Source organism: Quercus suber, unplaced genomic scaffold (assembly GCF_002906115.3).
Source record: "Quercus suber isolate HL8 unplaced genomic scaffold, Cork oak 2.0 scaffold_361, whole genome shotgun sequence".
NCBI lineage: Eukaryota > Viridiplantae > Streptophyta > Magnoliopsida > Fagales > Fagaceae > Quercus > Quercus suber.
In genome coordinates, this window is record NW_027069813.1 from 266,443 (window position 1) to 333,063 (window position 66,621).

Consider the following 66,621-nt stretch of genomic DNA (forward strand, 5'->3'; position numbering starts at 1 on the left):
ATTAATTATTATTTTTACTGAGTTATTGAATCAAACATGCATCCAAAATCTGTTTTAAATGGAAATAATTCAACTGATGATTATTTACCTTTTTTTTCTAAACTAAAGACAAATGTTTACACTGAATTGTGTACCTAATGGTGCACTCCCACACAGCTAGATTGGAAGAAAACCATAAACTAGAGTTCTATGAAGTTCTTGAAAACTTGCCTCAAGTTATGATTAGGAGTTCTATGATGATTGTAACTTATTATAGAACATGGTGGAAAAATTGAATCTAAAGGAAAGCGGAACCATTTTGGATTAGCTCATGTTGACAAGTTTGGGGTTTGATGGTGCCATAGAAGTTTCAGTGGAAGTCTTCTCTTAGTTGCTAAGCTGTCATGTATGTAAATTAGGTTACTTATTGAAAAAAATATTGTAAATTAGGCTAGATATTGAAAGTTCTTGCCGAATGCTATAGTTACTAAAAGCTATGTTTAGCTACTAAACTACTTGAGATATTCCTTAAAATTTTGGGCTATAAGTAAATAAGAAATGTCTTTTACATTATGCTTTCAGATACAATTTTTATTCAACTTTAATGTTGGTTTTTATTCCCTTTTAGATTTTGTAGAGAAGTAGGTACACATAATTTGTATTTTAATTTTGTGTGTTTTTGTGTATGCATATCCACATTCTTGCACACAATATATACACTATCAGCTTATATAGTTGCATGGCTAGATAGTTTAGCAAATACCTGTTAGCCTTAAATGGGGTTTTGCATTTTAATAAAATGCAATACCCCATTTTTCAACCAATTGAAATTTCAAAAAACATTTGACATTTTATTTAATGAATTAGTTTATATAACATGCCCCATTAAATAGATCAATCTTCAAATATTTAGAAACAAATTATAAGTAGCATGTAACTTTGCAATATGAACTAAACATTAGAATTTCATATCTCTTTTCCAACTACAAAATGTACGAATACTAAGAAACACTATTTGAAAGGAGATTTAATTGGAAAATAATTGTGCTTGCCGAAGGAGGAGTAGAGATTCATAAATTTACTTTTGTAAGTCTGAAATGAAGTATTTTTAAAGGTTATGATTAAAGATTCATCGAACTTGCAACATTTAACCATTTAAACTTGCTGTTTAAGTACATGAATATTAGAAATTAATTTTATAGCTTTCATAAATCTAGAGGAAGATGAATTAAAAAAAATGAATTTCATAAATCTAGAGGGCGGCGGAGAGATTTTACGCTGATGATTTCGGTTTCCTCTTCGATAACACATCGTGTGTTGTCCGTGTGTTTACATTTTCCTTATCTTTATCTTTATTTTTACTTTATATTTACTGTTGTGGATGTGTGTATATTTGGCTCAGATTGTTTATCAATTCTGTTATAAGCTTGTTATCATGTTCCACACATTAATTGTTTGATATAAAACTTGAATTGATATTTTTATAATTTGGGGTCTAAACGTTTAAGGGTGTTTTATACACATATTGAACTTTCATATACTATACAAGAGGTTATGAGTATGAATATGTGAAAAGTAAATATGAACACAATAGAAGTAAGAGGAAAAAAAAAGGGGTTTTCACATTTATCCCTAACACAAATAAAGAATAAACTTTAATTAACATCTTAATATAACATATATTTTCTCGACAATAAAATATATATATATATATACACACACACACACATATATATATATATACACACATATACATATACATAAACACACCACTTAACCCCAATAAAAAAATAAAAATAAAAATTTTTTTATAGGTTTGAGAATCCAATTGGACCCACCTATATTTTATTTATTCTTCAAAATTTTTATTTTTCTTTCATACAGGAATTCCACTAACGTGTATGCCATTGATTGGAAATGGATTGCCGGCAAAAAAGAATTTTGTATTTTTTTAAGGAACATATGGATTGCTACTGCTTCCTAATATCATGCACCACAAATGTATTTTGCTTCACAAAGAAGATATCGAGTTGACTTTTATTGTTTGTATGTATTCAGCTTTATAAGTACAAAAACATTATTGTTGGGATTTTTCTTTTGGACGAATCAGAATAAATAACTGTGAAAGCTAGCTGTCCCATTGTTTACGGCACATTTTTTTTTTTTTTTTTGTTTCTTCTTGGTCGTGCAAATTTATGTCATCATTTGTTATTTCTTAGTAGTTATGAACGAACCCCTTTGGAACTTTCCTATTCCTAAGTCCTAAGATGCCGAATCAGAGTAATTATGAATGACAGCTGTCCATAGCATAAACTATAAAGTCTGATTTTATAACCGAGTGATTTTATGTTAACCAACAAATTCACCTGGCACAATTTTTTTATATAGCAAACTGTGATTGGTTACTTGTTATTGTCACATGAATAAGTCTAATGTCACAATTTTTTTTTACAATTTTGTCACAACTTTGCTATATGGCAACTCATAAATGGTGAATCACGGACCGTCATAGATCCATAATCTTATTTCCACCATTTACAAGTCATCACATAATAAAATTATAAAAATATTTGTAGTACTAAATTTACTCTTTTCACATTGACCCACAACTTTTTTTTTAAGCTAATCACACCCGGCGAATTGTAGCAAAAATTGTACAATTTTTTCTTTTAATAACCTCTTGATTGCATTGTAACAACTTGTCAAGGATTCTAGATCCTTGGAAGAAGTCATCGTAACGAACCCTTGCATATTCATTGTTGAAGTTTTTTATTTTTATATTTTTTTAGAGTCTTGTTGTAGTTTATGAGTGCACTCTTTACATTTTTCTAAATACTTTTTCGCATCTTCCTTCAATAAATTTGAGAACGAACTTTACAGAACACAGAAATCAATCACAAACACTTCCTGATCACCACAACCAAGATTATGGTAGATGGTGTTCGAGTTTCCTTGCCCAACGAAAAGGCAGACAGAATTCAAGAAAGAGTAATGTTAACTAGAAATACTATAAATTAAATTTTATTACATATTATTACTAATCATAAAAATAATATAAAATAAAATAATTCAACAGTTAAAGTGAGACCAACATATATATATTGATTGGACAATAACATTCTATATCAAAACTATTAGCATTTTGCTTCAAGAAAAAGAAACATCTAGCCCAAAATAATGGAACACCGAGTCTCAGGCTTTACTTAGTCGTAAAGTCTCTATTCCTTGATAATTAATTAGTCCAAGACCAGAAAACCCGAGACATTGTAACCCTTTGTCCCAAGAACAACATGCAAAAGTACAGGAAAAGGTTAATGAGTCGCAAAAATATAACAAGAAATCAGAGATACTAGTTATTCTTTTACTATTTAATTAATAGCGGGCTCTTCCATGTATTTTTTCTTTCACAAATCTACTGGAGCTTTTATGAGTTTGGAGAGCTCGAATTTAAGAACTTGTGCTCAAAATTAATGGACAAATATTATGAGTTTAATCTTGGACAAAACTGTTAGTATATATATTGACCACACACAAAAAAAAAAGGAACATTAATCCTTCACATTATTTACACAAAATCAAGCATTCTCATTCTAAAAAAAAAATGGAAAAAAGGTCAAGCATTCTCAGTTACATATCCTAAAGCATCCTTGTAATTATTCCACAAATCAGATACCACGGTTGATACCATCTCTGAGAAGCCCTCCATAATCTCTGGAAAATCATTGAGCAACCCTTCAAAAGAAGTCCTTGTTTTCTCCACAAGACCTCCAATTGCGGAGCCAGCAACAGCAGCAGAGCCTGTGGCACCATTTATAAGAGCATCAAACACAGTAGAGATGATAGTCTTTATTACTTCTATAAGAAGCTCTATGATATATTCCAAGCATCCCTTGAGAGCCTCCCCGACTTGTTCTAACCCGCCTTGGAGCGCTTCGCCGGGTACTTTGAACGCATGAATCAATACTATGAGAAGGTTGGCGATTGAAGTGAAGAACAATTTAGTAATTAAATTTGCTAAGGTGCTTATGGCCAAGAAAATGAATTTCAGAATGAAAACCACCATTTGGTTTGAGAGGAAGAGAAGAAGAACAGCAAGACTCGAGGAGGAAGGCTAAGAACTTCGTATAATATGTTATAAAACATTCAAAGAGTGCAAGTTGGTAAAAATGACGTTATTCTATGTAGAACTAGTTTATATATACTAAGACCGTTGAACATTTCTTTGAGATTGTCTGTTTAGAGGTAGTTGTTGTCCTCACATCTCAGAAATTTCTGACACCCTTTCATACGTAAACAACAACCATGGCAATACTATTCAATTGTAATTAATGGTAAGGTGTTGATTAATTAAACATTGAAGATAAAATATTATAAGCAACTTGTAACTTGTAAGGCTAAGTCTTATGTTTTTGGATGTTTTGTCAATTTTATCTTTCTATTAACATGAGAGCATTCCATTCTATTGACTCCATGACCAACCAAAGACAAAGAGAATAGTGACTTCCCTATATAATTTTTTTCATTTTTTTTAAATTTATATTTTTATAGATACAATATGATTTGAACATATGACATTGACTTTATGATTATTGATTTTTATCATTAGACCAAGATGCTAATTATTAATTGATTTTTAATGTATACAAGATTCAAATCCAGATACCTTATGAGACCATAAGAGATTTTATCAATTGGCTTAATTAGAATCTACACATAAAATTTTATTAGGATGCAAATTAAGAATCCTTGGTTACATATTTCTTTATCAAAGTCTTTACTTAGAAATTGGGATATATAATGGATCCTATTATTCTTTTTAAAAAAGAACTATATTGATTCTTCAATATTCTAATTTCCAGAAATTCTACAATTCCCTTTTTTTTTTAGTGGGTACGTATTTCTAAGTAGTCAACCTACTCTAACAAGTCACCAAAAGATGCGTTATATAACATTTCATGCTGAATGTGTAGTGATAGACTGGTCCTTAATTAGAAGTGTCAAGTATAACATCTTTGAAATCAAGATCCAGATTTTAGCTTTTTTTTATTCCTTTTATTTTGTGTGTTCTTATTTTGGGCTAAATAAGATACAGATTTTAACTTGATAATTGATAAGGAAAAGAGTTGTTTATAACATATTAAGCATAAGGATTAATTATCATATTCCATCATTTGATTCAAAGCCAGCTGATAAAAGTAAATTGAATCAATGGGCTTTGACTAGTAGCTTTATTTTTTATTATTATTATTATTTTATGCTGATGTATATTAATAGCTAACCAAAACTTCATTAATAACAAATGAACCTTCACATGGCAGATTTCATTTCTTATCTTTTTTAATGCGGGTAATACCTAATCAAATTACATTAAAAATATTGGATAAGAGAAATCGTCAAATATTTCACGAGGAGTTACATCTGCATCTCTGATTATTAGATCCAAAAATCCAGCAAACCCACATTATTTTAAAGAAATTATTATTGATGGACTGAACCGAATATGATATTTTAGTCCAGAGTAGCATGATTAATTTCAATAACCTTCTCACTCACTTCCAAGAGTAGCGCCTGAACAGGATTCTTCTATGCTACCTCTAATATTTTTAAGGCTAGCTACACCACATACTCATGGTCCCATGGAGTCTTCTTTATTATTTGTTTTGGAATCCATTATATGGAGTTATTATTCAATTTGACATAAATTTCAAACTTAATTAATGTCATGTGTTCCACTCAAAAAAAAAAAAAAATTAATGTCATGTGTGACTATTATTATATGTATAAAATGAAAAAAAAAATATTTAAAAAAAAAAATAGGATTCTTCTTTACCTTTAAAGACTAGTGTCAGAAACTCAGAGTAAGATTCTTCTATGCTACCTCTAAATTGTTTTTAAGGCTACCATACTCATGGTGTTTTTTATTTTATTTTTAATTATTTTTTTTAAGAATCCATCATGGAGTTATTTTTCAATTTGACATAAGTTACGATATAATAATAAATATGAAAAAGTTAATGTAATGTGTAACTCTATTATTATATGTCTATAAAATAACAAAATTTTTTAATATTGTTAACATATGACCTAATGAACCTATCATCAGATTTTATTTTATTTTTTGAGAAAGAACCTATCATCAGATTTGATGTAACATATCATCAAATTTGATGTAGAAATGTTTTATTTAAGCCCATCAAAATTTAATGTGCGCAAATAAAAAGTTTTTAAAAAAAATTGTCGAGTCATTGCTTAATGTGTCCCTGAGTTATCAACCAAAATGACAAAATTAGAATCATATGTGAACCCTATTATTAATAGATGTACCATGGTCCCACAATAAATATATATATATATATATATATATATATTATGGCAGATTTCATTTCTTATCTTTTTTAATGCGGGTAATACCTAATCAAATTACATTAAAAATGTTGGATAAGAGAAATCGTCAAATATTTCACGAGGAGTTACATCTGCATCTCTGATTATTAGATCCAAAAATCCAGCTAACCCACATTATTTTAAAGAAATTATTATTGATGGACTGAACCTAATATGATATTTTAGTCCAGAGTAGCATGATTAATTTCAATAACCTTCTCACTCACTTCCAAGAGTAGCGCCTGAGCAGGATTCTTCTATGCTACCTCTAATATTTTTAAGGCTAGCTACACCACATGCTCATGGTCCCATGGAGTCTTCTTTATTATTTGTTTTGGAATCCATTATATGGAGTTATTATTCAATTTGACATAAATTTCAAACTTAATTAATGTCATGTGTTCCACTCAAAAAAAAAAAAAAAAAAATTAATGTCATGTGTGACTATTATTATATGTATAAAATGAAAAAAAATATATTTAAAAAAAAAATAGGATTCTTCTTTACCTTTAAAGACTAGTGTCAGAAACTCAGAGTAAGATTCTTCTATGCTACCTCTAAATTGTTTTTAAGGCTGCCATACTCATGGTGTTTTTTATTTTATTTTTAAATTTTTTTTTAAGAATCCATCATGGAGTTATTATTCAATTTGACATAAGTTACGATATAATAATAAATATGAAAAAGTTAATGTAATGTGTAACTCTATTATTATAAGTCTATAAAATAACAAATTTTTTTAATATTGTTAACATATGACCTAATGAACCTATCATCAGATTTTATTTATTTTTTGAGAAAGAACCTATCATCAGATTTGATGTAACATATCATCAAATTTGATGTAGAAATGTTTTATTTAAGCCCATCAAAATTTAATGTGCACAAATAAAAAGTTTAAAAAAAAATTGTCGAGTCATTGCTTAATGTGTCCCTGAGTTATCAACGAAAATGACAAAATTAGAATCATATGTGAACCCTATTATTAATAGATGTACCATGGTCCCACAATAAATATATATATATATATATATTTATTTATTTATTTATTTATTGTGGATATTATAGAAATTTCCTTTGGAAGTTTTGTAAACACATAAATTCTATCAAGAACGAGCATTTTCCACGCAAAGTCAAGATCTATCTATTTAGTAATATAAGGACAAACCATGCATGATGCGTTTGTTTGAGGTCACGGGTGAAGGTTTAATAGCATAAGCAAGATTTGATTTTTGAATGAATTGTAGTAATTTTAAAAGATGTGATTAAAACTTTGAAGTTTGAACATAAAATTTTGAAATTTACGAGTTTCTTTGGGAAGAAGCAATTATACCATCCTTGCAAGTTACTTGCAAAAACTGGTTTTCTTATTTTAACACAACCACGCGTTGCGGCTTTTGATCTTTTAACTTAAGAAGTTAAGCAATTGACCATTAGCTAAGCGATATATATATATATATATATATATATATATATATTTATTGTGGATATTATAGAAATTTCCTTTGGAAGTTTTGTAAACACATAAATTCTATCAAGAATGAGCATTTTCCACGCAAAGTCAAGATCTATCTATTTAGTAATATAAGGACAAACCATGCATGATGCGTTTGTTTGAGGTCACGGGTGAAGGTTTAATAGCATAAGCAAGATTTGATTTTCGAATGAATTGTAGTAATTTTAAAAGGAGAAATGATAAAACTTTGAAGTTTGAACATAAAATTTTAAATTTACGAGTTTCTTTGGGAAGAAGCAATTATACCATCCTTGCAAGTTACTTGCAAAAACTGGTTTTCTTATTTTAACACAACCACGCGTTGCGGCTTTTGATCTTTTAACTTAAGAAGTTAAGCAATTGACCATTAGCTAAGCGATCATTGCTATACTTTTCCATGAAAACTTTCCAAGGACCTTAAAATAAATTCCTTGAGAATTAACTCGTCTGCTTATTACATATTAGAAAATCGTGTGTGCGCTTGCTGGAGAAGAGAAAATCTAAGGCTGTACCTTCTTCTTCTTCTTTTTTTCCATAATTTTGATGTAGTAAACTACAAGTTGTGGGGAAAAATACTAAGTCAATGTGAAATTGATAAAGCAACTGCTTACAGTATATCAAGATAAAATTGTGGTAAAGTTGCAGCAAAAAATAAATAAATAAATTGAGGTCCTAGGTTAGAGGATTGCAAGCAATGACCACGATTTCTTTTTTATTTTAAAAAAATTAAATAATTCAATAGTCTATATATATTAATAGGCAAATCTTAGAGAAAATTCAATTAGATTTTATAATTAAAAATCAATTTTGCGCTATGTGTTTTAAATTATATTTTTAAAGAGAAATTATTTTTTAATGTTGAAGTCAAATATGGGACCACATCATAAATATCTATCCAAATGAATTATTGCGTACAAAAACCAAAGAACCTAAAATTAATGAACATAATTTTTTTTTTAAAGGATAATTTACATTTTCTACCTAATAATATTCTTACAAGACTTTTTAAAGAGTTAAAAAAAAAATATATAAGAATGACTATCAATAATATTTAAATTATATATATAAGAATTATACTATGCATCTTAATGTATATTTTTTAAATACATCCATGCATATGCATAAGATTACAAGCTAATTACAATAATGTGAGGAGAAATTCAAAGTTTGGTTCTTTTTATAAAGGAGAGTATAAGTTCTGGTAAAGTGTCTTGTCATAATAAGAAATTTAAAGTTTAAGCTCCACTTACACCAAAACTAATTGGTGTTTTACCCTGATGATAACAAGCTATCATCATAGAGCGGAGGCTAGAGTTTGAAATTTTGTCATACCTATCAAAAATAATTATATATATATATATATAATAAAGGGAAATTAATAGTAGTATAATTCTATACGCGTAACGCGTCCCCTCGCTTCTCCTCTATTGTGAAGTTTACTTACAATTTGGTCATAAGTGGCCAAGTGAATTACGCTAGAATCCAGAGTTATCAACCTCCAGAATCAAGGTTTTCTCCTTTGAAATGGACAAGTGAAATAAAGTTTAAGGAATACATGTTCTACTTTCATTCGTGCAAGTATTATACCCTGTTAACCAATAATTATATATACACTAAAACAAACATTTCAATAATATAAATTAGGTTAAATTATAATTTGCATCCTCTAAATTGGATCTAATTTTTTTTTTTTTCTGTTTTTATAGTTTCAATTTTTTTTTTCAAGTCTTTAAATTAAATTTGTTTCCAATGTAATCCTTTGTCCATCTATGTATCCAGACTATATGTAGTTAAACTCCATGAAAACGACATAATTTTTCTATTCACCGCATCCAAGCATCAAAAAATAAATTCCTAATAATTTAAAAAATATATGAAATTATGATTTAAAAATCAACCATGAAATAAACATTATGGAAACGTTTTATGAGAAAAAAACCATCTGAAATTGCCACCATCTATCACAAGGCAACCCTTGCACACAACAACAAATAAAAAATCCAAAACCCATTCACCACAACATTACCGCTGGGACCCCAAAGACACCCACTGAAGTAATCCCCACAAAAGTTGAAACCAACCTAACTTGGCCAAAAATCATAAAGCCACCATCACCAATTTACACCAAGAGGATCAATATCGTATTAGAGGTTGTTTTGGTTTGGTTTAAGGAACAAAATATTTTGGTATCAATTTATATCGATGTATAGTTTCAGAATTACCACTATATATATATATATTTATTTATTTATTTATGAAAATGATGAAATTATGATTTTTTTTTTTTATATTTATCAACATAAAATTTAAAATTCACATATTTTATGAGTCTAAATACTATCTTAAATACATTAACCAATAGATTTGCTTAAATAACATGTCTTTTTTTATAAAAAAAAAAAAATTGAAATCTTAACAATTTTTTATTTTTATTATACTAGTCTAAACATTAATACTTGCCGAAAGGCTCGAAATATGACCTGTATAGCTAGTGCAGGTTTGACCCTGTATTTTTTCTTTTACATTTAGAGAAGCGTCGATGCCGGTTTAATGGCTAGTACAGTATTGACTTCCCTGGCTTACATACAAACCAAACTTTTCATTTTCAATTAATTTCAATTAAACTATGCCAAAACCAAAAAAAAAAAAAATTGAGAAGACTTGGAAGAGAATTTGGCTAAGGAAGTTATGTGAAACTCAAAATGCAACTTGCAATCAAGCTTCATGAGAAGCTCAAGATCGTTTCCCTACGATTGAGATCATGATAGATGCACATGCCGAATTGGCAAGCTAAGCCTTAATGACCGATGACATGTAAGCCATATTTATATTATATTCCAAAAGAACTAATTAAGTTATAATTAGAGCTCTTCTTAATAAGTTATATAGCCCAGTTTGGTTTAGGAAACAATTGTAGTGAACCCAGCGCCAGTACACACTATACACTCTTATCCAAATCAATTTACATTGTGCGATATCACAATCTCACCTACTTAAATTCCTAGCATCTTTATCTCAATCCACATTTGTGCTTTAGGTTGGCTTTGATACTATTTGTAAAAGCCCAAAGAAACATTAACCACATTTGAGCCATACCCAATGTGGAACTTAGCGTGGGACACAAACACACTTGTCCAATCCAATCCACAATTTGGCGCATCACATCAGCCGCTAATACGAAACAACATAGAGAGAGAGGAGACATGAAGCAGTATGAGAGAGAGAGAGAGAGAGAGAGAGAGAGATTCGTATTGATGTTTTTAATAGTAATTTTTATATTTTTAAACAATTATTATAGGGAAAAAAATTTGTACTACGTTATTTGTGGGCATTAACAGTACATTCTAGATGGAAGGCGGAAGAGCTATATTGGAAACATATATAAATTAAATAATTGAAATGAAAAAATTGAAATTATATAAATGAAAATGGAAACATAACAAAGTTGGAGTGTGAAATTTTTATTAGCATTTCATCCTTGCAATGCATTATTTAATCAAGATTCATGTGTAAACTAAAGAAAATATTTTAATAATATAATTAATATTAAATATAAAATATTTAATAAAAGAAAAAAATTAAAATAAATTATATGAATGCACATCTTGTAAGTCCACATTTTTATCAAAAACCAAAAATTATAATATATTTGTCAGGGACGATTTGAGAAAAGTGCTGAAAATGCTAGAACAAGCCCAAAATTCTACTAAAATTCTTTAAAATGTGATGAAATGAGGAGAGTCAAACCCAAGATTCCAATATTTAGTAAATAAAGGCTAGTGGTGCATCACAAGAACTAGTCCAAAGTGCTAGACAACAAAAAGATGAAGAAAATGCTATATTAAGTTTGAAACAGTTTTACACATACAACAAAAATAAGAATTTAAGAGAGGTGGTCAGGGAGAGAGAGAAGATTATTGTGTGCCACTATTTTCACCCTAAGACCTCAAAATGTTACTACTCTCTTGTTGTTGGATAGGCTTTTGTTTTGAAGTTAGGGTTTCAAGGGGAGAATAAAAATTGGTTGTATTAAATATGATATGGGCTTTATAGGAAGCTTTGGGATGTCCTTAGGGACTGCTCTTAGCAAAAGGAGTGAAGCTATTGACCCCATGTTGTTAAACAAGTGGAAAAGTTTCAGATTTGGCTTAGCTTAGGTAAGGGGAGGAGGAGTTGCTTTAGTCGTAAATAAGGAAATTCATTAATCAAGCTGATTGGCTATGCATTCCCAACTAATTCAGACCCCAAGAGAGTTGCTCTATGTGGCAGAGTGCATAAAATGCCTTCTAAGAAGTCAGCTTGTTTTAAGGTCCTAAAAATGGTTCGTTTGAAACTTCAACCATACATACAACAAGAGTTACTCCATAATGTCACAAGGGTTTTGGATCATGCTTAAAATAATAAATATAATATAATACGTAAGTTGGGCCTACAAGGAGGTCGGGCTTGGTTGGAATTAGGTCGTAGAAAATTCTTTGTAAAGACAAACATCAACTGGTAAAGTCTCTGATGTTGTATAAGAGATCTGGGGTTCAATTCTCGCCTACACAAAAACTGATTGGTGTTTGGTCTGATAATAAAGAACTATTATCAAGAGCGGATGCTATAGGTTGAAACTCTCTAAAAAAAAAACAATATTATAAAATAATTCAAAATAAATAATGAAACCCCTTTTAAATATCTTGAAACATTAAGTAATTTAGTTTACATATTAAAAAAATATATAGAATCTAATATTTTTAAAACATTGGTAAAAGAGTTTCACTTCTTTTTTTTTTTTTTTTTTTTTTGGTTGAGAGAAAAAAAAGTTTCAATTAAAGTGAGTAAACCAGTGCATAACAAGTCATATGGCAAATTATATCATACAACTTGTAATACATTGAGCTAGATGGTGTAGGCCTAATGTGTACCACCCAACTATTATCATTAAAACAAAAAAAATTGTGTAAGGCTATTAAAATAATATAAAATAAATAATAAAAACTATTTAAAATTTTTTGAAATTCTTGTTAATAAAATTTAAATAATAATAATAATAATAATAATATTATTAATATTACTATTAATATAAATATTATTATTATTATTATTTAAATTTCCAATAGAATTTCACTTTGAACAATCATGTTAATTATTTTAATGTGCATCACATGTCATAAGGAGAGAAGAAAATGAGAGTAATGTAGGAAGGGAAACCACTTGCTGCAACCATCACATGAAAGATACAACTTTTTATTATATAGCAAATGATATCATTTGATTTCGATGTTCACCTATATAATTTATAATTTTATTGTGAAATTTAGATTTCTATAACTAAATGCCAAATTATTATATAATTTCACAATCCCCATGTAATATATTAGATGTATTATAGTTTCACGGAAATATATATTTTTATTTAAATTGGCTTTAGTTACAACTTATGTGACTGTCAATTACTTATAGTTAATAAAGACTTATTGAGAATGTGAATTAAAAATATTCTAAAATTTCATGGTTTAAAAATAATTTTATTTTAAATTTAGGATTTAATTTGAAATCATCTCAAAGTATAGGAAATATATGAAATTGATCTAAATCTTAAACCAAGGATGATCCACTTAGGACAAGAAGTATCTAACTATTTGCAGGAGAGAGAAAATAATAATTAAAAAAAAAAATCACTTAGAATGACTATGACTTCTACGCATTATCTATTGTACTATATTCCAAAAGACGAAAAATGACCATCTATTAGCTGTTGACACTAAACTTGTCCCATTAATTAGGTCAAATATATGCATCCAAACAATATGACAACTACTTAAATTTTTATTTTGCTGGCACTATGCTTATTCTAATTGAACACTTCATTTCATGTAAGAGCGACATTGGGTTTATCCGAGTGAACTGTGGAGATGCTCAAAGGTTTAAAATAAGCTGTTAGATTTGACAGAACTATTTCATTATGTCTTCTATTGGTAAAGAAAATGTCCAATACTTCCATATATATGACCAAAGCAACAGTACCTATTAGAATTATGGTATACCACTTTCTTTAGTCTTATTATTATTATTATTATCATCATTTTGAGAGAGAGTTTTACCTTTAATTTGCCTCACTTCAATTTAACCCGTCGTTCAACCACTTTAGGTAAAATTTATTGGTAATCCGTTGTTTAACCACTTTAGGTAAAATTTATTGGCTAAGGGTTTAACTTGGGTCTAGTGCACTGAAACATTAAACAGAAGCTTTACCATCTGCAAAAGATCAAACTTTTCCTCCACCATAGTTTGAAAAGAAAGATTCTAGAATCCACAGTGTAACAAATCAAATGAATATCTACGTATGCTTTTAATCAATGACTTTTTTAATGGTCATATAACTTATTCTGATAACTAGTTTCTCGCATGTTTAGAAGAAAGTTTTGTTCCTGAGAAAACACCAATACTTGCGTAATGCCATTCCCCAAGCATACTTCATGAGGCTAACATCAATAGACATGCCCCCATAATTCATGATCAAACTTATTAATACACCAATTGAAGAGACTACCATCAATAAAAATGCCAATTTACAATAATGAGAAGTATCTCCTAAGCCCACTTCATAAAGCCGGCACATAAGATAATTTTCAGACAGTTAAAAAGTCCGGAGCAGCCAGATAAGGTAATTTTCGGACAGTAATAGTCAATAAGACAATAAAAGTCACGACATTATATGGAAGAAACAGCTATCAATTTAAATGACTAAATGAGAGAGAAAGTAGTTACCATTCAAAACTATACATTATTGTACACTATACATCAGAAAATTGTTAACAGTACTTGCAAACCAGAGCAAAGCAGATGGCAGAACCTCTATATACAAAGAAAAGCACTCAAAAGCCACAATTTTGCTATTTATAATCCTCCCCTTTCAACTAATTATTCTCCCTGAGTTTATACAAATTGTCAACGTATTCTTCTGTGTCCCAAAGGAATGAGCCAAAAGCAACAGCCTCCAAAACCAACCTCTTCAGACTAGAAAATGAAGTCAAGATCACCTCATCATTCTCAACTAAACCTGTCTTCTCATCCCCAAAAAGTGCACTACTGTGACTCTCAATCAAGTTCACAGCCTCCTTAGATTTAAGTTTTGCACATCTCTGCAATGTCTCAGGATCAAACCCCATCACATAACATTTCAATGGTTCAAGTTTCATTTCTGAGTTACTTGACCCTTGACTAAATGACACAGATTGTCTGTTACTAATACCGCCAAAGAGAAGGGTTTCCAATCCATAAGAACATTGCTCTTGGAAGTGAAGGGAGGGCCTGTGACTGAGATGAAGATCCTGGTTTGCCAAACCTACGGTTCGTTCCAAGCAGTGTCTCAACAAGGCGGACTTCAAAAAGTAGCCATACAAGATGGATGCCACATATAATTGGCCAAGCATGAGCCGTGCGATCTTCGTTGTTGCCCAATTTTCTGTGACACTAGAATCTGCTCTCAAGCCAGTGACAGCACTGACATGTTCCTTAACCATATCCAAAACCTCCAAGCTGTGAATGGACTCCAGCTCCCAGTCCTTTGAAGGCCATATCTCTAGTCTGCCATTATAAATGCATCTAGAAAGCCTTGGAACCAAAGGGACTTTGATTTCAGAAAATTTATAAAATATTGACAGGTACATGACATCTTGAACAGCTATTTGGCACTCATGCTCCTTTAGTTGTGCAATCCTCCTGGCATTCAGATATATTTCAGGTCAAATAGAGAGAGAGAGAGAGAGAGAGAGAGAGAGAGAGAGAGAGGATAAAATACTTTTCTTCTGGTGAATATATACAAAAAAAAAAAGTTCCAAAAATGACTATTTCAGTCCCCAAACATCAATTGAAGATCAGTACTAGTTTGTTTAATGTAGTGAAAAGTGTTGCTTAGCAGAAACCCTCTACATTGGTGAGCAATTTTAGCTATAACCAGCACAATCAACAGTGCAAGTAGAACCCAAGTGTTCCGTAGCCAACTATTCATATGGAAAAGGGGGATGCAACACATTTTCAACAGGAACCAAACACTCTGTTCTACTAATTTAACTATTCTGTTACAAAGGATTATGTTGTCCTTTTAAGCAATGGAATTCACCATTATAAGGCTCAGCATATGATATACTACACTAAAAATGAGCTTCAAGCATTTGATTTAAATTTCTCTTTTGTTATCAATACATCCTAAATAGTTTTCAGAGTTTAAGAACATGATATTGAAATATTTAATCGTTGAAATTCTAACACAGCAAATGGTCAGGAGCCAGACATTAGTAAAGTGAAAATTAACCATATGATCCCAACTTTTTGTGGTTCTTTAATAAAGGAAGACTGCAAGACTTTTCAGCCGCTTAAAGTCCAACATATGGTACACATTCACCTACATCCAGTGAGCTGATATTAACCTCAAGTATTGGTTCTACAACATCCAGGAAATTTTTGAACTTGCATCTTAGCCATCTATATATATATATATATATATATATACATTTTAAACTCATTCAACTGACAGAAAGTAATACACATTCAAGAGGGGCACAGGGTGGAATACTTGGTATCCATCCACAGGAGCCAGGTGAATGAGCAGGTCCATCATAAGACCATGGACAACTATTCTACAATTAATTGATATAGACACTACACCTCTCCTACAGTGAGTTTGTCCACACATGATCACCTCCCATGCAATCAGTGTCAATCATGTAGAGTATTAGAATAGCAGAAACTAAGAAGGTTGTTAAATTACCGATTATCCTAAAAGTTTAAGCTGTTATGTTATTGATGATGTCTTATTGCAAGTCATCATCAAGATACTCTAAAATATTTAAATTTACAAACAAATGGCACTTCTCATTTCTTCCATAAGCCTGAAAGTTCAAATGAGCATCGGATTAAAATTTCTTGCTAGCGTGCCCATAAAGTTAGTAAACTTTATATAGCAGGAGAGGTTTCAAATTATTTCTCTCCATTTACATGACACCTAAAGTAGTTATAAAGCATTGAATTGCAGTCCTTCATTGAACAATCTTTCAAATTACCAAAAAAAAAATGTAAACCAATTGCAACTGAATTCATCATGAGTGGCTTCAAATCCAGTAAAATACTGTTAGGTGCTCAAGTTAGGTTCCACACTAAGCTGTTAACAGATCTTATCATCACTTGAAAGGGGGATCAGAAAGACCATTTCATGATCCAACAACAACTGGGTTCACAAATCCAACCATTTGATTCAATTCCAAACTCACAAAATTTTACCACCCACAAGATTTGAATGAAATCATATGGATCGAATTATCAAAACAAACTGATGTTGTCACACATGATCTACAAAATGCAACCTATCATAGAGTTGATCAAATCCTAATTCACAAGTCAGATATTATAAGAGACCTAATCAATGGTAAGAAAGGAAACAAACCTTAAGAATCCAGAATAGGTCATGCATTTCTCTAATCAATCTTGTTAGTTACAACAAAGTTAAAATTGTCTCTAAAATGTCACTAGTACAAGACTCATAATCTTTCATACAGACATGATATTTCCTTAAAAAAAAAAAAAAAAAGGACCACCTCTGGCAAAACACAAATTAAGAAAATCAATTGTTCTATTCAATGAGTGTCCAAACCAAATCTTTGTTTTAATTAGCAGTTTCCCATGCCCAGAATGAAATTTATTTAGGTACCAGGTCATGTCAAACTAGAACACCTAATCTTAGATATATGTCTCAATATAACGGCCTGCGTTTTGATGTAACAAAGATGTCATTACATGAGCACATGACAATCGATATAGACATTACTTATTTCAATTGTAAGCTACAAAAATAACCGGTCGGTTAGAACCCATGACCTTATCTTCCATCCATCCATTCTTGTGGGCATTTGAGTTAGAGCTCATTGGCCCAACCAAATTTGTGACGGGACGTTTTCTTGTATAATAATTGCATAAAACGCCTCCCTCACATACGGACAGGTCTCATGTTTGTGGGTGGTCCACATTTATGTGAGAGCAACATATGCAACTGTTACACAAGACAAAAAATCTTATGGAGGACCCGCGTCATGGTTTTGCAAGCTTACTTTTCTTTGCATTTTCAAATTGGCTAAAATATTGTTTTCATCTCGAATTTCGATTTTTCATCCCTAATCTTTTTAAAGAGGTTCCTTCGATAGTTTATGGGTGAAAAGAAATTTTTTCCAATAATTTTTAAACGATAAGGACAAATAGCTTATTTAAAGAAGTTCTTTAGCTAGTTTTTGGGATTTCAGAAAAAGTTAGCTTATAGCTTATTTTTACTCCTTGGTCTCTGTTAAGTGAGTGGGTCTCATTTGAGTCCCATTGCTTCGCTTTGTACGTACAAAAAATTTCAATTTCAATAAAATAAGTAGTTTTCAATCGGATTCCTAGTATAAAATTTGCAATAATTTGGGAGCGAAATGAACTTCAAATTTGGTACGTGTGGATAAATAACAGATTTCAACTTTTTTGGAAATAAGTGTGAGTGAAAAAATTGTGTGAAAATAGTTGTAACTTGTTTAAAAATTGAAATCATGCTCTCGCGTACCAAACGGACCTTAAAGGTTGAAACAATATTTTAGCCTTTCAAATTTAAACCACATAAAAATAAAAATCCCAACGAAAGAACCAAAGAAACTCACCAACTCATAAATTAAAGTCAAAGGCCAACAAACTCACCGACTCCACATAGATACGTGTAAAAAAACGAGTAATATATATTAAAATTAAGGCTAAAATAACCAAAAGTTTTTTTTTTTTTTTTTTAATTCCCTAAACTTAAAATTTCGTTTTTCAATATTTTAGCCTAAAATTAAAATATATAAATATATACTTTTTTTTAATAAAATTAAAAAAGGTAAGAAACCTAAACCTGTGAAGGGAGGCTTCGTCAGAGTGAGAGCTGAGGAGCATACGGGAAACGGCGGCGTTTCGATCATCAGCCAAGAGCTTTAGTTCTTCAGTGACAGCCACGTGGAACAGCTGCCTGTGATTCTGCAACACACTGCTTAAAAACTTCCCCGCCTGTGACCGTTGCTCTAGCGGCGAGTTCAGGCTGCTATTGCTATTGCTACTGCTAGAAGACGACTCGCAGTGGTGGCTAGCGCCGGCGCTGGCAATTACGGAAACGCCCCTGGGCTTGAGGGAGACAACAGTGGGCCTGGTGGGGAAGCTGAGGGTAGTTTTGGGAGAGAAGTAAAAATAAAGTGAGCGAGAAGGGAGAGAGATGGTAGCAAGGTCCATCAACTGATAATGGGATTTTGGGATTTGGGTTTCTCTGTTTTTTTTTTTTTTGGGGGATGAATGGGAAGTTCTCAATGATTTATATATGTGGTAGTGCTTATGGATAAGTACTTTTGACTTCTTTTTGGTACCTTTCTCGCACTCGGACTTGGAGTGTTTATGGGGGGATATTTATTGGAGAGAGAGTACAACAAAAACTCTAATTATATCAAAAATCGAATTTTGGGAAAAAGTATGGTAACTTTTACAATTTTTTTCCTTTGATTAGTTTTCTTGAGCTTCAAGTTTTTGTTTTTATGGAGTCCATTGAAAAGCAGTTTATTTAATTGAAATTAAAATTTTTTATTAAAAATATTGTAAATAAAATAAAAAATTAGTTGTAATAGTACTATAAAACCTATGAATAGTATTAAAAAATACAATGAGATATATGAATAGTAATAAAAATAAGATAAATAGTAAATTTTTTTTTTTCAGCCAATGCCAAACATAATCTTAATACTTGAGAAAATATGAAAAAAGCAATGAATTTTTGTTTTGAATTATGGGTTTTTAACCTTAATTTGGTTCCTAAAAGAAAAGAATTTTTTGAATCTAAAAATAAACTAGTTTCAAATATATATTATATTTTTTAAATTAAGGACACGTGATAGCTTATATGACAAAAAAAATAATATTTTAATATCATTGTTATTTATATATTATTTTAATACAATACCCAAAAAATTAGAGAATAAACCAATATATTTAAAATGATAAGGACTATTTTCATGGATAAAATATACATTAGGAACCAAAATCGTAATTTACCCAATAAAAGGCTTTTAGATCTTTTACCTATGTTTCCGTTTCATTAAAAGTAAATTTTTTATATAAAAAAAACTCTTAGATTTATTTTATTTTATTTTTCCTTACTTGCATTAATTTATTCTTTACAAATAATAACTTGTTATATCAACAATTGTGAAATATTTTTTAATAGAGATTAAATCATATAAGGATGGAGTGTAAAACTCATGTTTTACATCATCGAATAAATAATTGCCACATCAGCATTTTTCTTAAAATTCAATATATCCTACCACATCTAATAACATATTAATAAATTCCCAATTTTGTTGGATTTATATATGGTATTAGAATTGATTGAGTGTAATTATGTTTATTCTTAAATATGTGATAAGATGATGTGGCATGATGCTGTGACATGTTAGGCTTGAAGGGGTAAAACATGAGTTTTACACCACATTTTTATAGAATTTAATCTCTAAAATAAAACATCTCATAAATATCATCCGGATTGAATAAAAAAGATTACCTTAATTTATAAAACGAAAAAACTTAGGATGTATGATCTTTCTTCTTTTTTTCAAAAGTAAAAATTATGAGAAATGAATGTAATAATATAAAACAAATAATACAATTTCTTTTACATTTTTTAAACTTTTAATAATTAAGATTTAAGATAGTAATTTAAAACTATTAGAAATTTGATAATAGAGATTTAGGTAGCTGCTAAACTAAAATAAATTTAATAAACTTTTAGGGATAAGTTCCTTTTATTTATCTATATATATATTTTCTCTTGCAAATTAATATAATATGACAAATTTTCTTATAGTGAACATGAAAGTTCGATCGTGATTTACCATTCAACTCTCTCCTTTTGAAAGGTAGAGGAGTCACATCCGTGTATAATTTGGACACTACGGCGGGCACACTGGAATTTTGCCACCCCGGCACACTGTAATGTAATGGACCAGATATTTTATTCTTTTGTGGAACTGGAATTTTGGCCTTTTTCATTAAAAAAAAACAAAAGAGAAGGAACTTAGTCATCATATTATTATTATTCATCATCACGCAATAAAGAAATAAGAAAAATATCTTGATAAGCTTCAATTATTGTGAGAATGCGACAACCAAGTAATAACCCTTCAGTCACTCTAGCTTATCAACCAAAAAAAAAAAAAAACCTTTCGGTCACTATTAATGAGTTTGAGTTAAAGAAGTTTAAAGCATATGTTGTTTATTCAAGAGTTAGATCATTTTGAAAATATATCACTGTCAGTTTCTTTAAGACCTTCTCCTCACTCTTCGTATGTGTGTGTATTAAAATACTTAGTATTCTAAAAAAAAAAAAATTAAAGAAAGTCAAAAATTTTTTTAAAAAAAAATAGGGGGTTTAAATTTTCTAGTTCAACCAATTCATATTTTACTTTTTTTTTTTTATAAATTAACAATTAGAGAGGAAGAATTTGAATTTTGAACGGGGAAGGTATAAAAAATGTTGACTAAACTCTAAAGAGTCTTTATAATTTAACTTGTTGCACCTCCTCCTTTGTACATAATATGGAGAGTTCAAATTTCTCTCTCCATTATAACTATCCAAACTAAAAGACCTTATGAAATGAGTGATATTTATAAATTGAATAATATCAAGTACAATCTATAGCATTGAACCGTATCAATATTTAGTCCAAGTGGGAACCAACTTATAATAAAAATAATAATAAAAAAAAAAACTACATAATTTAAACCCTATCATTTTGGGGTAGTCCAAATTAAACGCTATAATTTTAAAAGTATTAATTTAATCTCTACACTTTTAAAAAAAGTACCAAATTAAAACTTATAGTCGGAATTGGAAATACCGTTTAGAGAGAGAAAATTCCCGACTTATCACAAGCTGACACATCATGCTACCAAATCTAAAAAGTTACAGCCAATTATAAAGTACCATGTACTGCTACTAGGTTTTGCTGTCACTATTCAGAAACCAACAGAAATTTGTCAAGTATCATTGAAATAGGGACATAAAATGCATGCAAAAACCAATCACACATCGGCGCGTGCAAGTAATGACATAAGCAACTTGATGCGCGTAAGCAATAACACAGGTAGTCCAATCAGGTGCTGACATGTGTCATCTTAAAAGCCAAAACATTTTGGTCAATCAAAAGATGCCACGATTCTTAAAGCTCCTCTAATCAAACTGTGACACATGTCACCAATCAAATTTCGCCACATGTTGCTCACCCACCACCAAACTCCTATAAATAGAAACCTTCCTAAGGCATTTAGACACACCAACACATCTTGGAACACACACCAAGACATCTTGGAAGACACCAAGGTATCCATGCCACAAGCAGTATCAAAGAAGATTCAGAAATACAGAAGCTCTACTAGAATCAAGCCCTGAAGCCTTCAGAAACTTAAAGAATTTCAACCTCGAATACAAAGAACATTCGTACTAGAATCGTCCAAACTACCTGCCTAGACCTTAAAGTTTGCTGGAATCAAACTCAAAAGCCTTCAAAAACTTCAATAAACCACAAAACAGCGAAGTTTTACGAATTCAAGCCCTACAAGCTCCAAAGAACTTTTGCCACAAACTTTCAAATACGAAAAACATTCGAAGAGAAATCATCCAAAATATCTTCCTAGATCTCAAACGTCACTGGAATCAAGCTCAAAAGCCTCCAGAAACTTCAAGAAACCATAAATCAATGAAGCTCTATGGATTCAAGCCTCTAAAGTCTTGAAGAAATTCCACCACAAACCTTCGAAGACAAAGAACAAGCGAAGAACACGCGAAGAACGTGAAAAACAAAGGATTTCTAATAAGCTAATAACCAAAGATTCATTGTAATTTTGTTTCAAAGATCTTTGTGCCATTCTTTAGCCAAATTGAAGGATATTTGTTGTTCAAATCAAAATCATATTACCATAATTCCAATCAACAAATCTTTCAAAGAGATCGAATTAGAGGATCACTCTTTTGTAATTATAGAGAATTGTACCACATATTCATCAATACAAATTCGAATTTGTGAAACTATTTTACTTGTTTGACTTTATTTCAAACTCGAAATTTAGTCGTCCACACTGTTATAACCTTAACTTCAAAAAGTGGGAGGGAGAAAGAAAAAATTGAGAGAGAAGTGAGAAAACTGGATTCGTCATAAAGAGAGAGAAAGGTAGGACTACTGATGCCGGAGGCCACCGCCGTCGCCAACACCAACAGCCTTCCCATTGCCACCAGTAGAAGAAGTAGTTGTTGGGAATTTAACCAAAATTCCAACCTGTGAGAAACAAAAAAATAGAGAAAACACACGTCAAAGAAAAAACAATCACACGCACAAGACAGTATTTACGTGGTTCGGCAATTTGCCTACGTCCACGGAATTGTAAGGATTTCACTATTATCAGGGAAAAATACAAAGTGCGGCTACAGTGTTTTTCTCTCTCTCTAAAAACACAACAGTAGTAGACTTAAAAACCCTAATTATAAAAGCGGCCTTTTATATCCTACTTATAGGGTTACAATGGGCTAGGCTAAAAATAAATTAGGCTCCACAAAGCCCAACAAATCTCCCACTTGGAGACTAGTTCAATCATCAACATCAGCCGCTATCCTCCAAAAGCAATCCCTCATCCTGCAACTCATCCTCCTGTCCTCAAGCTAGAAGACCAATTGAAGCTGCACACAGCTTCAACTTCTCAATAGTGACACCCTTAGTCAACATATCTGCTGGGTTCTTAGATCCACATATCTTCTCAAGTGTTACCAACTTATCTTCAACAAGGTAACGGATAAAGTGGTATTTTGTTTGTATATGCTTCGACTTTGAATGAAAAGTTGAATTTTTGGCAAGAAAGATTGCACTCTGACTGTCACTGTGTAGAATGCCCATCTCCTGCTTCTTACCCAATTCATCTAAGAAACCATGTAGCCAAATCATCTCCTTTCCAGCTTCAGTTGTTGCAAAATACTCAGCTTCTGTAGTAGACAAAGTACCAATCTTTTGTAGATTTGAAGCTCATGATATAGCTGTACCACCCAGAGTAAATACAAACCCAGTAGTACTCTTTCTACTATCAATATCGCCAGCAAAATCAGCATCTACATAACCTTGCAACTTCAAATTTGCACCTATGAAACAAAGACATGTATCTGATAAACCCTTCAGATATCTCAGAATCCACTTGACTGCCTCCCAATGCTGCTTTCCAGGCCTACTCATGAATCTGCTCACAACTCCCACTGCATGTGCAATGTCTGGCCTTGTACACACCATAGCATACATCAAGCTGCCAATAGCTGAGGCATAAGGCATCTTGCTCATATGGTCCCTTTCTTCTTCTGTCTTCGGTGACTGTTCTTTGCTCAGTTTGAAATGACTACCCAAGGGGTGCTCACTGGTTTAGATTCATTCATGTTGAACCTGCTGAGAACTTTCTTCACATACTCTGACTGTGAAAGCTTCAATGTACCATTAGTCTTGTCTCTAATGATTCTCATACCAAGGATTTGCTTTGCAGCTCCTAAATCCTTCATTGCAAACTGTTTTGACAATTGCTTCTTCAGATTATTAATCTCCTCAATACTAGACCCTGCAATGAGTATATCATCCACATACAACAGTAAAATGATATAAGAATTGTCAAAGAATTTAACATAGCAACAATGATCAGCTTCACATCTCTTGAACCGAATTTTATGCATAAAATTGTCAAATTTCTTGTACCACTGTCTAGGAGCTTGTTTTAGGCCATACAAACTCTTTCTCAGTTTGCAGACTAGATTCTCTTGTCCCTGAACAATAAACCCTTCTGGCTGAATCATGTAAAGGTCTTCCTCCAAATCACCATGAAGGAATGCTGTCTTCACATCTAACTACTCAAGATGTAAGTTTTCTGCAGTCACCATTCCAGCACTAGTCTAATTGTTGACATCTTCACAACTGGAGAAAATATCTCTGTGTAGTCAATGCCTTCCTTTTGCTGGAACCCTTTAACAACTAATCTAGCCTTGTAACGTTTGCTACCATCATGCTCATTCTTTATTCTGTATACCCACTTGTTGTGCAAAGCCTTCTTTCCTACTGGCAATTTAGTCAGTTTCCATGTCTGATTCCCCAACAAGGAATCCATCTCATCCTTCATGGTTAACTCCCACTTGCTTGAATTTTCATCTTGCAAGGCTTCATCATAACACTCTGGCTCACCACCATCAGTCAATAGTAGATAATTTAAAGCAGGTGAATAACGCTGTGGAGGTCTAATGTTCCTGGAAGATCTGCGGACTTCAGCTACAGGTGTACTCTGATCTACCTGTGAATCTGCATTCTCCTTATTTTTTCACCCCTTTTCTGGACAGTACTTTCAGTCAATCCATCTAAGTTGACAAACTCAGATTTCTTTTGATCTATCTCTGCAATATTTGATACTACAGTTGACCTGTCCTTGTACATAACCTGTTCATTAAATATCACATTTCTACTTCTGATGATTTTCCTGTTTTGTTCATCCCAAAACCTATAGCCAAATTTCTCATCACCATAGCCAATGAAAAAACATATTTTAGACTTAGCATCAAGTTTACTACGAGCATCAGAATCAGTTGAACATAAGAAACACAACCAAAAACTTTTAAATGGGAAAATTTTACCTCTTTACCGCTCCAAACCTCCTCAGGAATTTTGAACTCCATGGGAACTGATGGCCCTCGGTTTATCAGGTAAGCTGCAGTGCTAATAGCATCAGCCCAGAAAGTTTTTGGTAGTCCAGCATGCAACCTCATACTCCTAGCACGCTCATTAAGAGTTCTGTTTATGCGCTCAGCCACACCATTCTGCTGTGGTGTCCCAGGAATGGTCTTTTCTATCCTAATTCCCTGTGCAGCACAATACTCACTGAACCCTCCATCTATGTACTCTCCTCCATTATCAGACCTCAAACATTTTAGTTTTAAACCTGTTTCTATCTCAACCATGACCTTCCACTTCTTAAAAGTTTCAAATACATCAGATTTATTTTTCAGAAAATAAACTCATACCTTTCTGCTTGAATCATCAATGAAAGTGATGTAGTACCTTGAACCTCCAAGGGATGCAACCGGAGAAGGCCCCCACAAATCAGTGTGTACTAACTCCAATTTTTCTGCCTTCGGTGTCCTGTCAGTTTTCAAAAAACTCACCTTTTTCTGCTTTCCTAAGATGCAGCTTTCACACATGTCAAAATCAATGGACTTCAATTCTGATAGTTTTCCTTTTGACAGCAACATCTTCATCCCTTTCTCACTCATGTGACCAAGCCTGCGGTGCCATAGGCTTGTATCAGTACTTGCATCAGCAACTGCAATTGTGTCTCTTGGACTTGAGGTCATATAGAGAGTGCCAGTCTTCTTTCCACGAGCCAATACTCTAACTCCCTTTGTAACCTTCCAAGTATCACCAACAAATAGTATTGCATGCCCTTCATCATCAAGTTGTCCAACAGAAATCAGATTCCTCCTTAGGTCAGGAATATGTCGAACCTTCTCCAGTAACCAAACAGACCTATTGGGTAACAATATCCGGACATCTCCCATACCCACAACATCCAGGGCTGAACCATTAGCCAAATACACCTTATCAAAATCACCTGCAGCATAGTTCTGTATGATTTCTTGGTGTGGAGTGGTATGAAACGAGGCTCCTGAATCCAAAACCCAATCATCAAGTGGACTGTCTAGATTTACTTCCAGCATTGTACTTGTTGGCCTGATCTAGATTTACTTCTGTTCTGATTAGTATTTCTGGATTTTGATTTGCCTCGATTTGAATTTCTGTTATTACCTCTGCCTCTTGTCTCAAGGTTTAGGGCAGAACCAGATCCTGAGGTTTCACCTGCATCTCTTCTGCGAATCTCCTCAGCCAGAATTAAATCTCGAATATCATTGTACTTAAGCTTTTCCTTTCCTGTAGAATTACTTACTGCCATCCTCATTGCCTCCCAACTGTTTGGCAAAGAAGTCAAGACGATCAGAGCATGAATCTCATCATCAAAATCAATTTCTACAGACGACAATTGATTTGTGATAGTATTAAATTCGTTCGGATGTTGTGCTACTGATACATTCTCTGCCATCTTCAAATTGAACAGTTTCTTCATCAGATGCACCTTGTTGTTTGCTGACGGCTTTTCATACATACCAGACAAAGCCTTCATCAGATCTGCTGTGGTCTTCTCCTTTACAATATTATGTGCAACAGACCTAGACAGAGTTAACCTGATAACTCCTAGTACCTGTCTGTCAAGGAGAGCCCATTCATCAGCCTTCATTGCCTCAAGTTTTGTCCCCAAAAGAGGCAGATGCAATTTCCTCCCATAGAGATAATCTTCAATCTGCATCCTCTAATACGCGAAGTCTGTGCCATCAAAATTTTTTATTCCAGACGCCTTTCCTGCTTCCTCTGCCATTGCTCCCACTCAAACCTAACCCTAGGCTCTGATACCAGTTGTTGGGAATTTAACCAAAATTCCAACCTGTGAGAAACAAAAAAAAAAAAATAGAGAAAACACACGTCAAAGAAAAAACAATCACACGCACAAGACAGTATTTACGTGGTTCGGCAATTTGCTTACGTCCACGGAGTTGCAGGGATTTCACTATTATCAGGGAAAAATACAAAGTGCGGCTACAGTGTTTTTCTCTCTCTCTAAAAACACAACAACAGTAGTAGACTTAAAAACCCTAATTATAAAAGCGGCCTTTTATATCCTACTTATAGGGTTACAATGGGCTAGGCCAAAAATAAACTAGGCTCCACAAAGCCCAACAGTAGTGACATAAATATGAGGAAGTTTTCGCATCAATGTTGTTTTTTAGCTGTGATTTAAAAAGTGTATAGGGCTGTTATTATGTTTAGTGGTATGGTACCCAAGCAATTCCACATTTGCTGTTGGTGAAATTGTATCCTTGTCTTTAGAGCTGCATGGGAATGGCTAATGATAAATACGAAGTTAATGAAAAATGGGATTAATTGCAAATCAAATTCGTGTTGATAGTAAGTTGCGTTAAATTCAATTGTAAAAGAATAATATTTTGGAATTTCAATGTCCTTGCCATTGCTTTCATCTTCAAAGGGCAGGGCCGGCTCAACAATTTTGGAGGCCTTAGGCGAAAATTTTAAGTGGATTCTTTTTTTTAACTTTAAAGTCTAAATTTGTACAAATAAAAATTAATTTATTATTTGGTTCAATAAATTAGTATTACTATAATACAAATAAGTTGATATAATATACATCAAATAATTAATTGCTGTGATAATTTATAATAATTGATAAAGTAAGAATCTGCATTAAAAAAATGTGATAACTTATTAATTAGTATGGGGTCGTGTGGGGGCCAACTTAGTTTAGGCCTTGTGATGTGTTGGGGCTCGTGGACAAGATTGCACAGTGCTATGTACATTGTACAGTCTTATCCTATCAAGTTATGTGCACTGTTGTTGTGCAGTATACTGGATTTTAAGATACAATGTGGCTTTTTTAATGCATTTTATTGACCAATAAAAATACCTAAAATATTTTTTTTGTAATTAAAATATATAGATAAATATTATATATATATATATATATATTTTTTTTTTACAAGTGGGGGCCTTTTTTTATTTGGGGGCCTTAAGCAATTGCATCAATTGCTTATATGGTTCAGCCGGCCCTGTCAAAGGGTTGCTTAAACTGGTATTCTTCTTAGTATTTTCTTTATCTTCTTCAAAAATCCACAACAGTAGGGAAGATTGTCGTTGTCGCCACCATCAGAGGTGGCGGTGGTGGAAATGGAGATTGCATCGACGTATCTTAGCTTTACAATTAGCATGATTCATTAATTTGGGTTGAAATCAAGTGTCATTTAGTCTATAAGAAAAAATAATAACAATAATATTAACTAATTGCTGCTTCTGTTACTATGTTTCCAGGGGAGTCTAATTCCATTTTTGGTAAAATACTGCATATACCCTTGCTTCTTTTTAAAATGCATTTTATAAACTTAAAAAAAAAAAAAAAAATGATACAAATCCCTTTATTTGTACTTTACGTCAATATTAATCAATAGGCTCCTTTAATACGATTGGGATTGTGTTGTGATATGTGTGTCATTGTCTTTTTAGTAACAATCACCTTACTCTCGTGAGTAATTTATTTTAATGATTTAAATATAGCATATATGTTATTAATTTGAACGAAAAGAAAATGAAAGTAATGCATAAACTAATAAGAAGAAGAATTAAAAGTTGCTACTTTAGATCCTATTTAATTTTGTTAAGTAAAGTACCATGTCTGCGTCAACATCTATAAATTTGGAGATATTCGATCGCAATGAAGATTATTATTATGCACTATATACTTAGGGTTTGCTTGGATATCGCTTATTGCTGTAAACTGAAAATTGAAAATTGAAAACATGGTGGCAAAATAATTTTTAAATGTATAAATAGTGCTGTGGGACCCAGTTTTAAAGAAAAATTTGTCAAAATCCGTACTTGTGAGTCTCATGAACAGTGCACGGGACCCACAAAAAAAAAACGTAGACGCACGTCTACTTTCCTTATCAGTGCAATCCAAACCCAGCCTTAAAAACTAAGTGATAATACAATAAAAATATAATATAAATGATAAGAAATTAAAAAAAAAAATAGAACTAAATTAATAAGAGACACAAATAAAAAAATAGAACAAAACTAATCAAGTTAAGGCATGGACATCTCACGCTTAGAAACTTCCAAGACCAATTCACATCAAATTTTCATTCCAAAAACTTTATCATGGGTATAATAAACACAATATTATTTTCCGTGAACTACTAGCCCAAAAATAGATCATAGAATTTTTATTTTTGTTAGAGAGAGAGAGAGAGAGATATATATATATATATATATATTTGGTCATGGCCCTTAAAAATAATAACTTGTCGCCAATTAAGATTATGACACGTTGGATTGGTATAATATCTCTTATGCAAAGTTTGAATCCCTTTGAATCCAAGTAAATACTAGTGGCTGTTTATGGGATGCCGAGAGGTATTTTCCTATTTCTTTTGAATTTTGACAGAATTTTCTCAATGATTCTGTTATGATTCCACTATTGCTGAATGCCCCTTTGATGTTGGCTGCCTACCCCTTTTATAGTGTCATGGTAGGATTCTAGGATACCACCAATTTCTCTTTTTTGCTTTCCTAGGCATCAAAGCTCGTGCTGTGCCTGTTACTCAGATGGTAGGTTCTTTCCTCATTCCTTATCATTTTCTTCTTTTGGTGTTGTTTCCCTAAAAGTCCTTCGTTGACTTTCCATTCGGTGGTGCTCTTAGGTAGCTGACCTTCGATCTCCCTTCTTTCAATACTTTCACGCTTTTACCTTTTGTCATTTTTCCAAAATGAGCTGAATCCTTCCCTGCCAAGTCGAAGGTCTTCCTTGCTACTTCCCCTTATGCTTCATCTTTCTAGGTTCCCCGAAGTACCAGCCTTTTTCTCAAGAGTTGTTGCTTTCCACACCCTCTAGTTCTTTGCTGCATCACTGAGTGCTTGAGGAGGACATATCTGTCATTCGTTTCTTGTACTTTTTTGATTCCTCCTTTTCGAGTTATCTCAATCCCACTCTGGTTGTGTTGCGCATCCCAGGGATCCTTGGTTCTTGGCGGTCTATGGGATCCCGGCTCAGTTTCTTTCTTCCCCCTTTTTTTGTCTTCTGATCTTGGCAGGCTGGGCCTTTGTTTCATGGGCTCTAAAACCTGCTCCTTCATGGATCTTGGGCTTCAAATCTTTGGGCCTTATATTATGTTTTTTGAACCTCAACAAAAAATATCACTTAACTTACCTGAGATATGTTCTATTTATTTTCCATAACCCATCTTTGTTAAAATCAAGGGTAAATAGATATTTTTGCTCAAATTGTATATCTCTCTCCTCCTAAAACAAAAAATAGCACAAAAATGCAAGAGAAACAAGATCAAAAGAGAGGGTTTTGAAAGAAGGAAGCGAACAATACACTATGACCTGTCTTAGTCAAATATACTATATATACACGATTTTTGCATCTCATTTGTGGGTTTAGTGCAGCTTACATCGCTGAAGGAGATCCTGTACAGAAAATGATGTTGATGAAATTCATAAATCAAATGGAAAGCTGTACCGAGCTCTATTGAACGAAGAAGCACAGTATGTTGCAATTTTGAATACATTGATGATGATGGAGGTGAGAAAAGGTGATTGAAAGCAGCAACGGTGATATTCTATCCACTCATCCCTTTCCTTAGGTCTCTCTCTTCCTCTTCTGGCTTTCTTTGATTCAAATTAGAAGAAGATTAAAAAAAAAAGAAAAAAAGAAAACCTTGAATGAAACCTAACAACAAATGATCACCGACGATTAACCATCAGTAAAATCCACGAACCTAGAACCACTGTCTATAGACCATTAACCACAGACCACCAACAAAAGCCACAAACCCGTTAACAAAACAACAGCATCGGCATTAGTACACAAATCCAGAACTTTGTAACCATCCGCCACCAATAAACCCAGAATCAATGATTCAAACAAAAACCTAAAACCAGTGATTCAAGCCAAAACCAAACCCAAAAGTAGTGATTCAAAACAAAACCCACAAAACCAAAACCCATAAACCTCCAAAGCTGACCCATTCAACTTTATTGCAGATGTGCCTCCATTAAACTAGCATTGCTAAGAGCATCGATGCCGTGGTGGTGATTTGTGAGCCTAAGTCTCTAAGAAATCGACGGCATTTGTCTCCGACGACTTCTAGTTCCAGACCAATCCATTCTCTACAAAACGCAATGTTTAATAACAAAATTTTTCAAAAAGAAGCAAAAGAATCTACAGGAGAAGAAGATCGCGAACCTCAGAAACAGGACTATGAGACGGATCGGACAAATGTGGCGGTAGAGAGCGGGAGTGTATGGACCGAGCAATTCTCTCTCCTATATCGGAGTTCTCTCTGATCGCTTCCTTCTTTCAAAACCCTCCCTTTTGATCTTGTTTCTCTGGCATTTTTGTGCTATTTTTTGTTTTGGGAAGAGAGAGACATAAAATTTGAGTAAAAATATCTATTTACTCTTGATTTTAATAGATGTGTTATGGAAAACAAACGGAACATACTTCAGGTGGGTTAAGTGATACTTTTCAAACAACGGGTAGGCAAAGTAATTTTCGCTCAAACCACAGGTGAGTTATGTGTAATTACCCCATATATATATATATGTATGTATGTATGTATGTATATAATTTAATTGTTATGTTTAGGCATGGTGAAAGTTTGATTGTTTAATGGGAATTATAACTCATTTATTTACATAAATATTATACTTATTATTGTCAAGGTGAGAGTTTATAAAGCAATCTATTAAAAAATTGAAATGTCCACACATTTTAATTAATTTACAAACCCATTCTAATACAAATAAATAGCACAAATATAAGAATTTTTATTTTACATTTTATTTATCAATTGATTTTTTTTTTCTTGATATATTGATAGTTACAACAAGGAATGGTGTTTTTTTTTTTTTTTTTTTAATGGGAAGGGGGAGGCGCATTTGATCATTCTAAGAGGTTCTAGATGGGTTATTCTTGTTATTTATCATTCACTATTAAAATGCACCATTATTCAACTTTTATTTTAGAATATTCTCAACTTTGTTTTTTGTTTGTTTTTATGAGAAAAGATACAAATCATAGTTTCTAATATTGGATAAAGGTCATGTTTGCAACATGTTTTAGTCCATTAATCTATTCCTAATTAACCTCTACCCAACTGGTTCGAACCCAAAGTTACCCACCCGTTAGTTTGCTATGTCTAGGATTTTTATTTTTGTTGAAGAATTGCCAGGTCTAGTTAGATAATATAAATTTGGGTAAATTACAAAGTTGGTTTCTATTTTTTATACCATACTTCAATTTAGTCTCTAAACTTTCAATTGTGTCAATTTAGCCATTAACTTTTTCAATGTCGTGTCATTTTAGTCCCTGCCATTATCCTTTGAATGGAAAAAACTGATGTATCAAACATAATAATAAAAAATTATTTTTTATGCTACATCAATTACTATATGGATTGCCATATTAGTATAACTTTTAAAAAAAAAAATGACTAACCTCACGTCCAAAATAAAATGATAATTAAAAATTTATTTAACATTTAAATATGCCACATCTGTATTTATATGAAAAAAAAAATCCAAATAACCAAAATTTTCATATTCTTTATATTTTCTTTTAATTTTTTCTGCACTTTCCCGATAATCAAACATATCTACTGTTTACCAAAAAAACATATCCACATACATTTTTAAAAGTCCAAATAGGAAAACTACTGTAGACAACTTAGGAGGAGCCTCATGTTAGAACCAAGGCAAACCTCCTGTAAGAAAAATTCGGCAAAAACTTAAATCAAAGAATTTGCATGAGGAGATTTATTAGCTTCCCTACTAACCCAATTAAAAATATACTAGCCTCTAAGCACGTGCGTTTGTTAGATAAATGTTAATAATTTGCATTCATTATAATTTAAAATTACTGCATTTTCCAATCACAAAAAAAAAAAAAATCTAAGGATGTGATGAGTATTATGCGTTTGCAGGTGAAATATTTTTCATCAATACTAAGTTAAAATCCTTTTTTTTTTAATTATCAGTACTGATGATAGAAAAGAATAGATATGGAGTTGAATTCCATATCTATTCGACTATTCCTTTTTATTATCAGTACTAAATTCAGTCCCATATTTGTGGGCATATCTAAACTTTTTTTTTTTTTTTTTTTAGTGAAGTATAGAAAAAGAATACTTCAATTTTAAATGATTCATTTATCCAAACTTTTATTTACACATCCTTCCCTAATTGTTTTTTATATTTTTTTAAGAGAAAATTCGGATTTATTAATGGGAGTTATCTACTTATCTTCAATCCTAAAATTTAACCACTTACTACACATCCATAAAACTAGTCAAAAAGAGCTTAAATTCAGGATTTGACAATTACCTTTAAAACCAAGAAACTCTGCCTAACATTTTTGATGGAAGTAAAAATGTTATTCCATGCAAAAGGCCTGGAGGTCCACACCCAGGTTGTCCAGATCCCAAGAACAATGTTCCTATTCCTAATCCCTACAAACGTGGTTGCAGCCGGATCAACCTTTGCCGAGGAGGCTAGCTCACATTGAACCTTCCAATAAAAAGCTAAACCCTACAAAAGCTAACCTTCCAATATTGCATGATTCAAAAGGATTTTAATATTGCATATATGAGTTGGCATTGAAATATTGCATGATTCCTTAATTTGGGTTGAAATCAAGTGTCATTTAGTCTATAAGAAAAGAAATTATTATTAACTAATTACTGTTTGTCTAACTCTGTTTCTAGGGGAGTCTAATTCCATTTTGGATACAATACTGCATACCCTTGCTTCTTTTTTACATATGAATTGTTTAGCAAATTCAAATGCAATTTATAAACTAACAAAAAAAAAAAAAAAAAAAAAACAGATTGTTACATATCGTTTTATTTGTACTTGAAGTCAATATTAATCAATGGGCTCCTTTAATAAGATTAGATTTGTGCTGTGATATGTGCGACACTGTCTTTTCAGTAGCAATCACCTCAGATCCTTTTAAGGTTATAAATTAATATTGCATATATGTAATTAATTGAAGAAAAAGAAAATGAAAGTAATGCATAAACTATAAGAAGAAGAATTAACAGTTGTTACTTTAGTTCCCTTTTCTTTTGGACTGGTATAATATGCACATTAATATCCTATGAGTTATTTTGTAAGCAATCATTATTCACTGTCAAAGTAATTTACACCAATACAGATATGCCAATATGAACATTATGAAAAATATTATCATAAAATCTGTGGGGGGTAACAATATACCATAAGGTCCATAACAATGTATTTGAAACATATCCACATGCTTCAAATGAAATTATATATAAACTCATATAATTGACATATAATTGTCTCCCAAATTCTATAATTATATATATATATATATATATATCTAGGCAATAGCAAAAATTATAAGAATTTATGAATTTTTTTATATGGTATCAATTAAATAAAGGCGAAAACACTATTCTGTTCCTTACATTTTGGAGTCACAATTAATTTGGTCCCTATATTTTTGTAGTAGTCAATTTGGTCCCTATTATTTTCAACTTAGAGTCAATTTGGTCCTTACCGTTAACTCACTAACGGAAAATGCCTACGTGGCTAACGGTGTGCTTTGTTGGCATACACGTGGCAAAAAAATATATAAAATAAAATATTTAACATTTAAAAGGCCACATAAGCATTTCAATAACAACTGGAAAAAGGCATGTCAAACCAAAACTAATCTAGGAAAATTAATTTAAAAAAAAAATAAAGAAAACGTTTTTTTAGATCCTCAATTTCTTTAATTTTCTTGTGTATTCTTGCACTTTCTTAGTTACCAAACACAGATAAACAATACACCAATTTGAAATCCCAACCAAAATAAAATAGGCACCAAAATAAAATAGGCGGGGACAATAACAACTGCATTCTTCACGGGCATTTACTTCCAATCAAAAGTTTTGATGGAATTAAGAAGTGAAGCAGGGATCATGAGATTTTTGCATTCAAGGTTTATAATATGCCCTTGTTGGAGCTTGAGAATAAAATTCTAGTCCACCTTTGGATGATCAAAATGCTCGGACCACCTTCTTGGATGATCATGATCAAACTGCACCTTTTTACTTACCAAAATGGATTCTTAAGACGGTGTTTACCTATCCTCGGACTACTTAATGTCCTTGGATTGGGCTCCCGGCCCAATATATACATAGATATGTAATCCTGGGCCTATCACCCCTACAGATATAATATGAAATAGTAAAGAAATGTAAACAATCTAGAGAAAGAAATTAAGGTTTTGGAATCCACCTTGTTAATTCATATCAGCATATATTTATGATTATTAATTTTTCCAAATCACTACATGATAATCTAGAAATCAATCTTGCTATCATGAAAAATATTCTCATCAAAATCCTTGTTTTAAAAATCAAAAGCATGTTCTTTTTCATTTCTTAAGTATAAAATCAAATCATCAATTTTATTCGTTGACAAACAAATCACAAGAGATATTCAATTTTATAATCAAGAAATAATAAATCAAGCATTCAATTAATTTAGACAAATCCTAAATCATGAGAAAAATATGATTGAACTCATATCTAGAATCTCGTCTTAATCAATTGATATAAAATAAGAACAATTTAAATCATTAAAGAACAAATATTGTGGAAAAAATCAAATCACATAAATATTACTAATAATCTTTCACAAGGTTTTATCCTCAACTCTAACTATAAATTTAATTACTCATGGTAATTGAAACAAAATACAAGAGTAAAATACTAAATATTAAACTAGACAAGTAAAATAGAGAGAAATAGTCACAGGACTATAAAAAAAACCATAGAGGAAGCCACATGCGGCTGCCTGCTTCCTGCACTCCAGCCCTCGCACTCCCCTTTTATATACTTGCACACTTGCAGCCGACCTAAAGCTTCCCAGCAAACCCGCAATGAGCTTGAGCCTCTCTTATTTGTGATTCGGTAGAGTAAAAAGAAAGCCCAAGCCCACATTTTTTTTTTCTTTTCCTTGCTCCTTCACGTGTCTCCAGGCTGCTTCTCTTTATTCTTTATTCTTTATCTCTGCTTTTTATTTCTTTCATTTTACTTCACAAGCGGACTTCTCTTTATTCTTTATCCTTGGCACTTTTATCACGTCAGATTGAGTAGTGGGTCACTTCTTATTCTTTAATTTTTTGGATTTCTCTTAAATTCATGTCTGGTTGGATGTAAGTTAGCTCGATTCAATTGACCTAGCTCTACTTTGCATGTAAAGTCTTTGTTACTTGCAACACAAATATATTATATAATCAGTCGCAAAATAACATAAAAACAATGCTAACTATGCAAATTTGATGGTACTTTATTATATATATTTCATACACATCACGCCTTTAAGTAGCTTTTAGTCTTTTACAAAGACACTTGCCACATGTTACAAAAGGCTGCAGTGTAGGGTTTTAAGTTTGGAAAAATATTGTGTGACATTCATACACATTCACTATTTCACACACATCCATAATTGATGTGGAAATTGACATATTTTAATGCACAAATGTGGATATGAAAATTGAAAAAGATGTAAATTAGTGGACGTGTGAGAATAAAATCTTTCTAGTTTTATTACTTAACATTACCAAAATAACTTTCAAGTTTTAACAATAAAATGAAAACCTCAATAACTTCATAATTTGCTTTAATAAATATCTTTAATAAACCCAATTTGCTATTTGTCACCTAAAAAGAAGTTAGGATAAAATGCCATAATGAATAGGGAGAAAAAAGACCTTCTCTTTGTGCTACTAATTTAAAGCTACTAATTTAAAGGAAGATTGGTATTGGACTTTCTAAAATAAAGCATGATCTAAAAAGAATGCTTAAAATCAATTGAATATACTAAATAAACATGGTCAAGTTTAATTCAAGGCCTTTACCACTCTAATTATTACTCCATTACTAGCTAACAAAGCATGGTTATGGAACTCCATATCATATTCATGTACTGCACAAGTTTTTGCTATTCAAATCTTACCTATTCAAAAAGAATGAACTTGCCATAAGAAATATGCACAATTACAATCATGATATATGTTACAACAAGAAAAAACAATCTCACCCAAGTTCGCAACTTTACACAACAAACACACAAAAATAAGGAAAATCTGTATATAAATGACAAGCACCTGGAGCATTTCAGCTCACTGCAGAAACAACAAGAAATCCAATGAACAAAGCCACCAAGGAGTTACTCATACTGACATTTGCAATAAAAGAAGCTGCACTGGAAAAAGTTTCTGGCTGATGTGTTAGTGCTCAAAACAACCACCATCCAATTATCCTCAGAGCCAATCCCAGTCTCAGTGTAGCTTGAAATTTTGAATCCTTCAGATATTTTGCATATTGAGGTGTTGTATAATTAAAAAGCACCAAAAATGGGTCTAATTAAGGCACACAGACAAGCAATATGACCCCTTGAACTGTGTGATTCTCTTTTATGTCACAGCCATCCATGAGCTTGTCATATTCAGTGACATTAGGCTTAGTGCCAGGAGTAGAGCTGTAGTGAAAGGCGTTTTTACAAGTTTCGTTCTTTAATTGGCTTGCAATATTATTAGCTAGGCAAACTGCATTGTTGTTCTCAGTGAAGTTGGGGGAATTTAGTGACATCCTATAAGATTAAGGTCCTCCAAGAGATATTTTTCAGCTGTAGCTGTGAAGATGTAAAAGTTGCATTAGTTTGAAGATTAAGTAAATAATGCACCAAAGTTAACCCATTTAGCAGTAGTCTTCTCTATGTTCTACAACTAGCTACCAATGTTAATTGATAATTTTATACTTCGATGGAATTAAGCGGTGAAGCAGGGAGCTTGAGATTTTTGCATTCAAGGTTTATAATATGCCATTGTTGGAGCTTGAGAACAAAATGCTAGTCTATCCTTTGTCAATTCCTTAAAATTTTTTATCTTAACAGGATAGTAAAGTAAAGGTATAGAGAAAAAGAAAAAGAAAAAAGAAAGATTATTTAGCACCAAATACCAGTTACTCATCAACATATGAAATGATTAGTGTACAATTTTTCTTATACAGGCTATCCTATTCTACAGCAAAATACTTTAAGCACTGTTCCAATAACTTTGTCATACTTTCATGATTTTACAAAAGGTTGCTGCCTGATGGCTCTGGATTTTGCTTGATTAAGTACACAAAAAACTAGTTTAGCAACTTAATGAGATGCTGTAAGAATCCTATGTAATCTTAAATACCCAGGGCCCATTGATTGGAATTGAGCAAATGCCTGTTCCAAAACTTTGTTTCTCCTACAACTCAAACTGAAAATCAAAATGAAGTTTATGTTTCAAGTCGAGGAACTAATTAATTGAAGTCATGATTTCAGTTAAAAACATGCGCGTGTGCAACAACTATTGCTAAAAAAGTGTGAGAGAGAGAAATGAATTATCATATGGCACACGTGTACACACAAATATATAGAGAGAGAGAGAGAGAGAGACAGAGAGAGAGAGAGTACTATCACAATCACAAGATGCTTTTCCTTGCACAACATGAAGAACAAGAAAAAAGAGGGAGAATTTAAGTTTAAAGAAGGCCATGTTTCAAACTTGAGTGTCATACACAACAGTACCTTATGATGAGCAGTACATAAAAATAGATAAGAGAAAAAAGAATGCAAGAGCTTTTAGCTTTTCTTAACCATAATTGTCCTTTGAATATCTTTCCTTGTTGTAAGTTGCCGTGCATGTCAAGGTGCTCTAGGTGTCATCTCTGTTTCTTGTACCAAAGTGAAGTGTGACTTTTAGGGCAACATTTTGACTTAGGAACCTTAAATGTGGTGTTTATTGATAGTCTTGTTAATGCTTTTAGTAAATGGTTCTGAGGATAGCCATCCAAACGCAAAATTTTAGTCACTGCTACACTTACTTTGTCTTTCAAAATTGTAATCCCTAAACTTTAATGTATCTCACAAATTGATCATTCTGTCTATTGCCATCTATTGTCGTATACCCAATAAAGTTATACTAAAGAGTTATGAACAATTTTATGGAAATGTTAAAGTTTAAGGACTAAAATGACAAAAACAATTTTCTCAAAAAAAAAAAGAAGACAAATAAACCTTTAGGAATGAAAATGATATTTCATGTAAACTTAAAAGATGAAAATTGTGTTTTAACCCCCAAAAAAAAAAAATGATAAATAAATAAACATATGTGTTGTCAAGAGTTAGTACCTCATCTCCTTCAAAATTTTGAAGAAAAAAACTAATATGACATATATTGATTAAAAAAGAGGGAAGCTCACATATGCATATCCAATAATAGGAAATTACGCACCTTTTTATTTTTTGACTAAACAAGAAACTACCTAAAAATAGAAATTAAAAAAAAAAAAAAAACCCTTAACCTCTTGTTTCTCAATTTGCTCTTGTTTTCCTAATGTTTAGGAAAAATATTTTGTTTACTAAATGATTTTGGCTGATAAAATTCAAAAAGCATAAGAATTAAAAAAAATATATACTAAATAGTCTCTTTTTTCCCCTTAGAATGACCAAAATGTCATGGGCCAACCATATAATATTTTTGTTTTTTAATTTATTTTTGAACTCTTTGGATAAATTAAATTCTTGGGGACTAGTTGTAAATTGTTAGTTTTGGAGACCAATAAGAATTTTTTTTTTTTTGGGAGTTCCTGGGGAGTAGTTGACTTCTCTACCTTGTAACCTAACTAGTTAGCACTTCTTGTATTTTTGATGGAACCATTTAGGGTTCAAATTCTTCGAATCTAACTATTGAAGTATTAACAAAATTTAAAAGAAGAAAAGTAAAAATTGGAGGAGGTTGTTAATTTGTTAGACATCCCTTAGCATCATCACAAGAAAGAAATTCTTAAAAATGACCACTCACATAATTCTGTGAATCACCATCTAAATATAAAAGCATAATGCCATATTAGTTCTTGATGTATGCAATATGAATAATTTCATATAATTTTTTAGAAGTCAATTATATTTTTATTATTAGTTTATTGGAATTTTTTTTTTGAGGAAGGGATTTTATTTTAGACTTATTAATTAATTAAATTATTATTATTTAATTTAATTTTCTAGAATAAGAATTCAATAATTAGGCTTCGGCCCAAGTCAATTAGGATTATAGTTTGTTCATTATAGACTATATATAATATAATAAATACATTATTGCAGTCCAGTGAGGAAAAATTTAATACTTTGCAAGGAGTGGGGTAGGGATTAAACAATCTTGCAAAAATACGAAAGGGGCACATATCACTGTCTTCCACTAACAAAACGACACATATTGTCTGAACCTAACTAAACGTGGCATTCACGGCCCCACCTCCTTTTTTATATTACCAAAAATACCCTTACTCCCTTTCCCTTCTCTCTCACACCCACCTCATGCACCGACACCACCGACACACAAACATAATCAGTTAATCACACACAGTCACTTTCTCTCTCTCTGTCTCAGTCTCAGTCTCAGTCTCAAATCAACGTAAGCCTTGTCTGCTTGTAAGATTGAGCTCTCAAATTTGCGTATTTGAGTAAGTGCTTTTATTGCCCGGAGTTCATTATTTTACCATATTTGGCATTAATTTTACAGGGTTGGATTCTAGTGATGCTTGTAATGAGAACAAAGTTGTTCCTGGTTCTTTCTATGGGCTTCAAAATGAGACAATTATAGATATTGCTGATTCTGGGAGAGAGTATTACACATTCTGCTTGTCTTTTTTTTTACAACTTTTCAGAGTGAGCTGGTATGCAATTCATGACATAAGCCATAAAATATGATCTTGAGATTTTATACTCCTTTAAATGATTTTCATGCTAATTTTTAAGAAATTGTAAGATTGATTTTCCTTTGGTTGCATTCCCTATAAATTTCACTTGTGTGAACTATTTTCTTGAAATTTGTCAGTACTTGGGTAGTTGGTCACTGTTATTGGGTCAGATTTTAACCAAAAGATCGTCTGAAAATTTTTATTTGTCTGGAAATTTCCAATGTTCTTTGGGCCAAATGGAACCCATATAAGTATGGGTGGTGAGTGAGGTTGGGGGTTCAAATCCCTTTGGGTGTATGAGTAATTTACCAAGGAAAAAAAAAAAAAAAATTCTGGAAATTGTTATCTGGTTTTGACATTTCAAATTGAATTGGAATTGAGTACCCTCATAAGCTGTACATATGCATGGTTTTGAAACATTTAGTGTAGATTTCTTCTGTAGTTCCTTATTAATTTCTGTTTGTGGTCATGAAATTCTTTCTGAATTAGAATTTCAATATATAATGGTGCTTTTGTTCTGTCGGGAGAATTGTTCTATGCTTATTGTAATCAGATAATTCAGATACTGATGCTTTATTATTTGATGCAGCCAGTGAAAATAATTGATCCCCACTTGGTTTCATCATTTTTTGATGATTACAAGAGGGTGTATTTGCATGCTACAACAGAGTTAGAAAATAGACGTGCCTGGGTTGCTGAGTGTTCTTTGAATATCCAAGTAACAACGGGAGTTGAGGGAAACATTTGTTTAGTAGGGCATCTTCAGACCAACACTTGTCATTCCCTGCTGGATCACATGTGCAATATACATTTCCTGAGGTCAGTGATAGCATTCAATCTTATGAGAATTTTGTGAAGAATAGTCTTCTTTCAGCTTGCCTCTTTCTTAAGAAATTCAAAATTTAAGATACTCCTCTTTTACTAAGAAGTTACCAACCATTAAGAGCAAACTTCATAGTATCTCTGGCACAATTTTAAGTCTTTGCCCCGTTGGATTGACCCCTCACATGGAAAAAAAGAAAAGCAAGATTAGACTGGCCTGGGGTTGAAGTTAAGGAACTAGGCTATGTGAGCTATCTACGTCCTTCTTCCCAATTGAGGTGAAGAAGACTTATTCTAGCATCTTATGCAAACTTTAATACTTATCATAGAAGTCTGTTTATTAATAACCATGTCTCTTTTGGTGTTAATACATTCCTCCTTATGCTTCTGACACTTGGTATACCCTCTCTTTTTTACTCAATTACTTGTTCTTCTTCTTTCAGCTAAAGGATTGCTTTTGTTTCTACTCATTAAATATGCTCTTAGGTCTTATCTTTTTTTTTTTTTTTTTTTCTTTTTTCTGAGAAAGAAGGTCTTATCTATTTGATGTATAGAATTTATTGTGGTGATGGTGGTTTACCTTGTTATATATATATATATATATANAGAGAGAGAGAGAGAGAGAGAGAGAGAGAGAGAGAGAGAGAGAGAGAGAGAGTTACACCTTTTTATAGTCATTGATTTTCATAAGATCTAAGAGAGAAAAAGACACCACTTAATATGCCATTAATATAGAGTTATCGATTGCCACATTAGCTAACTTTCCTTAAAAAACCCACCCACATTCACTATACCTAACTCTTAATCTTTTTCCTTAAAAAAAAAAAATAATGATGGAAAATGATATTTTCTTAATACTGTTCATACTTCCTTAACTATCTCTCATATATCAAATTTCTCGTAGATTTTTCTATTGAGGGAGGTTATTACATAAATAATAAAAAGAAATTAGAAAATTAGTAATTATTTAGTAATCCATTAATAATGTTCCCTCCCTCCATTGTCTCTGATCATAACAGTACCAGTTAGTCAATCTCATTCTATAGAATTTGTAACATGGGATCTCTACTAAGGTAGAGCTCTTTTGAACATTTAATATTGCGTGGCCATGTATTAAATTGTGTAAAGAAATAAAGGCAATAAGTGAGAAATTTACGGGCAATTAGAGTGAGTTTAGAAATAGTAAGATGAGGAGATAACAATTGAAGGATATTCATGATCTTCTGCCACTGGAGTGGTCTCAAATTAATTAATACATTAAACAACTGTTTCTTTGTTAGTTTCTCTAGGAACCAGCAGTGATTGCCGTGAGGCTGTGCGCACTACACTTGTTGGGTCAAAATCCTACTAACTCAACCATAGAAGGTCATTGAGTGAGTTAGAAGAACCTAAGGAACAACACCTAAGGTACTGTACCTAAGTTTTGTCCTATATATATATATATAGAGAGAGAGAGAGAGAGAGAGAGGTTCAAGTTAGAGTTACACCTTTTTATAGCCATTCATTTTCATAAGATCTAAGGGAGAAAAAGACACCACTTAATATGCCATTAATATAGAGTTATCGATTGCCACATTAGCTAACTTTCCTTAAAAAAGCCACCCACATTCACTGTACCTAACTCTTAATCTTTTCCTTTTAAAAAAAAAAACAATGATGTAAAATGATATTTTCTTAATATTGTTCATACTTCCTTAACTATCTCTCATATATCAAATTTCTCGTAGATTTTGCTATTGAGGGAGGTTATTACACAAATAATAAAAATAAATTAGAAAATTAGTAATTATTTAGTAATCCATTAATAACGATCCCTCCCCCATTGTCTCTGATCATAACAGTACCAGTTAGTCAATCTCATTCTATAGAATTTGTAACATGGGATCTTTACTAAGGTGGAGCTCTTTTGAACATTTAATATTGCATGGCCATGTATTAAATTGTGTAAAGAAATAAAGGCAATAAGTGAGAAATTTATCAAAATTAAAAACAGAATTGCATTATCAACAAAGTCTTGACCAAGTAACAATTATTAGCTGCAATTTTCAGTATCCAAAGAGGATGAAACACAACAAAATCAAACAGGGACACAAGTGCAACTCAGGTTGAATTAAGGTTTTGTATTTTTATTTGCGTAATAACCTCCCTCAATAGCAAAATCTACCAGAAATTCAATATGTGAGAGATAGTTATGGAAGTATGAACAATATTATGAAAATATCATTTTCCTTCACTATTAAAAAAAAAAGAAAAGGAAAATGATTAAGTATTGGGAACCATGAATGGATGGGTTTTTAAAGGAAAATTAGCTAATGTAGCAATTAATAACTCTATATTAATGATATGTTAAGTGGTGTTTTTTTCACCCTTAGATGTTATGAAAATCAGTAGCTTTAAAAATGTATAACTTGAACTCATCTCATATATATATATATTTATATACACACATACATACATATCTGTCAACCACCAGATTTTTGCTAGAGCATGTCATAAGCTGAACCTTTTATTTTTATTTTTACTTATTTTTGGTAAAAAGCTAAACCGTTTTTGGCCTCTGTAGTTTTCCTTGTTAGTCTGTGTGTAGACTAGACTGTCTATGACACTCATATCTTCCTCTTATGATTCAGTAAAGTAAAATTAGATTTTTTTTTTTCCTTCTCAATATCTTAAAAATCATACAATGATATTGTACATTTAGGTAATGAATTTCCTTTTCGATTCATTTCATTGATATTGTACATTACCATTAAAGAAAGGTGAAAGCATAAAAGACCCTCCTCCCCAAGTTAATAAATTGCTTGCATACTGTGCCCAAGGAATATGGCCTTCATTACTTATCTGTGCCTTGAATTATCCAAAATGGTATCTATAGATGTGTAATTTCTAATTACTGAGCATTTGGTGCATCCAATTATTATGGATTCAAATATCCTCAATTCTGATTAGGAGGTCAAACCAAGGACCTATGGAAGTTGGGGTAGCCCTGTCCCCATGGGCATTTTTATCTAGTTTTAGGCTCCAAATACTTCTGTTGTAGGTTATAATGGAATGAATTTGCAGTTTTTCTTCTACAATCCTGACTTATGGTGGCTGAACGGTATGGGAAAACAGTCCCCGTACAATGTTCATATTACTGTTGATGTAAAGGGATATGGCGAATTTGATGCTTGAGAGCCATATTGATAGTTTAAAAAAAACAAATTTGTTATTTATACTTATCAAAAAAAAGATAGTGCCACAGGTGGAAGGTATTGCTTTATATGCCTTCTAGAACATTTTACTTAGGTTCTTATTTTGATATTATGATATGTAGTCTATAAATTTTTGATTTAAAGGTTGGTCAAGGTCAACGGATAGTCTTTCATTATCTGTGGTGGTAATTGGATATTGTCGGATGGGTTACTATGTCTCTTACTATGTCTTTCAAGGGAACGTTATGAAACAGACATCAAGTTTCATGCCAATATGCATTTTAATATGACTCACTGTTGGGGTGGTGGATTGGCTGAGAGGACAGAATTTTATCAGTATTGTGATATTTATGGACTTCTTTGGTGATCTCTCTCTCTCTGTCTCTCTCTCTCTCTCTCTCCTCTATGTGTGTGTGTGATCAATTATAGAGGGTGTATAGAAATAGAAATATAGAACAAACAACCACATAGGGAACATAGAGATAGAGACTTACATGGTTCAGATTTAGACATATGTCCAAAGGCAGGCATTGAGAAGAAAAATTTACTAGCAAACGTGACTACAATAGTTGCACAAAACTAAACCCCACATACACCCAACGAGCTCTTTCTTACTAATGACAAAGATTATGGCTACAAAGTTGGTTTGGTAACTTTTTGTGGAGATTACCCAACCAAATAGGACTAGGAATTACTATTTGCTTTCTCGTACACAAAAAGAAGATGAAAAACAAACTATACCAAAGTCAGCAACTGTTCTTAGTGCACATGTAAGGGTTGAGTTCCACATTGATAGAAAAAGTAAGGAAAGTGAGAAGTTGATGGACATAGTTGGGTCTAAACCATTTGGCTTAAGCTGTTTGAGTGGTACCCCAATATATATCAATTGGTACCGCAATATATATCTATAGGCTCTTGTTGGACCCTAGGGACACTTCTGAACCCAAAAAATTGGTATTAGAGTTATGGTTCAACTTTTGGTTCGAAATTTTAAATGTTTGTTATCTATCAAATTTTTTTTTTTTGAATGAGTATCTTGGTGTTGATGTGGTTGGTGTGAATTTGGTTATTACTGCATTTTATGCAACTCTTGTATGCACAATCTGGATTTGCTAATGACTCACACATAGTGGGAAGCTAGGTTGATGTGGTAGAGGCTCACATGGGAGGGAGAGGTCTATTGTGAGTGCATGTGTGAGGGTTGAGTCCCATATAGAGAAAAAGTAAAGAAAATGAAGAGTTGATATATATAGTTGGGTGCAAACCTATTGAATGAAGCTTTTGAGATAGAATGATGTCCCTATATGTATATCAATGGGAGGTTGGAGGGTTAGTAAAATTGGGACAAATCTTGGAACATCAAAGATTTTAGATTCGCCAAAATTTGTATGCTTTATACTGAGGGTATTGTCACGGGATGATTGCAGCATAAGATGCTGTGAATGCCAAGAAAGTGTTGTAGAGTAAGTTTTATAATTGAAAAAAGCATGTTAAATTATAGATTCTCCCAAAAACTTAAGATATTGGGACATGGTAAATTTAATCATTTAACTACATACTTCTAACACTCTCATGTGTGGGCTCAAACTCTCTTTTATAAGGTGAGGCCCAACAAATGAGATTTTAAATGGAAGGTTGAGTGGAGGAGCAGGGATTAAACTCAAAACTTTTTGCTCTGATACCAAGTTAAATTACCGATTCTCTCAAAAGTTTAAGCTATTGGGATATGGTAAATTTAATAAATTAACCACATACTTCCAACAAAGCTAACAACTATAATCTGCAGTACTTTCCCATTAATGATGGTGTTCTTGTAACCATATAAATTGATGATATGTTAATCACTGAAATCAATCCCATTATGAAAGTTACCATAAATTGTGGCATTGTTGATTTTATAATGCTTTTGAAACTTATTAGGGTATTTATATTCTTTTACTGAAATTGTCCACAGAGCTTTTACCTTCAACTGTAGTGTACTAACATAGTGGCAATAGTGTGTCACAAGCAAAATTTATTTCCTTTCTTCTAATTGTCAAAATTTGATTTTAAAACAAGCATAACTGATGTTATAAGAACAAGTTAATACATGAGCAAGCCTATGCTTGCGAGAAAATTCTTTATTTTCTTCGGTGCAACTCAGCACTTCTTGATTTCTAATTTCTCAGGTCAGCTACATGGATTATTACTACCATCATTATCATTTGACCTTGATCTCTATTTCAGGCTATACATCTAGTTAGACATTTGTTTTTGTTTTTTTTTTCTTTTCTGACTGCCTCTGCCTTAGACCTAATATATTTCTAGCCCCCTCTTGGTCTTGAATGCTTTGAAATATAAATAAAGAACTCCTTACTAGTCAGCTCAGTGGTTTTTGTTTACATAATTAAAAATTGTCTTAATCAAATTGTCTATATCTTCTCCTCAAAGCTACGTCTAGATTTTAGTGAATACATTTATTTTGTATTCTATCTTTTATTGCCATTATTAATGATTTAACTTAATTACTTAGTATAATGGCTTTGTTGAGTTCAATTGTATTTTTTAATTGCCATTAACCTATTTCAGCATCGCTTTTTAAAAAAAAGTTATTTGACATTGTCTGCTGTTTGGTATATTGCAGTAGGAGCCTTTGGTTCTTTTAATTTTGGTACACTTGGTTATTTCGTAACTGAAGTTTTAAAATGTTCCTACCAGATTGAATTCTGCATTGAATTATTTTGAGCGATTTGTTCTCCTGAGACCCAAGCCTGTCTACAGGGTCAAATATGGCTCAAGGCTAACCAAACCTAAGGATTCCAATATTCTAAGTTATTTCAGTATTAAATTACTCTAGTATAACTTGGTCCATAGGACTGATTTGATTTTTGTAGGTGTGGCAAGAGTTTTGGAGTACTGAAGACGTTGAAGTGGTGACCCGGTATCAAATCCAAATGGTCCCCTAGATCATGATCTTCTCCTGCTATGTGCAAGAGACACTGTCAAGCTTTTAAGGAACCATACAAGTCTTGCTCTTTGGGTAGGTGAAAATGAGCAAGTTCCACCAAATGACATCAACAAAGCTTTAAAAAATGACCTGAGACTCCATCCTTATTTTGAAAACTCTAATGAAATCATCAAATCTTCTGAAGATTTATCTGCAGTGTCAAAAGATACTAGCCAATATTTTGATGGGAAACGTGGTTACATCCGAGGATCCTTGTGGGATGGATTTGCAAATGTAAGGGGGGCTTCATTGATGGCCCTTATGAAATCCAAAATCCTGAAGCATTTTTTAAGAATGATTTTTACAGCCTTGGATTCAATCCTGAGGTTGGTTCTGTCGGGATGGCTGTTTCATATACTATCAGAGCAACAATGTCTCAAGAAGGCTGGCAGATTCTGTTGTTTAAGCAACTTCCTAGTGGGTACACGGAAGAAGTTCCAAACCCCATATGGGAATAACATAAATACATTCCCTATTCAAAGCCAAAAAAAAGTGTTGATTAGATTGAACTTTATGGAACCCCAAAGGATCTTGAAGATTTTTGTTTAGAGATAAACCAAAATTTTCTCTAGCTATTTTAGATGCCTATTGCATTTTTTATTATTATTATTTTTTTGGTGGTGACCTAACTTGAAATGATCATCAAGCTTGACTGGCTAACTACATTCAATTTAGAGCTCTGCTGGAGGGCCGGACTTCCCGTGAATACACTAGTCCTGATTTGGAAGGCAGAGAACCCTTGGACTGGTTTGAGTGACCAGTTAAATGATCATCTCCTACACCAAACGGCAGGTTTCTATGGTTGTTGCTATGCTGCAGAACCAATCCATGTCCAGCTGAATCTGGCTACATATTTTATAGAGGTAATTTCTACACTAGTAAGAGTTATAACTTATGAGTTTGAATTGGATTTTGAAATTCAATGAATATTTAATATCTGATGAAATGTTTTCATAGAACACGTATTGAGCCTAAATAATCTTTTGAATTCAATAAATAAAATTGATATATATTTTTTGACAGAACAAAAAATAAAACGTTAAAAAAAAAATCTAGTAGAAATGCTCATACCTGATTTTCTTTTTGTTTTTGTATGTGTGGGTTGACAAGACTAGGGGGTGGCTGAAATGCTTAAATTTTTGTTTCTTAAACCAAATAATACTTCAGAAGGGAGCACATATGAAACAAATGCATTTTACTCAAAGACATTCTTTGTACTTGATGCTATTTAAAACAATCCCATCCAGAGATGGTATGTAACTTCACAATTGTTTTTTGGTCTTGCCATCAGCTAGTTGTCAATACTATGTCTGAGGAACTGTCTAACATAGCTATTGAAGCCTCGGTCTGGGATCTAGAAGGTACATTTCCGTACTACAAAGTTTTTGAAAATCTCTTTGCTCTAGTCAAAAAAACAGTACCCATAGTTGAGATGAAGTATCCAAAGTCTAAAAACTCAACGCTGGTCTACTTCCTTCTCCTCAAACTCTACCAAACATCAGACTATGGTATTTTATCTAGGAACTTTTACTGGTTGCATCTATTTGGTGGAGATTACAAGCTGCTGGAGCCATATGGAATGAAAAAAATAACCCTCAAGATTACATCCAAGGTTTTCATTTATAAAATTGAAATGCATGTTGAAAATGTGGCCAAGAAAGCTAACTCTAACAGATTAACCTATATGAACAAATAACGTAAGAACTTTTTATTTCGTTATTCCCGTTAAGATCACTTTTAAGGTAAGACTAAGCTCCATTCAAGGAGAGTATGAAAGAAAAAAGGACTTTATATCAAGGATCGACTGTTCAAGAATTCTTCCTGTTCATTACTCAAACAACTATTTCTCGCTGGTGTCCGTTGAGGTTATTCCCATTAAGATCACTTTTAAGGTCCCTCCAGTTGTCATGCCTCGAGTTTCACTTCATGGCTGGAATTACCATGACTGTCCATTGAGCTAGGTAAAGAATACACTTTTAACGTTTGTTTGCAACCTTGTGGAAGTATAAAATCTATTGAGGTCAAGTTTTACAGAGGAAATATTTATCTCAAGTTCTTGGAATGCTAGAAATTAATTTCCAACTCTTACATACTTAATTGTCCTTTTTTGCACTAAGAAACATTTTTTACTTAAAGTTTCACCTGTGATACTAGGAATGAAGCAGCTAAATAGATTGAGAGAACCTTCTATATTTCTGCCAATGTTATTTTGTTCTTCTTAGGTGAAATATCTTCAAATTTTTAATATATGGTGTTGACTCCGTGTGTAAATAATTTGCAGATATGGACCTTTTTATCACTTGCTTGCTTTTTATGCGTGTGCTTTCTCAGTACTTTATGTCTTGATTAAGGGAGTGATGGAATGAAAGAAAGATACAGAGAGGAAGGGTGTTTATTCTATTAAAAAAAGGGTAAGGGATGAGTGAAAGAAATGCAAATGAATTTAGTTTGTTTAGCAAGCTGGGAATTGGACTTTGAATTTGGATGCATTGAAATCTAAAGTATAAAATTCTATATAATTTTTGAATTATCCTATTTTGTTAACATAAACAATAGAAATCAATATTAAAAATTTCAAAAGTAAATTTTTTAGTTAATTCCAACTCAAAATTCATCATCTAAATGTAACACGAGATAAAATTTCATTTATGTATATCCTAGATAGAGATGCATAAGGAAATCTCATAAATGAATGAGAAAAATTAATGGTAGTATGGACATGTTTGGAAACACAAAAGAAAAAGAGAAAAAAAATAAATAAATAAAAGAAAAGGAAAAGAAATAGGAAAGGTTACTATGAAGATTTAACTCCAAGTTGGCAAGGAAGCATAAGTGCCTTACTTGCTTCTTTTGTTCCTTCTTTCTCTTGTTTTCTTTTGTGTTGGAGATAATATTTCTTTTGTGTTGGAGAAGGTATATTTTTTTTGGCACAATGGCTTGATAATCTTATATATAGTAGAAGTTATAATGGGTTTTTATATGAACTTAGCCTTAAAAAATTTGATACAAAAAATAACTTGGAAGCTTTCCAAGGTGTGTTTTGACCGGAATATTGGAAATTAATTTCCAACTCTTACATACTTAATTGTCCTTTTTGGCACTGAAACATTTTTTACTTAAAGTTTCACCAGTAATACTAGGAATGAAGCAGCGAGATAAATTGAGAGAACCTTCTATATTTCTGCCAATGTTATTTAGTTCTTCTTAGGTGAAATATCTTCAAATTTTTAATATATGGTGTTGACTCCGTGTGTAAATAATTTGCAGATATGGACCTTTTTATCACTTGCTTGCTTTTTATGCGTGTGCTTTCTCAGTACTTTATGTCTTGATTAAGGGAGTGATGGAATGAAAGAAAGATACAGAGAGGAAGGGTGTTTATTCTATTAAAAAAAGGGTAAGGGATGAGTGAAAGAAATGCAAATGAATTTAGTTTGTTTAGCAAGCTGGGAATTGGACTTTGAATTTGGATGCATTGAAATCTAAAGTATAAAATTCTATATAATTTTTGAATTATCCTATTTTGTTAACATAAACAATAGAAATCAATATTAAAAATTTCAAAAGTAAATTTTTTAGTTAATTCCAACTCAAAATTCATCATCTAAATGTAACACGAGATAAAATTTCATTTATGTATATCCTAGATAGAGATGCATAAGGAAATCTCATAAATGAATGAGAAAAATTAATGGTAGTATGGACATGTTTGGAAACACAAAAGAAAAAGAGAAAAAAAATAAAAATAAAGGAAAAGGAAAAGAAATAGGAAAGGTTACTATGAAGATTTAACTCCAAGTTGGCAAGGAAGCATAAGTGCCTTACTTGCTTCTTTTGTTCCTTCTTTCTCTTGTTTTCTTTTGTGTTGAAGATAATATTTCTTTTGTGTTGGAGAAGGTATATTATTTTTGGCACAATGGCTTGATAATCTTATATATAATAGAAGTTATAATGAGTTTTTATATGAACTTAGCCTTAAAAAATTTGATACAAAAAATAACTTGGAAGCTTTCCAAGGTGTGTTTTGACCAGAATATTGGAAATTAATTTCCAACTCTTACATACTTAATTGTCCTTTTTGGCACTGAAACATTTTTTACTTAAAGTTTCACCAGTAATACTAGGAATGAAGCAGCGAGATAAATTGAGAGAACCTTCTATATTTCTGCCAATGTTATTTAGTTATTCTTAGTTGAAATACCTTCAAATTTTTAATATATGGTGTTGACTACGTATGTAAATAATTTGAAGATATGGAATTTTTATCACTTGCTGGCTTTTTTATGTGTGTCCTTTCTCAGTACTTTATGTCTTGAATAAGGGAGTGATGAAATGAAGAAAGATACAGAGAGGAAGGATGTTTATTCAATTAAAAAAAAGGGTAAGGGATGAGTGAAAGAAATGCATATGAATTTAGTTTGTTTAGCAAATTAGGAATTAGACTTCGAAGTTGGATACTTTGAAATCTAATATATTAAATTCTATATAATTTTTGAATTGTCTTTTTTTGTTAACATAAACAATAGAAATCAATATTAGAAATTTCAAAAGTAAAATTTTAGTTAATTCAAACTCAAAATTCATCATCTAAATGTAACACAAGAGATAAAATTTCATTTATGTATAACCTAGATAGAGATGCATAAGGAAATCTCATAAATGAATGAGAACTATTAATGTTAGTATGGACATGATTGAAAAAAAAAAAAAAAGGAGGAAAAGAAATTTTAAATATTACTATGAAGATTTAACTCCAAGTTGGCAAGGAAGCATAAATGCCTTGCTTGCTTCTTTTGTTCCTTCTTTCTCTTGTTTTCTTTTGTGTTGGAGAAGGTATATCTTCTTTGACACAATGGCTTGATAATCCTATATATATAGTAGAAGATATAATGGGTTTTCATATGAACTTACCCTTAAAAAATTTGATACAAAAAATAACTAGGAAGCTTCCCAAGGTGTGTTTTGAAGTCAAAATTGGATTCTTCTTGTTGTAAGTTTTTATAGTTGCCTACGTAAATTTGTTCATATGTATGTGTGTTTTTGTATTGGTATTCATAACAACAGTTACTTTGCTTACTTAAAATTTGTCATATAAATGTTAAACGTAGTAATATTATATTGCACTTGTCGCTATATTTTTATGAGATATATTGCTCTAAATGGTTTGGTTTATGTTATATTTGATGCAATTTTGATAAATAGTATATCACTCAACTTTTTTATATAAATCATTATTTTTTTGAATCATGTTTTTATTTAATATTGATTATAGGTTAATCACACACAAAATTTTAAAATAATTAGTCGCCATTTATTGATAAATTTATAAGGTAGCCATTTACTATATTTAAGAATGCAAAAAAATATAATTGCTCTTCATAGATTAGTGAGTTTTTAATGTCCAATCATCTTGATATTCGAAAAGATTAATAGATCACTTTAATATTTGGTAAGCATGATAGTTGGAGAAAAGAAATTTAGTCTAACAATGGGATTAACAAACTATTATTATGGGAAAAAAGTATTGAGGAATATAACTTCAGTAAAAGTTACCGAAAAGTCTAACTCAAACCAATCTCTATCAAATATTTGTTTTGTCCTTTATTAGTACTAAAATAGATTACATTCTTTCTCAAACATTACCAAACATTTTTCCACCCTATTTACCACATGTGGGGAAGAGAGGAGTTAAACATAAATTCTTTTCATGAAGAATATCTACCAGCACCACCAAGCTAAAAAAACACTAGGCAAAATATTAATATACATAAATGTTAAGGTAGTGATAGACTCAGCGCATTAAATATATATATATATATAAATATTTGTTAAATGAAAAAAAACCATAATGTTGTATTTTTTTTATTTTTATTTTCTAATTGGATTAATAGAACCAAGCTCGTATGAGGTTTATGTAAAGCTTTAAAAGGCTTTACTCTTTCATTTTTGTATCTCCATACCACCTTTACTACTAAACTTTCTCATGGTGATTTTGTTGGATTAGCTTTGTTGTTATGAGCTATAATGGGTAACCTAGATTAAGTAAAAGCTTGCGTAAAGAAATTACAATATATAAATATGAAGGCAAATTTAGTTGCACTATTTACTATATATTGAATAAAGGCAAACATAGATATGTGTTAGATGATTTTAAATAAATGATGACGATTGACATAAACAAGAGAAAAAAAAAAAGTTAAAACCAAATTATATTTTTCTAATAACAAGAATGGAGGATCAATTAAAAAAATAGTTTGAATTTTTGTTGTGCAAGCATTCTTATGATTTTATTTCTAACTTTAGATGCATTCCGTTTATATTTTTAAAAATCACGTTTATTTTTAATGAAATCAAGTAAAGTAATTCCAATTTACACAATACTTTTATGCTTTCCCCAAAAAAAAAATCACTTTAATTTTTAATGAAATTCTATAAAAAGAATTTCAATCAATACATTAGTTTTTAAGCCTTTCACTGTTCACATTAAAAAATTAAAAATACCCAATACCCCTAACAAAAATAAATACCCACGGCCACACCCAAGTTCAAAGCCTTTAAAGAACATTCACGATCAAATCTCCCTACCAAAACCACACCTTCTTCCAAATCCCTCTTTTTCTTTTTTTACTTTTACTTTTTACAATTCTAAAATTCATTCACCCATAATCACGTTTATTCAACTCTAAAACTCACCAACAGAAGAAGATGGAGCGGCAGCAGAAGAAGAAGATGGAGCAGCAGCAGAAGAAGATGGAGCTGCTGCAGCTGCAGCGGCAGCAGCAGCAGCAGCAGCTGCAGCAGCAGCTGCAGCAGCAGCAGCTGCAGCGGCGGCTGCAGGGGCAGCAGCGGCAGTGGGATTTAATGTGGCTGGTGGACTGGCTCCAGGAGGACAATTGGGAGGAGCAGCAGCGGCGGCTGTGGCAGCAGCGGAGGCAGCTGTTGCAGCAGCAGGGGCAGCTGTTGCAGCAGCAGCGGCAGCTGCAGCAGCTACGGCAGCAGCAGCAGCAGCAGCAGCAACTGTGGCTTCAATTTTTTTGTGAGCAGCAGCCGCACCAGCAGCTTCTACATTTTTGCGATTCAAAGCATCCCTTAGTCTTCATTCCAGACTACAGAAGTGGAGCTACTTGTTGTGGGTGCCAAGAATCAATTTATGGTCCTAGCTACTGGTGTCCAAGAGATGGATGCCCGGGATACTTTCATCATAAATCATGTGCAGAATTGCCCCTTGGGTTGCACCATCCCTTGCACCCAATCCATCCTCTTATTCTCTCTCCCGAACAGATAGATTATGGCAAAGACATACAATTTAGCAATTGCGTACTCTGCAAAGAATATAAAGATGAATACACTTATCGGTGTTCCCGTTGCGACTTCAACCTTCACATTACATGCGCTGCTGTACCACTCACCATGGAAGTTGAATTCCATGACCACCCATTGATTCCCATTTGGAAGTCGTTCACGTTCACTTGTGACATTTGCGGTAAAGAAGGCAAAGGTACGCCTTACATGTGTCAACTTTGTAGTTTCTGGGTTCATGGAAGATGTGCTTATCAGTTCCCACACATAGTCAAAGTTGTGCGTCACAAGCACCTCCTCCAACTCACCCATTCTTCTCTTGAATTCCATCAATCCGACCCCCGATTTTGTCAAATCTGTGTTCGAAAGGTGGATACACAATATGGGCATTACTATTGCTCCAAATGTGATTTTGCTGCCCACCTTGATTGTGCTATGCAAAACAAGGAGAACATAAATTTGCAAGAATTTAAAGATGAGGATGAAGTTTTAGAGCTCAATGAATCGGTTGACTCAACAACTTACAAAGTCAAATTCAATATGAGGGAGGATGGAACTATGATAGCTACAGAAATCAAACACTTTAGTCATGAGCATGACTTAAAGCTTATTGATGAGGTTCTAAATAACCAAAAATGCGATGGGTGCGTAAGAGCCATTTTCCCTCCGTTTTATAGTTGCGTAAAGTGCAGCTTCTTTCTTCATGAATCTTGTGCTAATTTACCAAATAAAAAGCAACACCCACTTCATCAACACCCATTAACCCTGCTCCCAATGACACCAAGTATGGATTTTTGGTGTCAGGCCTGTCATCGTTCTTGCAATGGCTTCACCTATCAGTGTGAGAAATGTTGGTTTAATCTGGATGTTCAATGTAGTATGATCTCAGAAATCCTTATCCACCCAGGTCATGAACACCAACTTCTTCTCTCTAGCATTCCATTTGAACAAAATTGCAGTTGTTGTGCTTCTTCCATTTACCCAATATTTCGCTGTACCACTTGTGATTTTGCTTTGGACTTTAGATGTGCTACAATGCCACATTCTACAAGATACAAACAACATGAGCATCCCTTCGCTCTCAGTTATAGAGTTGAAGACGACTCTGGTGAATATTATTGCGATATTTGTGAAGAAGAACGACAAGACTCAAAGTATTGGTTTTACTACTGTGAGGATTGCGGTTATCCTGCTCATCCAGATTGTATTATTGGGAAATACCCAAATTACAAGTTTGGAGGTGCTTACAAATTTGAACACTGTCACTCACACCCTCTTACTTTCATTGAGGAAACTAAAGACTGCCCTCGATGTAACAAATGTTATAGTTCTTGTGAAAAGTTGATCTATCAATGTGCTCAGTGTAATTTCTACATTCACAACGATTGTTTATAAAAAGGACAAATGTGATGTTAATTTTTATTTTATACTACATGTAGTCCACATAAGTTTTGGTGCGTGGAATTCATCAAATGAAAATGCAGTAATTCTTTTGAATGCTCCTTGTTGGCATCATGGTTCAAATACAATGTAAATACATTGTACCAACTCATACTTGTTTGTGTGTGGTTGTACCCTACCTTGTCCACTTCTGTTAGAAACAATAAGCTTGTTGATAATAGGAATTTTTAGTTTTCCATGTTTTATGGTTGTACATTGTTTAGCAATGGAAGTTGGATTTTAGTGTAGAAAGTTTAGGGTTGATGAACAAATACTAGAAATAAAAAGCGAATTTCTGGTATCTCATATCAGTTGTGTATGACTACTTTTCCCTCTAATTTCTATTTCTATGCAATTCCAATTGCATTCATTTTTGTTGAGCTAACATTAATTTTCTATGTCTTCTTCTTCTGCATTAGGTGAGCATCCGTTATTTTGAAGAGGGTAATGAGTAATTAGAGTCAAATCATTAATGCAAAGATTCAATAGCATTTTAAGTTATTATAGATTTACATGTTTATCGACAACTTTTATGTCATTAGTTTTAGTCATTGATATTATTACTAGGCGAAAACACCATTTTGGTCCTTACATTTTGGAGTCATGATCAATTTGGTCCCTATTTTGACTCTAATTTGTGATTATGTGTTTGGGTTTTCTTTTCTCACAACCTTAGACATATAAAAAGATTATTTTAAGGGCCGTCAAAGGGGATACAAGTTGCACAAGTGTTAAACAAAGTTTGTTCAAGCAAATTGTGATTGGAGACAGAGTTTTGCCCTAGTTCATCTCTTCTGAAGAAGTTGCTGTGTTTGTGCACCGTAGGGTTTTGTGACAAAGCGTCTTCTTGATCTTCATCGTTTGGATAAACTAAAGAATTTTGCAGCCAACAACCTTCTCTAGTTGGTGATTGAAGTCGCGTACTAGGATTCGTGCAATTGGTTAGTCAAGTATTGGGAGCCGTGCATCAAAAGGAGAAATTGTCACTACAGAATAAGTCCAATTGGGTATTGGGATAAGGGTTCAACTGTAGGTTGGTATAAGGTACTAGGATTCCTTTACTTGTAACTCCTTGTTGTGATAATAGTGAAATTTCGGGAGTGGTAACTTTAAAATCACCCGATGGGGTTTTTGCCGTGTAGATTTTCCCTATTTGTAAACAAATCACTGTGTTAATTTATTTTCCGCTGCATACTTAGTTTAATTGGTGATTTGTTTGTGCTACTACGCATATTGCATGTTAATTTGATTAATTAATTTACTTGGTTAATTAATCAATTAATTAATCACAAGAGGTCAATACGTTTTTGACCTATCATTTTTGATGACGGGACGGGGGAGGGGGATTTGATCATTGTAAGAGGTTCATGAGTTGCTCTTGTTATTTATCATTTATCATTAAAATGCACCAACATTCAACTTTTATTTTAGAGTATTCTCAAGTTTGTTTTTTGTTTGCCTTTATGTGAAAAGATAGAAATAATACCAGGCTGGCCCGATGCGTCAAATATTGGATAAGGATCATGTTTGCAATGTGCTATTCAATCTATTCTCTTTTTTTATGTGAAAAGATACAAATCATACCTGGGTGGCCTGCCTGATGTCAAATATTGGATAAAGGTCATCATTACAACTTGTTTTAGTTCAATCAATTCCTAATATCAATTGCTTGACAGTGATGCTATTTTCGAGTTAAAAAATAATGGATATGTTAAGTCATAAAATGAAAAATAAATCAAAACCAATAGAATTTGTTTCAAGTATGCACCCATTTTTAGCATTCTCCCTGAAATTGGCATTAGTCAACATAGTAAATCTTTTGCGAAGATGTTTGAATTTGAGAAAGAATTAGTCTTAAACGTGGAAAAAATAGATACCCCGCACCCCAAGTATAAATATATAACCTGCCAATAGCTTTTACTATTATATCACAACATAGAAAAAATTGTAAGAGTAAAAGTTGACCAAAAAAAAGGATGAGCTTAACTTGGTTCAACATGAAGTCATGGTTCTTGTGCATTGTTTTTTTTATAAGCATGGTGGTTCTGATCAATGGGGTCGCAGCTAGAAATATCAATGAAGATGGTAGCTATGTTCCTGTTCCAGCTAATTGGCCTTGATAGTAAGTTGCGTTAAAGTATAAATATATAACCTGCCAATAGCTTTTACTATTATATCACAACATAGAAAAAATTGCAAGAGTAAAAGTTAACCAAAAAATAAAGATGAGCTTAGCTTGGCTCAACATGAAGTCATGGTTCTTGTGCTTTGTTTTTTTTATAAGCATGGTGGTACTGATCAATGGGGTCGCAGCTAGAAATATCAATGAAGATGGTAGCTATGTTCCTGTTCCAGCTAATTGGCCTTGATAGTAAGTTGCTTTAAATTTAATTGTAAAAGAATAATATTTTGGAATTTCAATGTCCTTGCCATTGCTTTTTTCTTCAAAGGATTGCTAAAACTAGTATTCTTCTTAGTATATTCTTATCATCTTCAAAATCGCAATGGTGGGGAAGACTGTCGTCATTGCCGTCGTCACCATCGTCGCCATCACAGATGGCGGTGGTGGAAATGGAGATAGCATGACAACAATTCATTCAACCTTGAGGCGCACGATTCAAAATTAGCATCAATGTATCTTAGCTTACAATTAGCATGATTCATTTATTTGGGTTGAAATCAAGTGTCATTTAGCCTATAAGAAAAAAATAATATTAACTAATTGCTGCTTCTCTTACTCTGTTTCCAGGGGAGACTAATTCCATTTTTTATAAAATACTGCATAGTGTCATAGTCTCATAGACTTGTAGTGCTTGACAAGAACGTATTGCACCTGATGCAATAGCAATTAATAGTTGAGATTGAAAGTTGTTTTTTTGAAAGTTGAAAAGAGCAATCTCAACCATTAAATTCAAAAAGTTGAAAAATAATTAAAAGAAGTTAAAAAGTTAAAGTTAAAAGTTAAGAATGGTAAAAATTTTTGTGACGGGATTAAGAGCAATTGCACCCAGTTCAATACCTCCCATGTGATCCAAATCCGATCACATGGTATCCAATGCATATCTTTTTACAGATGTACTAGAAAGTACCAATAGATTTACAGTCTCTTACTAGTACAAAAAAATCTAATTACAATGCAACTTCGTATATTATGTTGTATGCTATTGAAAAAATTAATTTATATATTTTTTTTCAAGTTAATGAGATTGTGCTAACCTTTTTTGGTTAATACTTAAAAATTTAATTTAGTAGGTTTTGGTTAGCTCAATTGTTAAAGTCTATGATGGTTATATAAGAGATCCGAGGTTCAATCCCCGCCTACACCAAAAACTGATTAGTGTCTTGGTCTGATGACAAAGAGCTACTATCATGAGTGGACGACATAGGTTGAAACTCTCTTAAAAAAAAAAAAAAAAAAAAAAACTTAATTTGACATTCAACTTAGAGCCAGGTGTCTTTATGATATTCGTTAATAAGTTATTTTAAGAAAGTTTTGAGAACAAAGTTTTTTTCCAAACTAGTTTGGAGAGAAACTCTTCAAACTACTCATATATCTCTTTTTGTGTAAATTTTGAAAATCTAATCGTTGAATTTCATGTTCCTTATATTCCTGACATGCATATCAAATTTTGTTCAAATAGGATGTCATTTACTATTCAATCACTAAACTTATTTTTTATACACAATTTGAGATCATAAAAATTTGAAATTTTAACATTTACTTGATGACATAGCAATTGATATTTGATATTCTTGAAATTTTGCAAGCATGAAGCAAATAATAAGAATATGTAATTTAATGGTTAGATTTTTAAAATTCACATTCAATATAAAGATATATGAGGAGTTTGAAGGGTTTTACTTTAAATTAGTTTAGAGAGAAACTTTGTTTAAGTTTTGATATCATTTTTATAGGAAATATAAATAATTATAAAAAAAACTCTTTTTTATTATTTTTATTCTCTCTAAAATGTTTTAAAAAGTATTTCTTAAATGAATACCTTTAGGTATCCGTTAACAAAATCATTTAAAATTTATATTATCATTTATCCATCATGTTTTTGTTAATCTTTTTTTTTGTTTGCTAAGTTTGTTAAACCTATCTAGTTTATTTGGAAATTGGAATGTAATTCAACTTATTATCAAAAGAAAAATATAATAAAATTAAATAAGAAGTTTCAGAAGTAGCCAAATATATATATATATATATAATTATAATTCTAGAAAGCCAACCAATTCTGCATCTATTTTTAGAACTATCTTATGTGGCAGGCTATGATTAGTTGCCGGTCACTTTTACATGAATCCACAACTTTTTTTTCTTCCACAACTTACTGGGAGAAAATTGGCCTTTGCCCATTTCGCGCAAAAAGACCAGCATTTTGCCCAATTTCCCGAGCTAATTAGGGAAATGCCCATTTTTTGAAACTCGATTTTCTCAAAATCGAGTTAAGCCATATAGTGGCATTTTAAGGAGCCTATAGTGGCGTTTTAAAGAGCCTATAGTGACGTTTTAATGAGCCTACAGTGGTATTTTAAAGAGCCTATAGTGACGTTTTAATGAGCCTACAGTGGTGTTTTGGAACTCAAGCTCCATGAACTCGAGTTATAGGTAAAAAAAAAAAAAAAAAAAACTTGCATGGAGCTCGAATTCCAAAACGCTACTATAGGTCCTTAAAACGTCATTATAGGCTCTTTATAACGCCACTATAGGGTTCCAGATTTTTTTTTTTTTTTTTAAACTCAATTTTGAGAAAATCGAGTTTCAAAAGAAGGGTCATTCTCTAATTAGTTTGGGAAAGGGGGAAAAATGCTAGATTTTTTGCACGAAAAGGGCATTTGCCCATTTTGGCCCAACTTACTGTATATTAGATAGTTGTGAAAATGAATCTAAAATTGGTTGTGATCCTAAATTTCGTTTTTCAAAAAATTGTACATTGACAATATTACTTTTTGAATGAGAAAGTATATAGATACAAATAATTGGACACTTACTAATGTGGTGGCCAAAATGGGCAAATTCCCTTTTCGTGCAAACTAAGCAACGTTCTGCCCCTCTTCGCAAACTAATTAGAGAAATGTCTCTCTTTTGAAACTCGGTTTTTTCAAAATCGAGTTTCAAAAAAAAAAATTTGGAGCCCTATAGTGGCATTTTAAGAAGTCTATAGTGACATTTTAAGGACTTATAGTAGCGTTTTGGAACTCGAGCTCCATAAACTTGAGTTCCATGCAAGTTTTTTTTTTTACCTATAACTCGAGTTCATGGAGCTCGAGTTTTAAAACGCAACTATAAGCTCCTTAAAACGTTACTAAAGGCTCCTTAAAACACCACCATTGGGCTTAACTCGATTTTGAGAAAATCGAGCTTCAAAAGAGGGGCATTTCCCTAATTAGTTTGGGAAAGGGAGTAGAACGCTACTTAATTTGCCCGAAAAGGGCATTTGCCAATTTTGTCCCTAATGTGGTAGATAGTTAGTAATACATAAAAAAGTGATGTCAATAGTAGGTTCAGAGGAGAATCAGTACAGACTTGCCACATAACAAGTGTAAATTTTTTTGTCAAATTTGATGTGTAAGCGCAGATTGCTACTTTCTGAATTAGTCGAAGTACATAGTTATTTAACTCATCCCAGAGCCTACATAGTTTTTGAATTACACACTTTTATGTTTTTGATCATTTTGAAAATATTTTTTGATTCTAGAAAAGTCGTCTGAGATAGATCGAGTGAAATGCATGACTCCATTTCAAAACGCAGGAAAGTTAGAAGAAGAAGCATTGGTTCGACCATAATGCGTAGCACATTGGTATTGGCCCAAACATTTCGAGACTGAGGAGAAGAAAGAGAAGAGGCACCAAGAAGTAGTGGGAGTTGAACAACGAAAGGCTTCAGATTGAAGAAAAGTGAGATGAAGTGAAACTCAGTCACTCATTTCAGCCAAGGTTTTGAAACCCGGATCGGACCGTACGGTCCGACCGGGAAAACCTTGAACCGGCCATCTTTACGGTTTGTTAAACATGAAGAACCGTTCCATGCAAAAAATGCGGAGAACCGTACGGACCGCGGTCGGACCGCCCGATTCTGTGAACCATGACCGATTCAGGTGGTTCACATGGGTCCTTTGTTTCAAGCCTTAAACAGCACTGTTTTGGACTCTCTTCCCTGTTTTTTTTTTCCTATACGGCGTTGTTTGGACTTTGGAATCAGATCATTCTCTCAAACAAGAAACCTCACCTCACTCTGTCAATCAAGAAACCCTCAGTAAATACTGGCCGAAATTCAAGATTCGGCTGGCATGGAGTTTAGACTGTAAAACTAAAATCTCAACCAAAAAAAAAAAAAAAAAATAGAAGAAGAAAGAAATGAAATAAACAAACGTACCTTACAAAAAAAAAAAAAAGAAGCAAAACAAAAAAGCCACGGTGAGAAACTTGAGTGAGAAGTGGAGAAAAGTCAGATGAGATGAAGCACTGGTAAGTTGAACTGTTGAAGAAGACGCACACAAAGGAAAAAAGTAGAAGAAAGAGGAAGACAACATAAAATGACAAGGATGAGAGGAAATTTAAAACTGAGTCTGAGAAGAGTGGAAGTCAAGGAGTGTGACTAGACGTGTGTGGATGAGAAAAATATAGAAGAGAATAAAAATAAATAAAGAAAAGGGAGTGAATTAGCTCGTGAGGAAAAAATGAGTAATATAAAATATTGAAAACATAATTGGTTGGGCAGAGTGCAAGCCAACTTTCTAAGTTCCCTACTTTCATTTTGTACGTTTGTTTGGTTTTTTATTTTTTTATTTTTTTATGCATTAAAAGAATTGATTAGTATACTTTAATAAAATAATAGTAGTTTAAGTAAATGATCATATTAGTTCTAAGATAACAAGTTTTATAAATGTATTAAAAATATAATTTTTTTATAATTTTTTTTTGTAAGTAATAAGATATGAAATTATATATATATATATATATTTGCAATAGTTCCGAAATGGTACACTAAAATGAGCCGGTATCGAACCGGTACCGAAACATTCCATTCCAATAGACAAATCGAAACGGTATTCATAACATTGGTTTTATGTATTTTTGTAAGAAACAATGTGTAATGGATTACATATTGTTACTGTGAAGTGGTCAGCTCGGTAAAAGCCATTGTTACTGTGAAACCTACTGTTGGTGGATTACTTTCAAACCTTGGGATAGATTGAGGGTTAGATGATATAAAAGATTTGCTTGGTGAAACACTCGTCTTGGAGCTTGTTAGTTAAATCCTTGGTAAATTAGACTATTTTAGTTAATTTTTTCTATTTTTTATTAATTTAATATTTTTATATATGTTTAAAATAATTATTAAATTAATTATGACGTCATTGCGGTTCAACCTCGATTCGACCTCAAAAACCTTGAATCTCTCCCTTTTATAGTTCAATGAACGGTCCGGATTTCAAAACCTTGATTTCAGCCAGCCATGACAATGTCAATATGTGAAATGAAACATTTATTTTATGCTCAAATTTATTATTTCCTAGAATAGCCATTCTTTCTTAAATTAATTGTCATCTTCAAAATAGATTTAGTTATATATTTGGATTTTTTTTTTTTTTACTTTATTTTAGAGGGGATGTATAAATGGAATCATGGGTTTCATGGGGTTACTTTTAATTTTCTTTTATGTGGTTTGAGAGCCAAATATGGCTGGTACTTTTTTCTTTTTTTTTTTCAGCCAAATATGGCTGTGTTTTTTTGGTGTTTCTGGTTTTTGTTTGTTGTTTCTTGTTATGTATTGCTGTTTAACAAAACTGAAAGTAGTTGACTTAATCTTTAAGTACAACCATAATCTATAATGATAATTGAATTCTTATTGTCATTAATAGTCCTGATCATAGTTCTCCTATTCTTTTTAAATTTGTAAATTTCTCCGATTTAAAGTTCTTTTCATTTTGTCTATTTTACTATTAAAATTTTATTTTTAAATCTAATAATGTACATGCTATCACGTCTCATTTAAATTTTTAAATAATGTTGTAGTCTATACTTTTTAAAATTTGTAAAATTTAATCTAAACCACATAGGGCCGGCTCAATGAATTCGGAGGCCCTAGGCGAAAGCTTTAAATGGGCCTTTTACATGTTTTGAACATTATCACGACCAACTTCGTTATTATCATTTTGTTGTATATTTTCATTATCTTCTAACTCTTTTTGATGAATTTCTTGTTCATTTATGAAACCTTCACTCAAATTTTCTGCAAGATTTTGTTTTTTTACTAGTAATAAATTTGTCCATAGCTCCTTTTTGAGATTCAATTAGTTCTTCTATTTGTCTTTTTTTTTTTTTTTCATATCCAGATAAATATTTTCTAGTAGACATTTGTAATTAAAAATATTTAGGAATAAATGAAACACAATCTATAATAAAAAAAATTACAATTTAACTAGAATAATATAAATTTAATGTATAAAAAACAATAGAACCTGTTTTATCAAATGCACAATTGCAGCTTTACTTAATATAATCACTTTACACTTTAAACCTGTACAAAAAAATTAAAATTAAATTAGTACAAAGTAAATTATCTAAATTATAATTTTGTTATTATACTCTTTTTTTGTGTAGCAGTAAACTTTTTTTTTTAGCATAATGTGTAAGACTCAACTTGATCTACTAAGACTAAAACCTGGCCACTATCCCTCTAAATTTGATTTCTTAAAAAAAAAAGAAAAAAAGAAAAAGAAAAAATTGAACGTGTAGCCTTAACAGTTAACTCCCATACCACTTATCTGATTTCTTAAAAAAAAAAAAAAATCAAAAAACAAAAAACAAAAAACTTGTAAGACAAGACTATTCAGACTATTCAAAACTCAAAAGGTGTTAAGACTTCCCATCCAAAAAAAGAAAAAAAGAAAAAGAAAAAGAATAGAGGTGTAAAACTATTCAGCCTAAACGTGTAAGACTTTAACTCTTGTCTTTTTATCATGTAAGGTTGAATTTAATCAACCATCTAATTAGCTTTATTCCGTGACCAATTTGCTTGTAATTTAGCACTTAGTAACCTTGTATTTAGGTGGGAAAATTGTAAGGGTAGTGTGTGAGAAGATGTGAAGAAAAGCTCAAGAGTGTGCAAGAAAAACAGAGTCTCGCGACTAGGACTCGCGGGTGGTTCGCGACTGGCAAGCCGCGAAATGCAGTCATGTGAGAGGCACACTGGGAAGCTGAAGGGTCGCGCCAGCTGTCACACTACAGGACAAAAGTTCCAGTCTGGCCAGGCTGTTACGTCGCGACTTGATTTCGCGACTTGGCCAAGCCGCGAGTTCAAGTCGCCAACTTGCCCTGTTTGGCAAAAACTGACGTTTTGCATTCCCTTCTCACCCTACTATATATACACCCTTATACCCATCATTTTGAGAGAGCTTCCAGAGAGAATTTTGTGAGAGAAAACCCTAGAGAAATACAAGATTGATTCATCCCCAATCTTCATCTAAAGAGACTCTACAAATTCCT

The 66,621-nt window shown here is 32.2% G+C and overlaps 2 protein-coding genes, 1 long non-coding RNA gene and 1 pseudogene across 8 annotated transcripts; 3 read left to right on the top strand and 1 right to left on the bottom strand.

The window, feature by feature from the left end:
- Positions 1–14,595: 14,595 nt before the first annotated feature.
- Positions 14,596–19,260, bottom strand: LOC112010514 (UV-B-induced protein At3g17800, chloroplastic). Of its 2 annotated transcripts, none has more exons than XM_024042861.2 (2): positions 18,759–19,260; positions 14,596–15,568 (listed from the first exon to the last, which is right to left on the bottom strand). In XM_024042861.2, the coding sequence occupies exons 1-2, from the start codon at positions 19,127–19,129 to the stop codon at positions 14,764–14,766; spliced, it is 1,176 nt and encodes a 391-aa protein (XP_023898629.2). In that variant the 5' UTR covers positions 19,130–19,260; the 3' UTR covers positions 14,596–14,763. The 2 variants fall into 2 exon arrangements, with proteins under 2 accessions (XP_023898629.2, XP_065616354.1); XM_065760282.1 differs by lacking the exon at positions 18,759–19,260 and adding an exon at positions 17,289–17,412.
- A 10,712-nt stretch (positions 19,261–29,972) lies between these two features.
- LOC112010513 (mannosylglycoprotein endo-beta-mannosidase-like) lies at positions 29,973–48,989 on the top strand (annotated as a pseudogene).
- On the top strand, positions 40,982–57,185 carry LOC111996202 (uncharacterized). 5 transcript variants are annotated; one of them, XM_065760297.1, is made up of 4 exons: positions 40,982–41,147; positions 41,974–42,203; positions 49,062–49,747; positions 55,086–55,551. In XM_065760297.1, exons 3-4 carry the CDS (start codon positions 49,636–49,638, stop codon positions 55,424–55,426), a joined length of 453 nt encoding a protein of 150 aa, XP_065616369.1. In that variant the 5' UTR covers positions 40,982–41,147; positions 41,974–42,203; positions 49,062–49,635; the 3' UTR covers positions 55,427–55,551. The 5 variants fall into 5 exon arrangements, with proteins under 5 accessions (XP_065616369.1, XP_065616367.1, XP_065616368.1 ...); XM_065760295.1 differs by having other exon boundaries at positions 40,983–41,147; positions 49,062–49,249; positions 55,086–57,185; XM_065760296.1 differs by lacking the exons at positions 40,982–41,147; positions 41,974–42,203 and having other exon boundaries at positions 49,020–49,249; positions 49,678–49,747.
- A 1,835-nt stretch (positions 57,186–59,020) lies between these two features.
- Positions 59,021–60,569, top strand: LOC136061892 (uncharacterized). The gene is made up of 2 exons (XR_010623735.1): positions 59,021–59,496; positions 59,603–60,569. It is a non-coding gene; the product is annotated as an uncharacterized LOC136061892 (long non-coding RNA).
- Positions 60,570–66,621: the final 6,052 nt, after the last annotated feature.

Bases quoted from the DNA above. Each gene is read 5' to 3' on its own strand.
- LOC112010514 (XM_024042861.2), bottom strand. From the start codon at position 19,129: ATGGACCTTGCTACCATCTCTCTCCCTTCTCGCTCACTTTATTTTTAC. The intron at 15,569-18,758 runs GTTTAGGTTTCT...TCTGAATGCCAG, and splicing joins GACGAAGCCTCCCTTCACAG to GAGGATTGCACAACTAAAGG.
- LOC111996202 (XM_065760293.1), top strand. From the start codon at position 49,022: ATGATCATCAAGCTTGACTGGCTAACTACATTCAATTTAGAGCTCTGC. The intron at 49,250-55,085 runs GTAATTTCTACA...ACTCACCAACAG, and splicing joins TGGCTACATATTTTATAGAG to AAGAAGATGGAGCGGCAGCA.